Below are 72089 nucleotides of genomic sequence, written 5' to 3'. Positions count from 1 at the left end.
TTTTCCAATCAACATGACATATTTGAATTATTACGAAATTTTATTTGAGAAGTATTTGTCATTCTGATCACATTGTTTTTGCTTCGTTACGCTTTCTACTATTGTAGTTTACCGATGGTTGTTTATTTTTCAGCCCTTATTTGTAAAGAGCTTCCCGGATCTTCCCCTGGATATTCTGACCATATTTCATCCCCTCTTGGACCATCCCCCAATTCATCCATCCAGCCGGAGGCTCTTCTCTGTCATTCTCTACCGGAGACTCCACCGAGTCAGTCACCACAATGATCCCACACCTTTAAACAAGCTGGATTACCTTTTTTTATGTTGAGGTACGTTATTTTACGTCTTCAAATAGGAACGCTTGTGAGGTATGGATTCATATAGGAGAGTCGGTTGATTTTATTGCAAATATTCTCTGCAGCGATGCATGTATGAGAAGGACGCGGCTGTTTATGAGTGTAAATTATAGTCCGTTGGATTAAAAGTTAGTGGTTTATTCATGGCAAGTCCACAGTTTAACGGAGATATACAGCTTGCGCTTGCGATGTGTAACTTGAGCTCCAGCTTTCCTCACATGAATAGACAGGATCAGCATGTTGAGGATTTGACTCCTGGAGGAGAAAAAAAAACAAAAAAACAACTATGCATGCTATATAAAGGAAGAGTCTGGGAAATATAATGCCCAGGAGTTTTTCCTGTGCAAATGCCGCGGTAATGAGAGTGATGACGGGCTGCAGCAGAGGACGGGGATGGATGTATGAAGTAAAAGGCTCGTGTCCCTGGGGCAGCCTGTGTTTCCTCCATCCCTTTGATTTATGTCTGCAGAGCAGCTGGTGGGAGATCAGATCAGAGTGTGCAGACCTCCGTCTGAGCTGCCTCCCATCTCTGAGTGAGCTCTGTCCACGGTTCTGAACTCTGGTGCACTCAAAGTGCAGCAGACAGAGGCCTCCTTTCATCTTCAAATAATTAAAAAGAAAAAAAAAAAAGTTCATGACCAAGCAATGCATGAGCCACTTCTTGAACTGTCTTGATCTTGAACCAAGGCCAGTGTGCACACTGTGAGAGGTAAAACTAAACATGCAAACTCATCCTCTGTTTGATCGCTGTTGATGCAGTTTTGTGACATAAAATTTATAACTCTTAAAATTATTTTAAAAAATCGTATTCTCTGTCTTCTACACATCTCATCGCTTCCTCTTCTTTTTCCTTTGGCTCTACAACTGAATTTCTTAATATTCATTTCAATTGGTTCAATCACATTAGTGTTTTTTTTTTATTATCCGTATGCTTTACAACATGCACTTTAAATTCAAAAGAAATATATAAAATAACCCAAAGAGCAAGGAAAGCATTGGGTCTGCTAATTTAACTGTTAGGCACTTCCTCCACTGGTCTATGTGATCAGAATTAGTGTGGTTATGTTTGACATTATGTTTCCATTGTTAAATTGTTTATGAGGGCAATTTTGGTAGCTACTTGGTCGGAAAGTTTTCTGTCAGAAAATTTGACAAATTAGTGTAGTAGTTTTCCTCATTCCTTTTATATGTGGAAAACTGGCTTTCATAACTCATTGTGACACATAATGAACTGGATGGTTGGTCAGTCACTAATCCATGGACAAACATTTTTAATTTATTCACCAATAATGTAATTTTCACAGCAAAAATCTACTTCCAGCTTCTCCAAAAGAAGAGGACTTGGGTTTTTTCTTAAACTATTGTAACTTCTGTATGTCAGGAATGAATTAAAACTAGAACTACACTCGGTAGAGTGCAGACCTTTGCCAATGCCACAATGCTGGAACAGAGTTCGGCAAACAACTGCTTGCATTAGCTCATATTGTTGCTAAATAGGTGGGTCAGGTAGCAAAACACTGAGCAGGGAGCATCTCCATGGCAACAGATGCTGATCTCCTTTGATTCCCCTTGATCTCCAGTCTCTCCCATCCGATTTGTGTAGGAATTTTGTTTTGCAGTTTTTTTGAGATTTATTTGGAAGCAATTAGTCATTAGTATCACAAAATGTAATAGATTGGTTCTCGGATGATGACAAGCCATACATACATGCAAACCAATAAATAAATAAATACATACAGAACAAAACATAATCGTTGACGAATGGAAATAATGTTTACAGAGCAAACACAAATTTTGTTGAAAAACAATCCCCAAAAATACAAGTTATTCTCGCTCGCTGGATTTGCATTCAGAAGCTACAATGAACAGTTTAATATATCTGATTTCTGTGCATTGAACATGACACAGCTTCAACAAACATGGCTTCGTTTCAGGCAGGAAATTACAGCTGAGCTCGTTTCTTCCCACAAACTGCAGATTAGCTCACCGCTGGAGGTTTTTGATCATTTAGTGTTTAAGCACTTTTATCTTTTATTTCAGTCTCAGAGCATTTTAAACGGACGGCATAAAATGCTGCCTTTTTTTCTGATATTAATAAATCCTGGATGATGTGATTATGTTGTGTCAGGCCTCCATTTAGAGCTTAAAACAACCATTTCTGGTAAATCTTTGAACAATCAGATGATCTGATTTCTGATCCATTTGTTGTTGTTTTTTTGTTTCATGTACTACGCAGGAACTTCATGAACCCCTCTGTCTGAATAATAGAGCCTAATGAAAAACTGAAGAGCCACAAGTAAATTGGAAAACTCAGTTATAAATATAAATTGTTTGAGTTGTGTAGATTTATTCTTTATAAATTAGGTGTTGCACTGTGTATATCTATAAATCTAGTTTTTTTTTTTTTTTGAAATTATGATTTAATGAGAGGATAAGTAATCAAAACAGCTTGATTAGAAAGTGCAAAAATAAATATTTAGTCTTTTTTCATTGCAATTCCCAACTTAAAAACACAGATTCACAGTCACACTTGTGATGTCACATGTTTCATTTATTTTGTGATTTGCACTTTATTCAGCCAGGAAAACCTTTATGCGATAAAAAAAAAGCCAACAACAACAACTATATTTTAAACAATGTCACTGCCATAACCTAACCCTAACCCTAACGGTAACCTAACATATACAGCACATTAAAAAAAAGATTTTTTTTCACAAACATAACGCTTAAATGTTTCAAATACATGTCAACATGATTTAATGACACAAAGTACTGACCTTGAGTACCAATTTGCTTATCAATGCGAATGGTTGTGCTGTATTTTCTTGAAACATCTACTGAGCATAAATATGCTTATTTTGTTTTAAAGGGTTGATATGTTGCATCAGTGATTTAACAAAGAAAACTGGGCAATAAAAGAAAACATGTCATGGGGTTCAAAGGGTTAAAGCGAGAGGTCTAAGTGGATGAGTGTGTCCTAGTGCACACATGTTAAAGTGCTTCTTTGAGTTCCTAATGAGATTAATTCAGAAATTGGGGACGTTCGATTGATTTGCCACGTTGATTTTGACTCCCCTCCATTCTTGGAGGAGGATTGACAGATGAAGCTTCTCTTCTAATGTGATTAATTAAACTAAACCTCAAGTCATCTCTTCTCCCTGACCCTCCCTCTCTTTGTGCATGTAATTATGAATATGCTCTCCCCAGTGGGCTAAGACACAACAGCGCGCCTCCTTTTTTTCATTTGCACTCACAGGCCGGGCATGTCACATCTGGTGCTCGCAGGCCCCTAAATGAAATAATTGAATGGAGGCCGTCAAGTTTATGTCCACTACTCTTTTAGTGTCCGTCACCTTTTGAATCCCGAAATGTCCTCAGACATCCTGAGCTTCTCCGTCTTACTATACAAGGCTGCGGATCAATGCAATTAAAACTTGAATTCCATCTCCGCTCTGAGAATTGCCTCCACGTGTAGAAAGGATATAATTGCCTCTCTGATCGGCGAGATGTATGAGTGGCATTAGGGAACGTATTGAATGTATTGAACGCCGCGGTGTGTAACATCTACGGACAGACATTGAGGTTATGATTTACAACGCGGAGCAGAGCTGTGAGTTTGCCTTGAACTGAGAGCTGTAATCGGAGCCTGTGATAAAAGATCCTTGCTGGGGATGATGGGAGGAAAAAGGCGGCTGCATCTTTCGTATAGGTTGAGAATTTATTAAAAAAAAATGTTGTCCTTGTTTCATGTCCTACTTGAAAACATTCAGACGGACTCTGATGAGTAAGAGTTTGTCATGGGTGTTATTGTAATTCAGAAAATGGCAACGCTGTCATTAAATTAAGGGACCACTGAATGTTACACAGTCGTGTGGCATTAAAGAGCAGAGGCTTCAGTTTTAGCAAATATATGTGATCATAACTCAAACATATTACAGTTATTATGAAGGACAGGGAGGCCAGAAAATATGAGCATTTAAGAAACTAGAATTAAAGAATTTAATTACATAAAAAGGCAATATATCCATCTAGTTTTGTGGTTTAATCAAGTTAAACTTAAAAGGTCTAAAGTGGAAAACTCTAAGCCATTATTAAAATAGTTACCTTAATCACTAAAGTCCTATTTTTGATTTTGTATTTTTAATTTGAATGACTGAGCCCATCTACTTACGCAGTACAAATTTCAGTATTTTCCAGATTTCTGAAGTCATCTGACAAGGACACAAATGTCTTGTTAAAAGAAATGAAGGCACGCCGCGAGCAGCAATGCTGCCGAGGGGTTGTAGTGGTCAGTAGGACAAGACTGGATGTTTTGAAAACATCATAAAATCTGGAGTTTTACATCACTCGTTGTAGTCTAAAATAAATCTGATACAGAAGGAAACTTGTATTTGATATTTGATTTTTACAATGATTCAGTTTTCATAAAGCCGTGACACTGAAGACTTTCATATAAATGATCCACTTAGTGCATCTCCTTTTTGATCTGATTGAAAAAATTGACCAAGCTTAACAAATGTTTAAACTGTAGATGAACCACACTCTCGGAATTCTGAAGAAATGATCCCCGGAGATACGTTCTTCCTCTGTTCGCCGTATGAGCGACTTCCTCAGAGACGTTAAAAGTGTCTATACATTCTGACTCAGCTGTTTCTGCATTCCTCTGAATCAGCAGAATCGAACCGGCAGGCTGCGCAGTGCAGAGCAGAGCAGGGCAGAAATAAACCCGGCTCAGAACGAGCTCCTAAAACGAGAAAATCGTGCGGATTTCACAAATTCTTCAGCTCAAATTCTCCTTTCCTGGAGGGAGCGTCGCGGAGAAAATGCAGTCAGATAAGGCGCTGTGAATCTGCATGAAGTGACGCCCAGGCTTCCCCCTTTCCACACGGTGATGAATCAGTGTGTATCCAGGAGGCGTCTCTGTAGTAGACACTACATCACAAGAGCCACGGAGAGCTGAAGAGGAACAAGAAGAGGCTATTAGCGGCTGAAGGTTTGCTTTGCCCCCGTGAGGCTTCTGAGCTCCAGATTTATTGTGCCGGTGAAGTGCTTTACGGCCACATGAGGAGGAAGGAAGAGGGCTTCATGTTGCTATAGTGACTGGCTTTGTGTGTGTGTGCGTACAATGGCGAGTGTACATAGATGTGTGTAGAAACTCGAGCTGCAGCAAACATGTATTTGCAATACCGGAAAAAAATTAATTATGCAAAATACAACAAACTTGTCACATGAGCTTTGTGAGTTTTCATTGAGTTTAAATACTCACATGTAATGACGTCCTCATGTTGACTCACCACTAGTGTGTACGCTGCATTCCTTCAGCTGCGTCCTACAGTTATCTAATCTACAGGTCTTTGTTTAACAAAGTTGTATAAATCAGTCAGAAAAATGTATCAGAGCAAGAAAAAAAAAAAATCTTCAGATTCAACATTTTACAGGAAAATTGTGAATCACGAACCAGCAATCCGTCACATTTGAAGCTGAAACCAGAGAAAGTTTGGCCCCAAAAAGGACTTTATCTGATGGACGGATCTTTGGCATATTTTGGTTTCGCTTGTTTTTTTGCATCTTGCTGCAGGTAAAAATGGTCTCATTAGCGATTCAGCGTTTCCTCTTTGCTTAATTGAACAACAGCCTGTCGGCCAACCGATGGCACCATTAAAGTCATTTTCTTTGAGTGGGTTTTTCAATTCAGATTTCATTCATTTCATATTGTTGATCTCACATTGAGTCTCTGAGAGAGTCATTTCCATTTTGCCCCTGCTGACATTCCCGCCCGGCTCCAGCGCCGCTTGCCGTGTTTTTGCACAGTGCGACTCCAGCGGTTGAACCAGCGCCTTCAAATGAAATTTTTTTTAAAAACAAACTGATAAGGAAAGCATTGAGTTTCACTACAGTTCCCCTAAAAAATAAAAATTTGAGGGGTTCTTTGAAACTTGGCCCCATACTAAACTATTGTGTACCCGGTCACACACTCATGCATATAAAGCAGGGTTGTTGATATGAACACGAGTAAGAACATAACAGTACTTTTTGGATTCTTGGTGAAGATTAGCCTTCAAACAAATGAGTGCATACTTCCTCCATGATGTCACTGTGTGTGTGCGCGTGTTTTTTTTTTTTTTTTTAATGAGAGTAGACCTGCAGCCCATTTAATTCCTCTTTGCCTGCATAGGGGCTGTAAATTACCTCCTGCAAAAAGTGGGATGTAACGGCAGGGTCAAAGGGAGCAATTCCCACAGGGAGAAACATGATTAGATGACACACAGATGGCACATACTGGACAGACGAACGTCTTGCCGTGTGAATGGAGCGCTGGCTCTTTTCGCCCGGTTTGTTTGTTTGTGTTTGTTGTTTTGTTATCGAATGAGACACGTGACTATCTGCATTAACTCCTAATGCACATCAACCATGAAATTACAAAGGAGTTTTGTGTATTTAGCCTCAATTGTTGTTTTTGTCTTTGTGTCTCCTCACAAATTTAATTCCCTCTGTTGTGAACGCTTACATTCATTTATCTCTTTTTTTTTTTGCGTGAGTTAATTTTAAAACTCAAACATTGCTGCCCTTCCTGTTTCACCTTCACACGAGGAAACCTGTATTGATTGAGGGGATGCAGTGTCTGAAACTGAGACCCTGGTGTTGACTCATTCCTGTCTGTTTAAAAGAGAAGAAGCTGCAGCTGATGATCTGTGAGACTGTCTCAGTTTTCTGTCCTTCCTGCTCTTCCTCAGTCTGTGTGATGAGTATCTTTCTGCTGCTTTCTTCTTTTTTTTTTTTACGACTTTTTCTCTATATGATCATTACCTCTTGTGCCCTGATGCCTCGTTAAGTAATAATGAGAGTGTGCCTTCAGTGCGCTGGCTAATTATTAATGGGATAATGTGTCTACTCAAGGAAATGTCAAAGTTCATTGTGTGTGTTTGTGGGAGCAGAGAGTATTTTATCTGGGCGTGGCGTCTCTTGGGGAGAAGTGTCTCACACCATTTTGCATCGCGTGGAGGTTCAAGACGTGGTTTTTTTTTTTAGGTTTAAAAGTCTTGATTGGAGATTTTGTTGCGATGGTTAGCATCGGTGAAAACTTCCCACGTATTGTCATGAATGTATATGTTTTTCTGTTGTGGGTTGACCAGCATCTGTTTCCACTCTCACATTATGAGAACGTGATTTGGTCTATTGATACCATATGGTATTTACATTTTGAAAGGCGGCCTCTGATTGGTTTGAAATTCTCGGACTCATCCTGGTGCGTTCAAATGTTGGGGTAGAGGCGAGGAATCTGGACAAATGTTCTTTCCAAAATGCTGAGGAATTATATCTGCAGAATCCACACAGGTGGGGCTAATTCTATAGACCGATGATTGATCTAATTTTTAATTTCCGAAATGTTGACACGTTTGGATAACTGCACATCATTCATGCTTTTCATGAAGAATAAAATATTCTTTGTGAAAATGCTGATTTTGATATTAGTATTGACAATCATGCTGGTTCCAACATAAATGTATTATTATGACTGTGACAATCTAAAGCTGTAGAACCTGGCTATAAGAGCCTCAGAGAACAAATAAGCATTTTATATTCAATTAAAAATTAGTAGGAGAAAAATGAATAGAAGAAACTATTAGTAAAAGTGAAAACCATCACTAATGAAAAGAAGCTATTACTTAAAAAAAAAAATACAATTTAAATTCAAAAAGCAAGAAAGTATATTAGAAGCATCAGCAAAAATGTCAAGGAGAAAAGGAAATCTATTAAGCAAAACCTGCACATCACCATGTAGTATTCCGTTGTCCAGAATGCACCATTTATGGTCTATCTCGATCTATTTTTATTATTTTTTTTAAATCGCGTCACCCTACCCCACCCGCCCCCGGCCACTGATCCCAAGAACTTTGGACGCCCACATTTTTGAGATGGACACCCAAAACACAGATTTCCGCCTAAAACCATGCATTCGGGTGAAGAAAGCAGTAGCTGTGGCTTAAGCCTGAGGATACATGCAAGACAAGTCAGCGCTTTGTGTGTATGTGCGGGTGCGCGTGTGTGTAAAAGGCGTGTTAGGCTGCAGAATGATTGCAGGTGAGCAGAGACGCTGTTTGACTTTCAGGTGTCGGTGAAGTCTGTCAGAATTTATCGGGAGCGGTGCCGTTGGGGACTGAGCAGCCACAGAGCGGACGGACCAGGTTTAGGTAACCTCTCTGATCTGTAATGACATTTCTGAATGTCTCTGTTGAGGCTATTCTACTTTCTTTTTTTTCTTTCATGCCAAAATTAACTGTGATCGTTTGCTTCTTCAAATGACTTTCTCAATATTGGATTCATTCTTGCTCATATCCTAAATTGTGATTTGTTTGTAATCATGTTGTTTTTTTTCTTCCAGCAAGATTAAGCTGTTATTTGAAACAATGCATGCAAGTTACTAGTTTAAAGGGGACTTGAACCTTGATCCGTACTTATCTTTTTGAACATATGAACTTTAGCTCCACCGATACGAGAGGTCAAAAATGTATTCTGTGCACTATTTTGCAAACATTACCCACAAAACGACACAACTGTCAATAGTTGGTCTGAAAATAGTTGCGCTACTTCCTGCTAATAAATGATGAACAGATTACAGAGTTCTGATCAGCTCTGATTTGAGTTTGTTCACACTTCAGGTCCAACTAACCGGACATTTTAAACTGATCCAACCGAAGCCACAAAATGGTTCAATACAGCTGATCTTTGATGACAACCTTTGATGCTGGAAATTAAAGGAGTGTCCCTTTCAGGAACGCATTTCACCAGCAGATCCTTCGGCATCCTAAGCATATAACCAATAAATACACAGGCTAATAAAAGTAGCCCAATCTCAGCGATGGTTTGATTTATATCCTATTTATTTATATTTGTTTGCAGCTCTGTTGTTGATCATCTGGAGCCCTATTTCTTGTGTGGATAATTCGCCTCTGAGCTTGTGGGCACGTTTCGCTTTCCCTGTTCTATCAGGAATCGATTGCACTGTAAAATAGCTAAAAATAGCTATTGTAGGTGTATTTAAGTCTTCTTTTGTGTATTATGGGCGCAAAAAAGAAAACGGAGGAAAAGTAGGCGCTTCAGTTTCAACTTTTGCACTGTCTTTTTTTGACAGGTTGTTTGCAGCTTCCTAAAATTGTCATTAATTATTGTTTGGCTGACGCATCAGCAATGTTGTATGAAAGTATTCTGAGGATTTAATAACAGTAGAACGGCTATGAAAAGTTACACATTTACACGTTTTTAATGAGGAATGCTGAGTAATGACTTTGTCCCAAGTGCACCTGAGGTATATATATATATATAAATGTAATCTTTATTTAACCAGGGAAATAAAACCCATTGAGATTGAGATCTCTTTTTTTTTTTTTGCCTGGTCAAGAGGTTCACAGCACACATCAAAATAATCATATAATAATAATAACAACAGCTGGTGAGGGAGGTGAGAGACAATCTCCATCATTCACATTGTATTTAATTATAAACGTTCCTGTTTCAGTTGTGAATTCAGTGGAGGCTTGAGTTATAAGCCAAATAGATCAAACTCTGATCGGTCATTTAATTTTGCAGTTCAAGAACTCAGCGAGCCTTTGGGATTAAAACTGTCTGACAAACACTGTGAAATGCATGTGTTTAAGAGGCCTGGTTCACTGCAGCCGTATCATATCCATGTCTTGTGTTTGATAATCCGAGTGTCCTAACAGTGACGTGAGATTACGTCAAGCCTTCAAGAGTTTCTCCACGTGACTCCGGCTTGATCGTGTCCTCTATCTGTTTACACAGCGCCCTGCATTATTGATGAATGTGGCCTTATAGATAGGACCTGAATGTGATGAGGGCAGCAGCAGCAAGTTGGTCCTGAGGGAAAGAAAAAGAGTCGCATCTGAATGTCGTGGACAAAATCTAACCGTGCAGGAGGCGCTGGTGTTCAGACAGCAGCTGCATGAGAGGCAGACGGATGATGTGTGGAGATGTGGAGGTGATGGAGATTAGTATACCTCATCAATTGGTAGTTCAAACATCTGGCTGGGCTTTCTAAAAGGGCAGAAATAAGAGGGGAGATGTGAGTTTGAAGGCATTTCCTTGAAATGTTGCTTCATTTTTCATGGTTGTTTAAAAAGTGTCAGCAGCTTCTGTGATTCAGACTCAGTTTGATGAAAGATTTCAAGCACAGGTTCACTGGATCATTTATCACTTCACTTTATGTGCTTTGCGACTTATCTTAAAAGTTTTGTTGTGGAGTTTAAGCTTTTAATTGCATCAATTACATCAAAGGCCCGATGAACAACTCTTGCAATGTATTTTAGATCTTGAGAATGAACGTCAGTGAATACTTCGACTTTTTACATCTTCATGGTGTGTTTCAAAGTCTGATTCTCAAATTGTTCCTATTCAAATTGTTCTGGTGTTCTCTCATTTCTTTTGTTTCCTGTTTTGACTCCTGTCAACTCCTGTAATCCTTTAAGTGGACTTCAGAAGGTGTTCAAGCCAGAAAAGAGCCTCATAAGTATAATATCACTGGTTTTAGTCTGAACTTGGTGTATTATACACTGAAGTCTGTGTTTTTGTGATCTTTTGGGCGCCTGTTTATGTGTTTAAGTAAAGTTATCTGGTTATAAATGGGAAAATTACATTGGATATAATCACATTCTTTCATTTTATTTATTTTTTTTGTCATCATCATAATCTTCCTCACCTGACCAGTGACCTCCTTTACCTCACCTGTTCTAAAACGTAGCTCGGCCCGTCCTCTCTGCTCCTCGGGGAACTTCTTGTCATTCTGTGAGGCTCAGTGGCTGTCAGGCCGTGATTCATGGCCGTGTGGTTTTCAGGGCGAAGGCTCGGCAGCTGAGGCCGTGCCACTGAAACGTTCTCACGTTGGCCGACCTTTTTGGGCTTTCTGTTCGTGCGGCGTTTAACTGAAAGCACAGGCGTGCCACTTATACTAACTGCTGAATTTTTATAGGGGGTTAATCATTGATAGACTTTATGGCTGCTGTGTCAACAGTACAGACGCAGCCTGTGGCCATATTGCAAATTCCAAACATCCTACGTGTGTCTGTCACAGGGTCACCTCCACCCTTCAGACCTTCACCCTCTGTGGAAACGACATTCCTTATTTTATAGTTTTGGTAAGCGTATCAAAAGAAAAACTACTATTTCAGTGTTGTATCCTACTTTCTGCTGTGACTTTTGTAAAAACTGATTAACATTTATTGTGGACGGTGTAATAGTGGATTGGACTCTATAGCCTCATAGCAAGAAACTCCCCATCTTCGGTTTGGGTTTGTGAAGCTTGCATCGTCTCCCTGGGCCTGGATCTGCTTTCTCCTGGTAGAAGAAACGTGTTTCTATTATTATGACAAACATTGCATACAGTATAAATACAGTCTATTTTGCTGTGAAACTTTGGAACTTCCCTTAATTCGGTCATGCACTGAAGTGAAACTAATTCATGTCACCTGGGCAATTTGGATTTAGTTTGATTCTTATCTTTTTTTGGTGACTAATGCTGTGACAATTTCCTGTCCTGCATTCTCTCTTCTGTGTTTTAATTCCTTCCTGCTTTGTGTCCAAATGTAATGAATATTAATTCCTCAGTGTTTTGACATGGACGAGCCTTTGGAATGGCAGGGCGTCACGAAGTAGTAAAATTCAGGCTGAAATGTCAATGGCACATCACACGCTGGCTTATTACTGTCCAGCCGCTCATTTTCAAATCCACTTTACCTGAGGATAAAAGAAAACAGCCTTGTGAGGCCCTATAAGACAAAAATAAATATCTTTACTTCTTCATTCAACAGACTTCAAACTGGACATTTTGACAGATTGTACTATTCAAAAACAATCTAGCTTGGAATTAAACTGCAGATTGTTTTATTTGGTTTGTTTTTGTTTTATGTGGTATGTGCTGTAACCCAAAACAACATGTAAAGTGCACACTCAGCCCTGCCGCTCACACCACAGACGCTTGTTTCTCACAAATGTGGGTATAATATTCATCATCAGGAAGCATTGTTTCAATACAGAAATAATGTATCATGCGTGTGTGTGTGTGTGTGTGTGTGTGTTTCCTGATTCAACCCCTGAAACAACAAAACACGAAACTCCCATGATTTCAACCACAATACATGCAAGTGAATTCAACTGGCTCCATAATGACTTTACAGTCACCTGTTTAGTGCCGCTTAGTGGAAGCATCCAGATGTTGATCTCCCATCATCAGCACTATCAAAGTCTGGTCAATTACCTCTTGACATATAAGCATCTCACTCCCACCTGCCCTGCCCCCCTTTTCCCACCTCTCTTCCAGCCTGCTGCTCTGTCTGAGCCATTCAAGCAACAGCACAGCAGGATTATCCTTCACTCAGCAAGAAACACACATAAACTTTAGCCGAAGCTCCGGGAAGGAAGATCTCAGATCACAGATTAGGGTGGCTGGGTCCACCCCCACCACCAACACCACCACCCCTGCTCCGCACACCGATGCTCTGGCTCTCGGTCAGTCGGAAACGACCACTGGCGGCGAGCGAAAACAAACAGACAGGAGGGGAGGTGAGGAGGAGACGGGAGAAAGAAGAGAGGAGGAGGAGGAGGAGGAGAAGAAGAGGGGCTGACTGCCTGAGGAGCCCACGTGTCTCTCCTAGCTGTAGCCTTAGCCGTCGCTCTGTTCATGGAGGACTGGGGGTAAGCTTTTGTTGCTGTTGTGGGGGGCTGTGTTGCTCGCCCTCTGGAGGCATCTTGACGGCCTTTGTTTGGGGTCTCTCTCTCTTTCTCTCGCTCTCTCTCTCTCTCTCGCTCTTGCCGGATGTCTTTGATAGTGCTGGGACTTGTGGTGCTTTTTCCATGCCTGCTTTAGAGATACGGGGATTCCCGGTGCTGGAGCTGGTCTGTGATGTTTGACTGCAGGATGTACTGACGAGGGAGGAGAAAGAGTGAATCAAAGGATGGTAACTAAACCTCAGAGGCTGCTGCAAGTGTTTGGGTGTGTGTGTGTGTACGTGCGTGTGGGGAAATGCTGGTGTATTGTTTATGTGTCTACATCAGTGCACTATAGATTAGAAATACAGTCACATATGTGTCATCGTTTCGGCTGCAGTTTCTTCTCTCATTTTTGGCTTTTATAGAAATATTAAATTTTTTTTAAAAGTGGAAGAAGCAGCTGGTTGTTTTCCGACTCTGCGATCTGCCTTTATGTGAGCCAAGTAAAGGGCTTCGCTGAACAAAAGCCCCCTCTCGGCATGTAGCTAATGGATTAACCAAGCATGATAAACACCCACTTCCCTGCCCTCCACTCTCCATCACAGCCGAAGCGTTTGTTTTGCACAAAAACGTTGAACTGGACTTCTTAGAAATTTCATCCACATGAATGCGACTTTTAATTGTATTTTTCTTCTGGGGTGGGTCGAGATTTCTTGAGTGTCCACCCACTTTCCTTTCTGGTTTCATCCCTGCTTTTAACGGTGAAAAGTGTTACTACATCCTTTGGTCCATGGTTGACCCAAAAACCCACACAGCTCCCACCCCTCCCCCTGACCTCCAATCAAAATACATCTCTGCTGCTTCCCATTCTATTGTTTCACTTCTCAGGCCTCCACATCAAACGGCTTTTGCTGTGTGAGAATTTGTGTCTTTATAATGTATATTATGTGACAATTAAATGTTCTAATCAGCTTCTGTTACATTTGCCTATAGAGAAAGAAACGTAAATATACCATTTACAGGCTTGATCCATCAGGCAATCACATCTTAATGGTTTGGCCGTTTAACCTGGTGCTTCTATTTTAGCTGCAAAACGAATTGATAAACATTGTGAATGAATTTACATTCCGTGAATGTGTTGTCTTCTACCAGTTGCCTTGTTTTTATTTCTTACTGTGCTTTATTAGGGTCCGAGTGAATCTGGGCGGGACACCATTGGAATGCAGATTATTAATATTATCATTTTACTTTCTTCACATACTGCTGCATTTTTGTCGACCTAAACGTGCTGAAATCAGAAGTCGCAAATCGTTTTTTTTATTTTATTGTGTCTGGCAAAATGGCTCCATAACACCCCTTATGTTGTTTTCACATTTGCAACACCTACTCCGAGCAACACGTTTAGCACGTTTCACCTATGTCCAAGAAATTTGGTGGACATATGCGGCATGCAAGGCCGCACAAAAATGTCACTGAAACCCATACGCAAAACCGGTGCAGAGTCTCTGTGTCGTGAGCTCCGTAGTTCACACCACACACTATCAGATCAGAAGAGGAAGCTCTTGTGCGATCTGTCTTTTGTGATCAAGTGTGTGTCTCTAAATCTGCGAAGATTTGAAAACTCCTGTAGTATGTGCCTGGCTTAATATGCGTTTTTAAAATGCATATGTCTGTGAGCTGAAGTGGTGGGTGTGAGGCTGCCGCACTGGCTTTGTACTAGAATACCTCACAGCCTTGATGAATGGATAGATGGATGGATATAATTTCACACTGCCCTCAGCTCTTGTTTCATTTTAATAATCATGTCACAGCTATTGATTTCTGTAGCAGCTGTTCCTCTCGGGCCTTGGGTGACATTTTGGTGCCCAGACTGAGCAAAAGATTACTCTGCAATTAGGTGACAGAGCTCTGACAAAGGCTGACTGAGTCAGTGCTGCTGAAAATGAATAGATGGTCATTACATCTATTAACGGTGTCATGTCAGCGGAGCAGCGAGGCAGACAGCCGTGAGTTGGCGCTCACCTGATAATCACTGAGGAACGCCCTGTGTAACTTTTTATATCCACGAACAACCATCAACCTATCATTGCACCTTCCGTTTGGACTTTGTACTCATGAGTTTGACCTTATTACAATTATCAGTGTTTCAGGTGGGAAGGATTTTTGTGGTTGTGTCAGCTATTTCATTTTTGCATTCTAATTTGTCTCTGTGACGGTGTGAGAGTGAAACCTTTCAGTTTTAGTACCGGTTTTACTTGTACAGTAATATTTTAAAAACAGATTAATTGATTTCTTTCTTAAAAAATTTTTTTTTGATCTTACAAACAAAAGGAGCCATTTAAATGCATCACATCGGTCATGTATACATGATGGTTATGTACTGCGCTTTACATTATCTTCATTTTGCAAAAAAGAAGTTTGACTCCATTGATTCGGACTGGTTTATGCTTTCTTATCATATTTAATGAAATATATATTATATTTCACTTGCATTTTTATTACATTAACAGGTTTGTAATAATAATAATAATATTGAAATATACTTCAATGCAGTTTTATTTATATAGTGTTAATCACATCATATTCAACCTTTAGTATCACTCTTAGTAAAGGCGCATTAGAATTAATATTAGACTCTTGTAATCACATAAGCTGCAGTGATGTGCTCATGCTGACACCTTCATGATCAGCTCACCTTTAGAGCTGATCAATGATCACGCAGCTCTCACTCTGTGTTTACGTTCCTCCCTGCTCGTCTTCTCTTCCAGTGCATGAGGAACGTTATTCTGCCGCAGACCACGACTGCCTGAAGCCGCCCTGCCAAACTCTGGGATAATGTCTGGAGCCTACGACGAGTCCGCCTTCCAGGAGGAGAGCACAGACAGCTTCTGGGAGGTGAGACAGCCGGAATGGGGTTTGACATATTAAACCCAACAGCAAAGTGATGCTGCCTGTCGATGAACTCTCAGTGAACCCAAGGTGACAAGAATGACATGGAGCTTCATTTATTTGCTGCACATCAACACACGTTTCTCACCTAGAACAGGGTTGTTGCTGCTCACTCTGCAGAGTTGGACCACAGAGCAGTTAAAATTGCTATATTTTAATTTAACACCAAATAAATGCTGTTTTTTTTAAATAGGATTCTGCATTTAAAAACTAGTGACACTGCAGTGCTTCTCTGACTCTTCTTCTGTCTCTTTTTTTCCGGTAAATATTTACAATAGGTTGTGTTCCCTTATATGCTTTTGAACTGGAGATGTTGAGAGCTTAATTGGGGTCTCTTGTTCATGTCAATGCAGACATTTATGTTCAGATGATGACCTCGAAAAAGGATATTTGCCTCCCGCTTCAGAAACTACATGGTACTGGTTCTCTCTGTACGATTGTACATTTCATTTAAAGTCGAAGTCTTAAATACTTGAAAACAGCGGGAACAACTCCACTCCATCATAAAAGGAAAAACTAACAAAGAACTACAATACTCAAAATGTGAACACAGGAAGTTCAAAATGTGGATTAAGTCCTAAGGGGCAACACCTTAACAGTTTCAAGTTATTAATCAGATAACTGGAAAAGACAATAGGTACTTTTTACTGCAGGTTACTGCAGAACAGGTGGGAGTGGCACGATCTGAAATAAAATGCTTAACGGTTGCATCAGATGACTCATTAGCAGGAATAGTCATGTTACCTCATACTGTTCCTCCTTGAGAAAAGGTGAGCCATGGCAAACACTTTTCTACACAATGTGTCTTTAACATTCACATTTCTGACATTTTGTTGACACAGTTGAGGATATATGGGAAGTTTTTTGTGGCTTTTAAGTTAAAGACTGTCAGTCTCTTTTTATATGTATACTTTGATTCCCCATTTAAAGGAAAAGGTGAGAATTAAAAGCAACAGTAAACTGTTGCACTCATCACATCGTAATTGGATGTGGCTTGGGCTCGGTTGGTAGAGTAAGTCATTGTTAAGACCCAGCTCTGCTAGGAGAACGATACAGGTGTAGGAAGCAACCATCACCGCCTGAGTTTGGGTTAAGTGAGTATTTTATTAGTAGTTCTCAGGTTTACAATATCCAAACAGACACCCAAGGCAGAATAACAATACAACCAAGGACACAACAAAGGAGGGCCACACAAGTAACGCCCAATACTAACAGTACAGTGATTGATTTAATATAACAAAAATGCAGCTTCTTCACTTGAAAGCCATTAAGTCAAGGTTCAAACAACAAAAATTGGCTATTCAAACAAAAAACCCCTAATTAACTCAAAACAAAGCAGCTGGTACCTTCACCAAACTACTGGACGACGGGTCATGCTGACCAAAATGTAACTAAAATTCACACACTCAAAGATCGGAGGGGAGCCGAGTTCAAAAGATCACAAACTAGTTTAAACACACGCCGAGGTTCTCTGAGCAGACTGAGCAGACACTTCCTGCATCAGCCACCTTGAGGAGTCTGTTGAAGCTGTTTAAATGGCCTCAGCTGGTGGGCGGAGCCGAGCCAATCAGCAGTCATCCTCCAATCAAATTGTGCAACTGTACTTGGAGAAGACACTGAACCTCAAGTGGTTCCCCATGGAGATCAAGCGTGTGTGTGTGTGTGTGTGACTGGGAGAACCTTACTAAAAGTGTGACGTGCTTATAAGATATGACGTATGTACTAAATTAAGTCATCTGGACGTCCATCACTCCTTTCTCCTACTAGTAGTCGTGTGATTCTAGTGAGACATGATCAGCTCACCCTCATTCAATATAAAGATACATTTATCTTGACAAATTTGCTATTTTGTTCATAAATCATTAATAAATTGGAAAATATCATAATCCTGTTAGGATTTATGTGCGCAAACTGTCTGTGTGACCTCTTTTAAAGATCTTAGACAACACATTATTACAGCTGAAATGTGTGTAGTTTTATTGTTGGACTGTTAAAGAATCCATTAGCTGTTTGTTTCTTTCCCCGAGATAACAGGATGTTGCGCTTGGGTTCTAACCACCAGATTACGTCACCAACAATGCTCTCAGAGCACAAACCGCTCTCAGTAATTTGAGCAACAAGTTCCCAGAAGCCCATTCATTATACATGAGAGCTTCTAACTCTTTGAGTGTTGATGCAGGAAAACATTCAGCTCACCTCAAAGAGTACAGGCTGTCATGTTGCTTTATCCTCTGCAGCACTGTGATGCGTGTGCCCAGCAGGCACTTTAGATGGAGGAGCGCTAATGTCACTTCATACATTTGTAGCTTATAATAATAATAGATGGGCCTTGTGTTTTATCCTCATCATGCATCCCATGGAGTGTGTTCAGGAATCGGCTGGAGCAGCAAAAGGTGTTTGTTTGTAGCTCGCGCTCCCTTCATCATAGTCAGTGGCTGCGTTGGTGTGGAGCTGCTGCAGTGCCGATTGCTGACTCGGCGGCAGCGGGCCTTGTGTGGAACACAGTCATTTGTCGCACAGTCGTGCTCATTCATGTCCAAGTATGAAGTTTGTTGAGTGTGAATTTCAGGCTGAGTTATTGGTAAAAATCTATCACACACTCAGCAAAGATCCTGCTCTTTGTTTGTCATCATGAAGTGAAATGAATGCAGTGAGTTGGGAGTTTTAGTCTCTCTCTCTCTCTCTCTCTGTCTCTCTCTCTCTCTCTCTCTCTCTCTCTCTCTCTCTCTCTTCGGTCAAAGCTATCAGCTTCCTGGGAGGCTGCCGCTCCAGTGTCAGAGGAGAGTTGTAAATTATATGACATTAACCCACCCCCTGCTTTCATTGCATAACTCCACAAGCAACAACCTCCTCCCTGCTGTTCCCTTCAACCCCCCCCCCCCCCCCACCCGTTCTGCTCCCCACCTGCAGGCTGCGAGGAGAGTCGAGGCTCAGCAGCTCACATAATCAACAACAGTTCTTGATGTTCCAGTGATGTGACAAAAAATTGCCTATTCCCTGTAACGCCAATCAGAATGAGATTTACTTGAAGTCATTTAAACGGAAAGGGTTTATGAAGAAGCATATTGTAATCATATCAGAAATTATGGCTATTGTTTTTAATCTTGTTTTGGATCTCTCGCATGAATCCCCAACTCGTTTTCCTGAATCCCACTGTGTTTCTGCTTCTACACCAGGTTGGAAACTACAAACGCACCGTGAAGAGGATTGACGACGGTCATCGGCTGTGCAATGACATGATGAACTGCATCCAGGAGCGTGCCAAAATTGAGAAAGCGTACGCCCAGCAGCTGACCGAGTGGACCAAACGATGGAGGCAGCTGATAGACAAAGGTGTGGTTCACACGAGATATACCTTCATCGTGGCAAAAACACCAGGGGTGTAGACAGTAGTAAATAACCAAAAGCATTTAAAAGTGGTGGTTGTGGATTAGACCCGGCTGTTCAATCCCCATCTCCATCTGTCTACATATTGAAGTTTCCTTGAGGAAAATACTTAATCCAGATTTCCTCCCAGCAGTGGGTAAGCACCTTTTGCGACAGCCTTTACCAAAGACGGTGTGTGAATAGGTTAATGCGACTGATCACGTGAAGCTCTTTTGCAGTCTAACATTACCTTGACAGTTTTATTTTTTTTTGTCTTTAAAACGGCTCTACTTCCAGCAGTTGCATGTGTACATACTCTTTTTGGTACTCCATAGATCCATTATCAGCCTTTCTCTATATATGAGCAATTTTCATGCAAACTCAAGTTAAAGCCATTTCATACATTACAAGGCATTTGTCCTTCTGATATGTTTGTATCACACTTCTCCATGGCGACATATTTGATGTCATTACCACACCACAGACTGAAAATACCTGTGCCCCCACATTTCCTCATTGATAAAAATCCATATCTTTAAAACTGACCGGTCTCACATTTTCCCTCCAGGGCCTCAGTACGGGACCGTGGAGCGAGCCTGGATAGCGTTGATGACGGAGGCCGAGAAAGTGAGCGACCTCCACCATGATGTGAAGAACCTCCTGATCAACAACGATTTTGAGACGGTGAAGAACTGGCAGAAAGACTCGTACCACAAACAGATGATGGGGGGATTCAAGGAAACCAAAGAGGCGGAGGATGGCTTCAAGAAGGCCCAGAAACCCTGGGCCAAGAAGCTGAAAGAGGTGAGACAGAGTGTGAGGCTGGAAACATCAGGGAGTTTCAATCTCCATCTTTGGAGTGAAAGGTCGATTGTACTGTACTACCTTACTTTGATTTGTGAAAGCTGGTGTTTAGAAACCAGAACAATTTAAGGCTTGACTTTGTTCAATTTTCTCTGTGTTTTTCTGTTGAAAAGGAATCCATGTACTCAGTTGACGCTTGACTAGTTGGTGTCCGGTGCGACGAGAAGCTTCTTTGATGTGTTTGTGTTTCCTTTCCCCTTCAGCTCGAGGCCGCCAAGAAGACGTACCACATGGCTTGCAAAGAGGAGAAGCTGGCGTCCACCAGAGAGGCCAACAGTAAAGGAGAGGCCTCCGTGACAGCCGACCAGCAGAAGAAACTCCACGAGAAGCTGGACAAGTGCAAACAGGACTCGGAGAGGGTGAGATCATCCAGGACGCCTGTGGGAGCATATTGATGCTTCAAAACGTTTTCGATAATGTCATTGGCTCAAACTGTTTCAAAGTGCAGGTATGAAACAGTATCAGGTCCTTTTGAATTTAGTGTTAGTAAAAAACTGGAACAATTTTGTTTTCCAGCATGCAGTGTGTCCTCTTCCTCTGCGGGTTGCTGCAGTGTTTAAGTATCTCAGAGGGGAGGAGGCAGATTGCTGGAGTCTTTGGACAAGAATGCAGTTTCTCATCTAACACTGGATTTGAACTGCCAATTAGTCCCGAGTAGTTATATGATGCATTAAAGTGATTGGATAACCTGTTTACAGGTACTCTTTTTTAAGTAATTTTTTTTAAAGTTGATTTCCTTTTTCTTTAGCATTACTGACCTGTGCTTAATGGATCTAAGTGGATGCAAAGTTTTGTTTCTTTATTTACATAGAATGAATTAATGAATTAAGGGTGCTAACTATGAAATTCAAAATTTGTTATATTATCATGATGTGTCATTCATCATCACGTTCTATAAAAATCTTTATATATGTCGAATGTTTGCCTCCTTTTTAAATCTGCACATTCACACACTGTCCCATTATAAAAAAGGCCATGTGTGTTTTGAACACATTGTAACAACAACAACACTATAAGGCTGGAAATACACAGAAAACAAAGGACAACAGGATCTTGCATTGACAGTGATGCATAATTATAAGTAAGGGTCATTTTCGTCGCGAGACAAATGAAACGGTAGGAAGAAGGCAGGAAAATGTAAAGACGGAGGTGATTTTTAACAAAACACTTTCTGGATTTTGGTCTTTTCTCCTCTCTTGACAGGAAAATAGCTGACATGTCCTGAAGTGATCCTCTGAGAGTGTGTGTTTTTGTGTGCGTTTTCAACGCAGGCGAAGGAGAAGTACGAGAAGTCTCTGGACGAGCTGAGTAAGTGCACCCCGCACTACATGGAGAACATGGAGCAGGTGTTCGACCAGTGCCAGCAGTTCGAAGAGAAGAGGCTCGACTTCCTCAGGCAGGTGCTGCTGGACGTCAAACGCCACCTCAACCTCACCGAGGACCAAAGGTTTGAAGGCTCCCCCCCAACGCTCCCTTCGCAAGACGAGACGCCATCAACCATGAGCTGACCCCTCATTGTCTGTCCACAGTTATGTCTCAGTGTACAGAGAACTTGAACACACCATCACATCGGCCAGTGCACAAGAAGATCTGAAATGGTTCAACAACATCCACGGCCCCGGCATGCATATGAACTGGCCGCAGTTTGAGGTACAACAGGAAAAGACTGCTAAATGTACCTACTGCATTATTTATGAAACCGCGAGCCTGAGCCCTGCGGGGATGTATTGGTGTTTACTTTGTTGTCCTGAAAGTAAATGGGATTGAGACCGTTTTCATCACACACATCAAGAAAAGGCTGAACACACACACAAAAAAAAAGATTGAACAGAACTGAAAAATTAAACTGAGAAAGAAAACAATCCGAACCAGACTTCCTCAAACTAGAATCACTGAAATTACTCACATATTTATATCCGTAAATGATCATGAAATCTGGACAAAACATAACAAATGATCTCAAGACCTGATTTTTACTTCAATAAAAAATCTCCCTGTTTTTAAACCTTAGAGTAAAAAAAAATTTTGAAAAAATCTTGCAATGTTATGTACTTTTGAATTTTATATGGGAAGGTTTCAAATAGCAAGATTTCTCCAAATCCATCTTTCATATTGAATTAGATTTGTTAGCAGTAAGTCATGCAGAAGTCTTCATTGATGCTACAATAAGCGCTGAGATGCTCTGATGAATGGCGTTCATCCAAATTAAAAGCAGCGTCTGATCAATTCGCCAAAATCAGATGTGTCCATTACGTTTTGACATTTCCACAGGAGTACAACCCAGATCTCTCGCACCACATCACAAAGAAGGAAAAGTCAAGGAAAGGGACTGACGTCATGCTGACTCACGTAACCTCCGCAGTGGACCACGCTCAAGCAGACCGGGGAAGGTGGGATATCATCGCGTCACTTCTTCTCAACAACAAAAAATCACTTTTAGCATTTTGTGCTAAACGTTTCTACTTTCTTAAAAAGTGCTGACAACACCTTTGATGGTCACAGTTGCAGTAGAACTGGACGGAAGGTAGATGATTGCCGTCTTTGTAAAAATGTGTGGGTTTCAGCGTGAGCAGCTACGAGAAGAACCAGGCGTACACGGCCTCCACCGAGTGGTCAGACGAGGACCAGACGGCCCCGAACTCGGGCAATGACACCAACGGGGGGTCCAACCCGTTCGACGAAGACGCGGTCAAGGGCGTGCGAGTGAAAGCGCTGTACGACTACGACGGCCAAGAGCAGGACGAGCTCACCTTCAAAGCGGGTGAGTGAGGCTGTCGTCTTCACACTAATGAACGCCTCTCCACTCGTCCCCATCCAGCCCTACTCGACTCCATTTTTTTTTTTTTTTTTAAACCCGATCACAACAAGAACGCTCACAATCAGAAATAATCCTCATCGAGCAATGGTGATGTGCAGACGTTTCTCTGTCCGGTGGCCGACCAGAGGATTCAGTGGGAGCTTGGCGGAGTGACCCGCTGCGAGTATCGGGAGTTCTCCGAGCCACAGATACCACCGGTGTTTCAGATTAACCGGTTTCCCTGTTAACTGGTGACCGGCTTCCTCAAGCGTCCCCCCCTTTTCACAGGAAATGTTAAAAACCCAACCCAAACCCGTAGCTGTCCTCGTAAACGCTATTTAACCACATTTCGTTTAAAGTATCATACTGTTATGTTTGTCTTATTTTTACATCAGCTGTTGCTAACGGCTTGTGGCAGAAGTCACCAGTTCACAGGGGCACCAGTGAAACCATTACAATATAGTATATATATATATGTATACTATATTGTAGTGGAAAACGAACAAGGCAGAGTCGAGTCGAGGCGAAGCGAGTCGAGTCGAGTGGAGTAGGGCTGAGTAGGTACTTGTGGAAAAGCATCATAAGAGTTCCAAGTATTGCTATTTCACCTAATTTCCTCCGTTTTTTTTTTTTTTTTTTTCTCTTAAAGGTGACGAGCTGACGAAGCTGGAGGAAGAGGACGAGCAGGGTTGGTGTAAAGGTCGCCTCGACAGCGGCCAGCTGGGCCTCTATCCAGCCAACTACGTGGAGCCCATCTAACTGAGGACAGGAGCCCCTCGGGAGGTCAAAACCCAGACTGAACCGTCCGCTCATACCTGCACATTGCCAGAGACTTCAAAGCAAAGCTTCCTTTTCCTCGTCGGGCACCGCGAGCCCTCTTCAGACTTTACCCAGGCCAGGACCACGTCACTTCCAGATACTGCAGAACTGAAGCAACATGTTTTAGCCTCTTTTGTGTGTAGCTGCGTTTTGATATCAGCCGTGATGCTAACATGCTAAAGTATGTTCCCTCATCATGACACGGTATCATCAGACGTGCCTCGATAGCGAGAATGAGCTATGCATTGTGCATTTCATGTATATATTTTAACCTTTTTTTTTTACAGTCTGGATGCTTGTACAGTTTTTTTTGTTCTTCAATGAATACAGTGTTTTTCTTTCTTGGTATTTACATGTTTAATCTAAAAGGAGTGTTTTGACGATTTGGGAAATGCACTTATTATCTTTTTGAGAGTTGGATGCAAGTATTTCTATCACTCTGATTTTTAGATCCACAATACACTCGGTAGGTAATTAGCTTATCTCAGCACGTTGATTTGAGTTTTGTTCTTAAGGGGGAATTATCTTGAGAAAATGTTTCCACTCTTTTTAGGATGAATTATGAAGATAGTATGGGTGATGCGGTGCGGTCTTCAGCAGAGAAGGAGAGGACTGATTCTGTTTAAGCCTAAAAATTTTTTTAAAAAACTCTCGACCCCTTAACTCGACATTTTCAAGTGAAAGTGCAAAACTTTCATTGGTATCAATGCTTTTCAGCTTTTTACTGGACCAAAAAAAAAAATCTTCCAGCATCTCTTCAACCAACTATTTAATAAAATTATGTTTGTAGTGGAGACAACAACACAGAAGTAGTCATTGGCTGAGGTTGTAGCAGAAGCAGTGACACTGACACGAAAGGCTCAAATGTACTTAAATAGATCCAGTTACATTCTAAAAAGTTGGGGTGGCGGAAGACTTCAAGCTAATTTATTGAGTTAAAGTGACCCAAATGTAACAGTTGAGAAATAAAAACATATTTTCAGCACCGTTTGGGTTGTAATTTAAATAATTCTCAAAAATTATGAATCTGCAACTTATATTGCATTAGTGTGTAGAAACAACATTGCTGAGAAGGTGGACTCGTATTTAAATGCTTCAAAACTCAAGAAAAGTGTGCTTAAGTCAATCTGAAAACCTTTGAAAGGTCAAAGCGAGGCCGACTATTTTCCCCCCCAGATTTCTGCTAAGCTAACTGCCTCTTCTAACTCTACAGGTGAATATTAATAGAATACAGTCAAAAAGTAAATTTTCGTAAAATGTATTTCAAACAGTTAGTATATTTAAAATTTTATTGTACAAACTGAAATATTTCAAGCCTTTTTTTTTAAAGGAATTTATCCTTTTAATATGAGCTTATAAGTCATAGGAAGCAAAAATACAAGATTTATTATTATTTTTCCTATTTATTCGCCAGGAGGCCATAATTATCATTGTTAAAAAAGATGTTTGAATATCATGAGGGTTTTTTTCTTTTTCTTCTTTTCTTTTTTTGAAGTAAATTACCCCAGACTTGTTTTTGTTCCTCTATCTACAGCAAGACGCTGCATTAGCATTTTGAAAGGAGATGAAAGTCGCCCCACCATCAGTATAAAAACACACACAGTCGCTGTGAGCCGAGCTCATCTTTGAAATGGAAATACGTGCTCTACCCAACACTGCGAGGATTGTTTACATTAACCTCTGCTGTCCCACCCGTCTGCAATAACGTGCCTGTTATAGCTATTACCCCCAGTTGATTATTAATTTTCTCTCTGTGTTTTGAATGAAAACCTGCCTGGAAACACACTTTGCAGCTGGTTTATACGTAGATCAGCCTCATTCCACATCTGAGGCTTTTTTGTTGTTGTTGTTGTTTTTATTTAATTCATCTAATAAGATGTGTTTGCTATGTGTGAATGTGAGTGACTCTGCATTATCAGCCCTCAGTTCTCCCCTCTGTGATTATGTGCATGCTGATGCTCCCACACACACTGTTTACCGCTCTGATCTGAAGCGATCCAGCGCATGGCCTTGATTTGTTTCCACCAAATTACTGACTGAATCTTGATGAAATTAAAACCCCTACACTATGATGATGAGGATGATGATGAACTATTTACCAAAAATACAGACTGTATCAAAATGTGAATATGTTTGCTTTAACCAGAAAATGTGAATCAAACCTTACACAGAGGCGTGTGGCTGCGTGGTACTGGTGAAATGAGACTCCCGGTTGCCACACACGTCGATGAGGCCTGTTCTTTTGTCAGGGAGGGCAGGCAGGTGTTGTCTTACTAATACAGACAGAGAAAGCTGCAACAAGAAAAGCTGAAAGAGAAGCCATCTCTGAAATATTGATGAGGCGATTGTCTTTTTTTCTTTTCCCCCTCTCTGCCTGCGGGAACCAAGTTCATTTTTACACGATCTGAGAGGGAAATATCTCGTTTCTGTGCTGTTTCTGCCTCCGTACGCTTCTTGTGAAAGTGTTGCTTGTCTTAGCACTGGATTCCGAAGGGTGATATATATATATATATATACATTGCCTTATCTAAACCTGCCACTCTGCCACTCTAAAGACTCTGTAGCATCAACTTCAACAGAGCGAAAAAGAGGTCACCTGCACAGAACATGACTCCAGCGTCTCTGGATCAGTTTACAGCAACAAGACATGCAGGCCCCGTTTGACTGGAAATTACATGAATTAAAAGACTCCAGAATCTCAACTGCGTTAATGACTGTATTTGAAACAAACTGGGACTGTCTATAGTGTATTGTAATAAGAGTGGCATCCACTGTGAAACTCCTGAAGGATTGGGAAAGGATATTTAAAAAGCTGAACTTCTCTTTTTTTTTTTTGCCTGATGTACATGCTTGAAACATTTATCTGCAATGTCAAGGAGAAACTTAAAACTTACAGGGCTCTCTTTCTTCCTCTCTCCCTCTCTTGTTTTTAGATTAGCGCTGTATTTTCCAAACTGTAGTGCCTGTTCATCTGCAAAAGGAAAAATAAACAATGTCATCATGAAACTGAGGCAATGACTTTAAAATGAAGAAAGAAAAGAAAAGATAAAAATGTATATGAATCCCTAGAGGGTAGAAAATGATGTCTACTAAGCAAAAATAACTAAATCTAGAAAATAAAAATATAACTGTTTGGGAATCTTTTAAAGTTGGATATGTGACAGCATATCCAGTTTGAGTACGTTGGAGCAAGTGCCAGGTTTTTAGTGCCATCTAGTGGTATTATTTGAGATTGCAACCATTTTTTTTTTTTTTCATTTTTAAACCATGTTTTATTTTTTCTGTACTGTTTGGATTATTCCAATTTACTGTGTGTTTAAGAAACAGAATAACCCTGTTCTATATCTCTCAAAATAATTAACATATACAATACATCTGCATCTTATTGTATGTCCCTTCTTCAAACTGTAGCTTCACTAGATTCAACATGTGCGCCCACTAGAGGTCACTACAGGACAATCATATATAAAAATCAACCAATCGAGTCATTTTGCCATGAACCCCAACAGCCACCATTCATCCTCAAGATAAATTCATATAGGATGATTTCATTAAAGAATAACTACGTCAGAGCAGTGGACTTCAGGACTCTCCTCCATTCAACCTCAGAGTTGAGTGCCACAGTTGACACCTTCTGGGCCGGTCTGTGTGGAGTTTGCATGTTCTCTCAGCGTGTTTCCTCCAGAAACATGCGTCCATTTGTCCACTGGTGACTGTAAATATGAGTGTATGTAACTGCTTGTGTTTATCTTGTGATGGCAGTTTGTGAAGATGTTGGCCCTTAAAGAAAAAAATTTAAGATATTGATTTTAGAGGTTAAAGAAAAGAAAGCATCACTCTTGCATTGTCGCCTCTTTATTTCTTCACTGTGATGCTTATAACTGACAGAAGCTCGCTTGAGGAGTGTCGAAATCCTTTCTCTTTCTTATCCATTTGCTCTCACTTATTCTGAGCAAAAAGTTACAAAAAAAATAAAATAAAAATAGGGAAGCCTTTTCTTTTTCCGTGACATTAAACAGCTGCAGATAGCTCCAGGCCTCTTTGTGTTGGCAGTTTATTGGCCCTCTGACTCACACGAGGAGAAAAGTTAATCATGACACATTCTGAAACCTGTTGGAACAGTTTGTAATTGGGGGAATGTGAAATGTCAATAATGAGCTGGACCAGAAAAGAATACACATTTGAAAAAAAAAAAAAAAAGTAATTACATAATGATTGTTGAGTTTCACAAAATGTTTTTTTTTTGCAAGCAGCAGTTCAGTTCAAGCTCAGATCAGGTACATTTGTAAGGTGATTCCAGCTAAAAAAAAAAAAAAAGTGGTGGTAAAAAGCTGTAGTGATGCAAAATACAGACACTTACTGTAAAGTAGTGTGTGTGTGTGTGTGTGTGTGTGTGTGTGTGTGTGTGTGTGTGTGTGTGTGTGTGTGTGTGTGTGTGTGTGTGTGTGTGTGTGTGTGTGTGTGTGTGTGTGTGTGTGTGTGTGTGAGATCTCCTCCCACAATCCAAACAGACATTTGTTGGGTTAATTGACGGCTGTAAATGTAATGGCTTTAGTGTGTGTGTGTGTGTGTGTGTGTGTGTGTGCTACTACAGCTTGATCTGTATAAGTTTTACAGTCATAATTGTATTAATCGTCTCAGCCCAAGTGCTCTCAGTTTTGACAACAGAGCTTGTAGTTAAGGAATGTTCCTCAAAAAATCTATTGACGTGAGAAATTATTTCAAACATACAACAGCCTTCAACCAATAAACTATGTTTATAACACAAACGTTTTAATGTAATCTAAAAGTGTAATAAGAGCAGTTGTGCAGTGTGAAGGTTCAGAAGTTGCATGACTTTCTATGAAGCCTCATCCACCGGACCAGGATTATGTGTTTTTTCTAGCTAATTGATCCAAACATCCACTGACAATTCAAAACCTTTTCTGTTGTTAAAAAAAAAAAAAAAAAGACTGGCATCATGACATCACCTTCGATTTTCTGGATCTTTGAATACATTTCGGTGATAAGGTTTTCTTCTTACTGCAGATAGTTATTTCTAATCACTGTGTGAGGGAGGTAGGCTTTACCTACAATCTTTTCCAATCCAGGAAATTTTGCCCTGATTACACAATCTAAAATTGTATAGTTTCTCTAACCAGAAGCCCCAGTCTACCTGATGATTGCTGCCCTTTGTGCAGCCTGATTTTTATTTAACCCTGAGGTTTTGCTATAGTCCTCTCTGAATAAAACTGATAGAGAAGATACAGCGCTCTCATTATCATGAATGATTCTAAATGTTTACATTTTTTTTAAATTTGGACGTAAAAATGCATTTCATGATAGCAACGCTATTCCCTCCTGCAGAGACTGCAAAGGCGAGTTCGCCTGTTACTGGGCATGCGCATTTCTCCCACTCTCTCAGCGGATCCAATTGGAAATAAACATGGCGGCCCCGTAGTGGTTTGACTCACGGTCTATATTCTAGTTTTATCGTCCATATCAGTAGTTTTATAGTTGAGACTCACCCCTGATAGTATCTGATGCGTCATCAGTCCATATGGATGTCGGGTGCTCTCCATTTTCTTCGCGTTTATCGCATATTGATCTCTACACATTTGTCTGCTGTTTCATTACAAAATCAAGCAACAGCGCCTTCCCGTGGCCTGGCATACTAACGACATCAGTCTGCGTGTCAACACGCTCCTTTTTTTAACGGATTCGGTGTTGTCATATTAAACGTTGCCGTGTAAATTGGGCCTTAGTGGTAGTTATAAATTACATGGGAATTAGAGCCTCATGCATGGCTATCTGTTAGTGGACATAGTGCTATCTTACAAACTACAAACGCTTCATTAATTTCATGTTTGCTTTCCATTAGATGCATCCATTGATACTTACCATTGAAATTAATGGTCCATGTTATGTCAACACGGTTGATTGTGTTTAGAAGATGAAGACGTTGCTTGATTTTTCACATGGAGACAGTAAGATTTAGTTGAACTCATCAGAAAGAATAACAGAGTCACGCTGATGCAGCTGTGTTGTAAAAACAATGAATTTTAATTGTTTTACTACATATGTCCGTATTTATTTACACAACGTTTTTCAAAGTCGTGTGGGTTTTTTTGTTTTTGTCTCCCACTACATATAATGCTATGTACTCATTTATAAACCATAGTAGAGAGGATAAAATATATACAAGGAATGCATAACATCTTTCTTTACCAAATGAATCCCGAGAAAACACAAATACACAGGTGACGGAATCACCAGGCGACAGGTTTCCACCATTTCTTTCCTGCAGCTTTCACGTGAGATAGAGAGGAAAATGACTCGTACTGTGGTTTAATAAATTCCTCGAAACAACATTAACCACACTTTGAAGAATAGGAAAGAAAAACTGAGGCCAGCTGCAAGTGGGGAGCAGTGATCAAGAGCAGTCAGTCGTCATTGGCCAAGTTGAAGATAACTGGAATCAACTTTATAGGAAAGAAACCAGGCAGACCATGCAAATGGCAAAAAAAGGCAGTTTATTTATCGTTTTCTAATATGGGTTTGTTTCGTTGTGCTGTAAGAAAAAGCCCTGACCCCTTGCAAGACATATTTGATGAAACTTTGAGTATCATTTAAGTGTTCTCTCCTTTCTTTTTTGGGAGTTTAAAAATATAGCCACCTTAATTTAAAATGCATTCAGTTTACATGTTGGTCGTTTATCTTAGCAGTTTGGTTGGTTTTTTAAAAAAAAAATCCTCATTCTGCTTCTTTTGAAAACAAGTGTCGTGATAAGTTGTAATAATTGCACAGTTGAAATTCTGATAAGTATGTCTAACAGGCAATATTTCCAAATTTCCATCAGTCATACAACAAAATAATTAGTTACTTTATGTTTATATTAATAACTATTCGAAATAACTAGTAACTGTAATCCTTTATCGAGTTTCTTTCTTTGAATATTTCCCAACACTGGCTGCTGCAACTGTTATTTCACTCTGAGCACTGCAAAGTTTGTACCGTTACGGTCGGTCAGTGAACTTGTCTTGTGTCGTCTTTCCACAGGATTCAGTGTTCAAGTGCATAGTGAGAAGTCTCCGCCTCCTCCGCCTCATACTGGGTGGACAAACTGGTACACCAGTCTCTGAGACACGTCGGGCTTGCGGATGATGCCTTTCTTGTAGTACTGACGTATGGAGCGGCTCAGCTTGTCATAGTTCATAGCGGGGCGGTTCTTTCTGAGCCCCCAAAGTCTTGCGACGTGAGCCGAGTCTTCAATTTTGAAAATACCTGATGGTAATCACAAAGAAGGTGTAAGTGTTTGGAACAGCACGACTCAGAGCATCCACAACAATACATCATAGAGATATCTTGTCTTATATTCAGTTAAAATGATTGACACATTAAAGCTTTGTGGAGACTGTTTAACAGGGTTAATTTATGATGAGAAAATGATGCATCTCTTCAGATGACACTCCAAACGTGATCAGAGGTGAGAACAGAAACTGGGTGTTGAGGTATGAACAAAAAGTCTCATTTAAAATGTTGGAGTGTGACTTCAAACAATGAGAAATGTCTGAGAATCAGATGAAAGAAAGGAGCTGAAGAGGAAGAGATGAAAGTGTTGAAGAGGTCAGAAGGCTTTTCTTTTTGTTTAAACAAATATGCATATATTTAATAAAATGTCTTCAAATTAGGTTTTTTTTTCGTTTTTGCTCTGTCAGAACGTTAAACGGAGACAAACCATGAAAAGTACCTTTATCCTTGTTGAGCCAGCGGATGCAGCGGCCGTAGCTGTGAGGTTTGAGCAGGAGCTCTCTGAGAAACTGCCACAGATGAATGGGCTGACCTGAACAGGAAGAGTCGGCCTCAGACCACAGCTCCTCGCCACCTGCTCAAACACGTCCAAAATATGTGGTCTGTCATTTTATTGACAACATATAACACACACTGCCTTGGGGAGAAATTTCTGTATATACTAGCTGCAAAATGTACTGTAAATCAAAGACCACAGTGTATATATCTATATATGACTATTATTACTCACTGGAGTTCAGTTAAACAAGTCATCAGAGGTCTATAATATATATATATATAAAACATCTTATTGTTTTTATTGTTTTAATATTTTTATTTACAATGTACAGCACTTTGTTTCAGCTGCGGCTGCTTAAAAGCGCTTTATAAATAAAGTTGATTGATAGAATTGTGATTTATAGGTGGCAAGTGTACAAATGGAAAGCAGTAATGAGCACTTAGATAGTTTGTTGCATTTTCTGAAGGCCATTTCAGTGAAGATTTATGAGAAAAACAATCCCACCTGTAGTTTTTGTCTCTCCAACTGAACACCGCTCTTTCATCCAGGCGGCTGCAGAGAGAAGACACATTCCGCATAAAGGAGAGAATTAACTCAAATGATTTAATTCAGGACAAAAACATACACACTCAAAGTTTCATAGCGACTCACAGGATAATAAAGTCATCACAGGAGGTGATGAACTTGTTAAACAAATATTACCTGACTTCCATATGTCCAGGTGAGCGTGCAGGGTGTCTCCACACTGTGGCGAGCGGTGGCGGAACTCCTCCTCGCTCATGGTGCACAGATCCTTCCCCGTCAGCTCCTGGAAGGCCTTTCCTGCATGAGGCAACCTGTACAGATGTTCAGTCCACAGGAGCCACTTCTGGACGTTCCCTGTGCTCCACTCGATAGGGTCTACAGGCATGGGACAAACAAAAAAAAAAAAAATAGGGATATGCTGGGTAAAGGCCCAATAAATCAACATCATGCACGTGGCCATTGTTTCAGAGGGGTTGAAGCCTTTTTAAAAAATATCTTCCAAATCAACTGAAACCACAAGGTAATCATGTTTTTATGCCACCATAATTCTAGTCAGTTAAACAAAAGACCGGACATCGTGTAGGTTTATGACAGCCAGAAGCTGTACAATACATTAAAAAAAAGAAAAGAAAATGCTTCCTCTGTTTGCTTTATGAGCAGAGGAGACCTCGCCCTTAAGACTGTGTACACGGCTGCTGGCAGAAAAAGAGCCGTCGCTGTCACAAACCAGGAGAACTCCTGCAAAGGTCAGGATTAAACAGATCCTGGAGGACGCAAACACAACTCTGCGTCAGTAAGGAGGTGATTAAAGAGATCTGTCAGCTTTCCTGGGCTATCCACGTGAACACGTGTTGATTTTAGGAGCAAGACCCAGTAGCTTAAGTTTCTCTAAATCAACATTTCTGTATTTGCAAGTTATGAGCAACACGTTAGAGGCTTTTATTCATTGTGAAAAATGTCATGTTTGCCTTCAAGTTCAGTCTCTTTGTCTATTAAGTGTCATGATACGAACAGGTGCAGGTGTAATGGAAAACCGCCTACCTGGAGTGATGTTTAGCAGCTTGCAGGCCGTTTCAATGTCCTTCAGCACTTCTCCCACCACCATGCTCTGCACCTGCTCCAGGGATCGCTCCTCCTCCTGCCCCTCCAGCCCGGGCGAAAGTCCTTGTTCCTGACTATCAATGACGGGACACTGCTCAGGCTCCTCCTGGGCCTCCATACGAGTCATGGGTATAGGCAGCGTGGAGGTGGCCTCTGACACCTTCACCAACCACGTGGCCTCTTCAGTGAGGAGCATGTCGAAGCAGGAGAGGTAGAGGCCCGGTATTCCACGCTCCAGGGCTTCCATGCTGGGTTTGGTTTCCCCCATGTCCCACAGTTCTGGCGAGAACCGGGTTCGATCTGGGTGGGCGAGTGCATCCTCCGCCATCCCAATCCTAGACGCATAGGTTCCTTCCAATAAGCCTGGGCTTGACATAGCTGCTACCTGGCAGATAAATGACACAATAGAGCCCACAGGAAATTGGTGACCTCAACATGAATGGACGTGCATACTTTAAAAAAAGCATACAAATATTCAAGGTTAAACATCCTTAAACAGCAGTCCTGTGAAAGAATGTGAAGATGGTGACAAATCTGTTGAAATCACCAAACTGCATCTCAAAGACAACAGATAAACTATTGAAATATACAAAATAAAGTGAAATCGGCAAGATTATTGGTAAATCTGCAGTCACTAAATTTTTGGTGGTCAAACATGGAAAACGTGAGAACTTTTTAAATAGTCATGATAAAGTGATGGCTACGGTACCTTTAAGAATAGTTCCTTCGTTGCAATTTTCTGGCCGCTAATCTAACGACTGTTTTCATTTTGTGAGAAACTCGGACAGAGAAGCTGCGGGCAGACAGATGCTCACGGCAGCTCAGAGGTGAAACTGTGCAGGACGATGCTCTTTTAAGAACCCAGAGTCTAATGCAGATGCCCCTGACGTGGGAAATGACCCTCACCGGAGTGAAAACGCACACAGCGCCGCCAGGCGTGGGGGAGAAGTGGATTTGACTGAGTCTCTTACTTGCGGGTCAGTGGCCCGGAATGATACGTGTCCTGCGGGTGGGTGACTTGTATTGAGACCTGAAGCAGCTCTGTCGTCTGCCCTGGCTTTCAAGGTGCCGTCCCTGCAGCTCTCTGTCTCCATTGTCAGCTGGAGATTTTAATCAAATGGAAGTTGGATGATGGGGAGAAGAGCCCAATGTGCCCCGGATTGTGTGTGTTGGAAAACCACCCAAATTACTTTTTGTTCACTAGACCTGGACCGATGGGTGTAAATGCTCCTTTTAACGAGTGACTGTCATGGAACACACAGACGTCAGCTCTGGCAATCTTGCAATCTTGCATGTAAGAAAAGACGCAAGAAGATAAGAAATACTTTATTAATTCAGAGTGTCATAACTGCAGGGACCATATGGTGATCACGGTGTGTACCTGCCACAGCTGGCATATGAACAGACACTCTGCTGTCATGCACCAGGTTATCAGTGGTTGAGGCTGATGCCACCGTAAAAGAAGTGTGGAATTTGACAATGGACATACAATTTAGGCGCCATAAAAATGACAAAACCATAGACTACACCCATCAGGACAAAATCTACAATAAAAAAAAGAAGGTTTATCATGAATGAAGTTGGAAGCTTTGCTCAGAAAGAAAGAACACACACACCCCAAGCACATAAACAAGCCATTAGGGCTTTTTGTGTTTATGCTTCATTATTCACTGTTTCAAACATAATAGAATCTAATTGAATTGTCTCTTTTACCATAATTTGTGGTCATGTCGATGTTTAGCATTTAAAATGACTCTTCCAACAATATTTATCACTATGTGAATCTTTCTACATGTGATGACTGCCATTGTAAAACCAAAAAAGAAGAAAAGTCTTGGTGAAAAGTCTTAATTCATATGTGCACGAACCATGTGCGTTTGATCTTAACATATCCTACAACAAAAATGTATGATGCTTTCTACATTATATTTGGATGTGAAATTATGTAAAATAATGGAGTTGAAAGGCGAATTGAAATGAACTGAAGAGAACATGTTCATCTCATTACGCTGTTTCAGTTTTAATCATATCCACTTTTCAAACATGGAATAGGTTGATTTGGTAAGCTGAAATGCTTCTTGAACATCTTTCTGAACGTTGAAATTTTGTTTCTTTTTTTCTGTAGTTGAAAGTTTGTCTCCTCGTTTGGAAAGTTACGAGTTTGCTTCAGGTCAGGTACTCCATATTTCACCCTCTATCATGCTTATGTTTGCACTTGTAGGATTGTGTTTTAAAAAGGGAGGAAACCTTTCTAATAGGTGCTACATAAATAAAATGCAATCCAAAACATGCTCTGTTATTAAACTTCTTGAAAGTGATATTAAGTTATCATTCTTTCATCTAGAACGAGCCGCCTCCTCCTCGCCCTTGATCCCCCTCCTCCTTCCGCTTCCCCTTTGTCAAGGCTCCCACCCAAGTCTTCTTTTTATCTCCAAACTTCTCGTAAACTCTAACCCACCCTCCCTTTTCACTCCATCAGGAGTCAGATTAAAAGCCACTGGCATCCCAGCCCGCTGCTGCGTGTCAGCTCTGCCCTGCGACAGCTTGCACTAAGCCCATTAGCAAAGCAAATTTAGCCATATTACCTTCTTCCAAAAGGAAGAGGGGATACAAGTAAAAGACACAAACACGCCCCCCCGGGGAGAGGGATTAAGACCCTGACTGATCTCTAAATGAGTTTGGTCAAGACGCCGATATTCATTTCAGGAGCATTAGCGTTTGCTCCATTTACTCAGCAGAGTCAGCCTTTGACACTGAAAGGAAAGGACTCCCTCTTCACAGGCGTCCACCCTGGGAACTATACGTTTTTTGTTTTGTTTTTTTTCTACGTGCTTTGTCTCATTTAACATGAAGGAAGTGAATTCTTCAGTGAAAAATCTGTATCTCTCATTATATTTGAGATAACTGATAAATAAATTGATCAAAAACCTGTAAAAATGTCAGTTGATAAAATAATGGGACAGTAATTTCCAACTTTTTAGGCTTTTCCTGAAGTAAAAGTGGTGAATGCTTAATAAACAAAAGCTTAATATTAACCTGCAACCTAATTCATCATTGTTGCTGAACAGTTAAGTGACAGAAGTCAGCCGAGTGTTTAAATTTAAAGTTAATGAGTAATTAGAAGAGCTCCAGACTTGTTTAACATGGACGCTTCAGTTCGGCCTGAACAATAGAAGGTCACGAAAGAGATTTGAAGTCATCTATCTAACAGTGACCAGCATGTCTCCTCTGGCCTTGTTTGAGTCTGGAGTTTAAGGAGTGTGTACAGCCAGGCGTGACTGTTTGCCGTGCGAGCGTTGAAGAAAGAGCCTTTTCTTTTTTCCTCCTCCTCGTTATTGTTTCTCATGGGAAACTTGGATGAGCGAAGGAAACCATTGTTCCGAGATGAAGGAAAGAGGAAAGAGCTCCCTTTTTTGTTTCTCCTCATTTAACGTGACTTCATTGCTCGGAAGAGAGTCTGCTTGCTTTGAGGAAGTGGTCAGGGTTGATGGATCGCTACCTGAGGTTATGTTTTCTGGCAGCTGCTCCGCTCACATTATGAATCAGCTTCGAGTGCAGAAAAATATTTTACGCGACAGAGTCTATAATGCCTTGAAATGCTTGATCCTATAGACCATTCAAAATGTTTCGATGACCTAATTCTTCCACACTATTTTATCATATTCTTTTTTTTTCTCCTTACCCCCTGGGCAAATTATATTAACGGCCATGTGGGGATGTTGACACATGAGGTTATTCATTCCTGCCGTTAGTCAGGTGCATTGGCACAGAGCCAGTCTCCTCGGAAGCTAAACCATTGTAAATGTTTTGCTGTTCGTTGAAATAGATTTTGACCCAGGGCTGCACTTTCAATGAGGTGGATTAAAAAGAAAAAAGAAATTGGCCCTGGAGATTGCTGACGCAGCACACAGATGGAAAAACAGGCCTGTCACCTGCTTCTGCAGAGATGGAGAAGATATGACGGAGTCACTGTGTAGCTTCAGGCTGGTATAGATTAATTGCGAGTCAAAAGTGCGACTTAAAACCTGGTGGATAGTGTCAAATATACATTCAAATAAATAGTGGAAGAAGCGCATTGGTGTCGTCTTTAGCATTCTCTCGTCATAACAAGACACTCCCCACGTCGGGCTTGGGATTCTCTCTGTGCAGAGTTTGAATGTTCTCCTGTGAATGCATCAGTTTTCCTTTGGTTACTCAAAGTATAAAAACGTGCATTCATTGTGTGATGACCTGGCAAGTATTCCAGGGAGGGTGTACCCTGCCTTCAGGTTAGTTAGTACCATTAAACCTGAAGCAAATATTCATAAACCAATAAAGGATCTGAAGATGTTGCTTGAGCTGCGCTAATCTCAGTAGATTAGTACAGATTTGTTAAAAAATTAAAGCAAATGTGGTTGAAATTTCCAGTCTCTTGCTGGGTGCGTGTTCTCCACAGGTCCAAGGCATCACTACACCTCATTGACTCGAAGATAAACCTGTTTCTCCTCAACACGCTCAGTCTCGCAAACGACCAGGGCCTCCAATGCTCTATTTGGTTTGCCTGCCCAGCTTTCTCTGCTTCTTTCAATTATACTGAAACAGAGCACTATTAATGTAATCTGAGAGGCATAATGAGACAACTGTTGCAATGCAACGCCAAACTGCACTGGCTCAGAAAAGGAGACACACTCAATTTCTGTACAAGTCCTTAAAATATGACTTGGAACTTGTCCAAAGCTTGATGCTTTTTTCCTAAACATTTCCATAAAACTGAGACAAACCAAACACAATGTATTCTAATTTAGGAAAAAGCAACCGATGAACGTGTTCATGTGCAACTTTCAGTGTTTGACATTTCAAGAACAAGTATAGAGAATTTTCACAGTCCAGTAATCATCCAAATCCAAAAAGGGTGTAAGGATGTGTAAAACATATGTAAAAAATTTTTTTTAAAAAGCTATGATTTTTTAAATGTCCTGAACATCTCTTTTATTCAAGTGTTACTTTTATACCAAATCTGTAAGGGACCTTTTGCCTCTTAACCTAATTACTTCCTTTTATTGAGATGTTTCACTGCCTTCAAATACTAAATGAGATTGGAATGATTAAATGTATTACTCACAACCCTGTTATCTATTTACAATGTTTACCAAAAAATAAATAAACTATTTAGAAATGGAATTGTCTTAAACAAACCCTGAGGTCTTTTCAGTAAATTTCAACAGGCCCAAAGAGGACTTGAACAATGTGGTAAAGTATCGATTCTGATTGTGCTGATACGTGCAAGATGATATACTACTAGTACCGAGTGTACTTGCAGAAATAACAGAGCAGCCAGTGTTTTCCTTTTTAGCATGCAAATGCTGACAAATGCCATCTAACATATTTCATCAGACCACAATTTGAATATTCCCTCTCTGGGTCAAACGCTAATGGGGGATTATAGAACAATAAAAAAAAAAAAAGCAGTTAAACGAGACTTGTGCTGAGGAACCACAAAGAAAGCAAACAGAAGTGAATCAATAAATTAATGAGATAACTGCTTTTTATTCTACTTCCAACACACACACACACACACACACACACACACACACACACACACACACACACACACACACACACACACACACACACACACACACACACACACACACACACACACACACACACACACACACACACACACACACACACACACACACACACACACACACACACACACACACACACACACACACTAAAGTGTTAATGTTTTGCCTAAAACAGCTTTGCTTTTAAATCAGATTGTTTTCGGGCACATGTTTTAAATCACGATAGTCAATTATTTAGGTTTTTCCCCCACCATCATAACACCTGTCATCGGAACACCTGTCGCGTATTCCCAGAAAGGTTGGATGCTGATGATGTTATCAGCAACAGATAAATAGATCGGTGCTCGGTTGGTAGAGCGCCTCATCTTCCAAGGTCGGAGGATCAATTCCCCCATGTCAACCTGTCCATGTGTCACCGCGTCTTCTCACAGAAGAGTGACATGATTGGATGATTGTGATGGAGCAGTAAACTTTGCTTTACAAGTAAATTCCATTTGCCAAATTCTATAAGCAAGCTGCTTGAATACGCAATTTTACATGTCAAGAAGTCAAGAAGCAAGCCTTAAGCAGTCAGTGTCACAAAAATTGTCAAAAATAAATCAATAAATATAAAAAGTAAACAAACCAACATGGAGTCTTATTACCTGCATTAAAGATGCTCTGGTGGCCAAAGGGTGGCGTGTCCTGTGATCGGCAGGATGCTCAGGCGCCACCTGAAGACGCTGCGGGTGGCGGGCAATTTTCAGACTGCTGCCTCCCGAGCGACTGTCACAGAACTAACGGCCCAAACACGCAGGCCTCCCCCGGCTTTTTGGCAGTGATATACTTAACCTGTATGTCCTGGCCTAAAGCACAACTGCAAATTAAAACCTCAAGTGAAAGCACCTGCCGGGGGTGTGTACTGAGTGAGTGAGGGAGCGAGGCCAAGAGGCTGGATGGCTGAGTGCAAAGGAATTCTACCAGCAATGGAGAGCAATTTATATTTATAGGTCTTGTGTGTTTACTTATGCAAACACAACTTGCTCTGTGTGTGTGTGTGTGTGTGTGTGTGTGTGTGTGTGTGTGTGTGTGTGTGTGTGTGTGTGTGTGTGCGCGCGCGCGTGTGTGCGCTCTTTTACTCCTGAGGACTGGACTCGGGGGTTTTATCCTCCTTGTGGGGAAAGAAATTCAAGTGTTCATAACAATGATTAACTTTTAAGGTGAAGACATATTTTAAAGTTAGACTGAGGGAAGAGTGAGACTCAGGATTTGGAAAGTGATAGTTATGGATGGTGGTTCAGAGAATTAAATTAATCCTTGTCAGCTTGTCATCAGAGTGTGAGTGTATGTGTCTGTGTGTGTGTGTGTGTGTGTACGCTCTAACAAATTAGTTAATCCCTCCTCAAACACTATTAACTGACCTCAGCTCATAGGTCAGAGACAATTCAGACTGATAAGAGATTTAAGAGTATACATAAAACAATCAAAGTTTCATTAAGTAAAGGAATTATCGGAGTATTTCATTGTAATGCAGCTTTTTTTTTTTTTTATTTAACTTTCTACTTCATTCAGATGAAACTTCACATCAAGAAATGCATTTGAAACATATCAATTGATTCTAAATCTCTCAGGATATTTGACTTAATAACTACCTGGTAAATAAATCAAATATAATCAAGTGAGTATATAAATAATGCAACACTGTGCCCACCCCATAATATTTGGAATGCACAGCTTTTCATTTAAGTCTTACATTGAAGCAGTTCTTTTCCCACTGTGCATTTGTTTTTGTTTTTTTGTAAGTTTATCTCCAACAAGTTACATTTGTATTTAACATTACACATTTTTTTTTTCCAATTATTAAAAAGTTCCCTTTAAGTAATTTAACTGCAACAGTTTATTTTGTCTGTGAAGATTGTCATTATGTAACATGTACTGGGATCACAAAGCATATTGGACCTGCTTGAGCTTTTCGAAGTACATACAAGTAAACTATTGAAAATATCATTGATTACACAAGACTTCTTTTTCATTGAACCGAGTTTTCCAGCCAGATAAAAGTTTGGCATTTAATCAAAAATGACCACATGAATGTGGTTAGGTGGCAAAAATAGTGCTTCTTTCCAATAAATGCATGTTATGCCTCAGTTGATTTTGTTTCACTTTAAATTAATGGCTGGTTATTGCAAATCTGCCACTGATAGCCGAGTGCTTGTTCAACGAGCAGCGACCAAATCTAAAAAAATGTTTCGTTCTTGCTTGATTCCATGATGGAGTTTAACATGATGAGCCACAGAGTTTGAATGTGATAATTATCAGATACGAAGAGGGTGTGAGCCAACACACCTCAAGACACCTCGGCAGGCGAATGTTTGTGGACACACCAAATCAAACAGTGAGCAATGACAGCCTCCTTTCATTGGACAATCCTGATACAAAATTAGAGAGAGAAGTGTTAATTTCAAAATTCTATTTCATCGTGTCTGCATGCGAACACATGTACTGGATGCCTGGATTTGTGACGAAATTGAAAAATTGAAACGGGCTCAGAGAAGTAGCTGTGGAGTAATACTTCAGAAGTAAAGACAAGAAAAAAAGGAAAATGATGAATGACAAAATTATTTCATTGAAATGCAAAGGTTGCTTTGCTTTCCGCTTTTCACACATGCACGGAAATTTGCATGGCAGTTACTTTTTTTAGTCTTTGACTTGTTTCTGGCACTGGATCAACAATTTCATGGTTGAAAGGAAACAAGGTAAAAGAAGCTAACAGAACGGGTGTCAAATGGTCTACTGTGATCTTGATATGAGTAATGGTTGTGCAGGTGTCTCTATTATAAACAGGTGTCCCAGACCCACCTACGTTGTCTTAGTTGTGTCAATAAACACCTCGGGTTAGTATCAATGTCTTCTTTGTTGAAGTCTTATTTAGTCAGAATGAACATGAAGTCTGTTAAGCTGGTGTTTATTTAAGTGGTTGTCTGCCTGTTTGGGATTTTGCGTCAAAAGTCGTTCAATAGAAAGTGTGGAATTCTGTGGTAATGTCTTCTTTTGAGAGGAGAAATGTTAATCCACGGAGACACACTCACCCCACATGGCCCAGGTAAAGTACCTAAAACAAGAGAACAAATACTGGATCCTAACTGCAATATACAAATGATACCGGATAATTGGTTTCCTAGCTAAATTCACGAGCATCAAAAATTATACCCATCTATTGACATGTTCTACTAATACAAACATTAACCCAGAATGGTAGCATTGCCCTCCAGCAACAAACCACATTTCTGTCAATGACACTATGATACAAATGTTTTTAGAGGACAGGGCAATTGAGGTAAGAGTGAGAGTGGGGAAGAGTACCAGAATCAGGTTAGTGATCCAGTTAGAAGGTCAGAGATCAAAATGATGTGTGTAACAAGTGTGTCTGCCTGAATGTGTATGTTTGTGTATGAGCAACCACTTGAATGTGTAATTAATGCACACAGGAGTGTGATCCAATCAAATGGTTTGTGTCCTTGTGCTATTTTCCAAGCTGAAGAGAAGGAAGAGGAAAATCAAGGTGTATCTCCTAGCGTCAACTCTAATCAATATCCACAGGGGCAGGTAAGCTGCTGAAGATCAAAAGATATTCTGACCACCTTTCAATAGTGAAATCTGTACGCTATACATTGTGACCCTGACAAACCCCTCAACCTCAGCTGAGGAGGAATTAGTGGAAAAGCGCCGTAAGTCACTGACAGTCAGATCTCCCCAAAGACCTGCTTGCTACCACTGCATTAGGGCCAGAGTAATTATTTGTGAATATGGTGTAATTTTTAAGAGGACGTGTTATTTATCATGACATGACATGACACACTGACAGATACTGTCACTGGTACTGTGTCAAACAAAGTTTGTTTCAAGATATGCAGCTAAACTTGTCTGCACCCATGCTAAAAAACTCTGGGGCATAGCGCCACCTGCGCTGCACCTACTGAAGTACAGGGCAGCAGAGCGGCATGCAGCCAGAACGAAGGAGCCTGTGAGCCTGAGCTCAGTGGAGCAAAACACTAACTTCACAGTTTTGAATCCTGTCATTGCAGAGCTGTTGCAAAGGTCATGTGTAAATAAAAAACTGTGAAACTGCTCGACTTGTACCTGGTGAGTTGTCTGTGTTTATCAGGGTGTGAAAGTGAAGACAGACTTCTCAATTACAAATATCTTTTGTACGTATTGACAACTCTTTGTAAGCATTGACAAATCTTAGTCAATCTTAAGTTGCACGTCTTTGGACTGTATGAGAAGCGTCGCCAATACAGATGCATGAGGAGCATGAAGACCTGCTGCTGATTGGCCTCAGTTGACTGCCAGTTGCAAAACTAATCAAATGACCTGTGGTGGTCTCACAAGAAATACACACACACACACACACACACACACACACACACATATATATATTATATATATATATATATATATATTTATTTATTTATTTATTTTTTAAAGGAGAATAAGAAAATATTTGTGATTTTTGAGATTTTAGATGCAGATATTGACACATTTTTTTTTTTAGCATGCCGTTTAAGAAATAAATATTTGAATATATTGAACGATACCTTACTTACACAACTTGACACCAATATATTGAAACGCATTGACTCCCTCAGTGTGGGTGAAGTCCAAACATTTGCACCTGTCGGACAAATACAAGGAAATGACAGACAAGGAAATAAGAAAGACAAAGATGAGAACAAGGAAAAACACATCAGTTTGGAATCTTATCGCTTGAATCAAGCAAATAAAAATTATAATAATAATAATCTTCCCAGGGCCCTTAAATGATCTTAAATGTTGCATTCTAATGCACTGTAGTCTACAAAATACTGCATTGTGTATCAGATATTTCAATGCTCCTTTCAACATTTCTTTGTTTGTCAAGACACCTTTCAGTGAAAGGTGCTGGAAGAACTGTGGAGACATTTGTGTTTCTACACATATCTTTAGGGATTGCACAATGCAAATGTTCAACAAGAAATTGAAAGTATCCTGAAAGTAACTGTGCCTCTTCCCTGTGGTGTATTTTGCTGGGAGCCATAACAAAAGACACATATAACACAGAACAGAGATAAATACTACTGATACTGAAATTAATCGCCAAGAAAATGACAAAAAAGTAACTTGAAGGACACTAACCTGCCAACGATTACAGTGGAGACAGAAACTGAAGCAGGCCTACTTCATGGAGCAAATGACTGCGAGGCTACAAGTGAAAACAGAGAAATGGGATGATGCAAAAAAAAAAAAAAAAATTAATATGCCTTCAAATAATCAAGACAACATTGTTGTCTGTATTCATATTTGTTTATTTTGTATATTAGGATTTTACATGTGTTTAAGAGAATGTTATTTTGTTTTGTTTTTGTATTTTTTTTTTCATTTTTGTTCTTGGAGAAAAATTTCAATAAATGTTCATACAAATACAGTTTTTCAGTTTTGTTGGTTACATGAATCAGCCTCTTACATTGATAGGGATCAGATCATTTCCTCAGGTGTGTCTGCAAACACATGAAGGGCAAAAATTCAAATTTCTCTATTTGCTTTATTAGCCGTGTTTTGTTGTTAGGCTTCACTGGTAGTTATACCTTTCCAAAGAACGAACACAAGTACTTCCTATCTCTGGCGACTCCTTTCTGTTTATTTAAAGTCGTCATCAGACATCAAACCCGATAATCATAGATGTTTGTTTTTATATGTGTTCATCGAGGCAGGCTGAGCTGACTCTTTGTGAAAATGGCTTTTGTACACAAAGGACAGAACCCAGTCCGTCAAACAGCAGGGACAGAGACTCGGTACTCTGGGATCTGTCATTGGGGGACATTCAAGAGAGTGTTCACCCGTACGCCACTGTGCCGCCTTGCTGCCGACACCTGCTGTTTCTGAACGCAACCAAAAATGATTAGGATCAGTTGCTTCCTCCTCTTATTATCTTCACATCACTGTCATACAGGACACAGGATGAGTGTGAATGTGCTGAAAGAGGTTAAATGGTGTGTGCGTGTGTGTGTGTTTTGGGGTGGGAGGTTGTGGGGGGGTGGGGGGGGTGTGCAGCATCCATGGGCATGCTGGCAGTGAGCACTGAGGGGATTGTTTGAATGGGCCATGTGCAGATATTGTGTGACATGGTAACTGAGGACAAATATTGACTTTTGTTTCAGCAGAATTCTGCAAAGCTCCTATCATAGCTCCCATCTCTCCGTGTGCTTGAGTCAATAGGTCTGTTTTGTTTGGCGACCTCTCATCATCTCTGTCAAATCAAACAGCTCAAGGCTTCAGAGTGAAGGAATTAAACACACTGGAAAAATACTGTACTTTTAGAGGGCAGATGAGCTTTTAAATGTCCTCTTAGATGCAATGCTTTATTTTTTTGCTACACCCAAAAGACCGGTTAGCGACAGTTGATCCATGTATTACTATATTATATATATTTAACTTTAAAAAAAAAAAAAAAAATCTCTGACTTGTCTCCAGTCACAAACATCAATCTTCAGATAAATTCAACAGGACACAGCAGTGACTCTGGAAGTTATCTCCTTAAAATCTGCAGTTTTCGATGACCTATAAGCAGTTTTTTTAAGGATGACTCTCTATTCAATCTCTTACAAGAATCGCTGAGTTGTGATTAAGACGGGAAACAGGTGTGTGTGTGTGTATTTTTAATACACCATCTGGTTAGACACCATATGGTGTCTTGGAGGCATCAGTGTGATTAGATTAGAGGCTGTATTTGTCCGGGTGGAGAACATAAACGCGTCATAAACGACAGGGAACGTGAGCCAAATGTTGTGTGAGGGGAAGAATCACGGCGTCGAACCCTGAAAGATTGGAAGGGTGTCTGAAAGAGAAAGTTCTGAACCACTCAGAGAGAGAAAAAGGTTTAGGGTTCGATATCACATCAGACTAACTTCCTTTGGCAAGAAAGAAAGAAAGAAGTGTACGCTGCTAATCATGTTTCTTTAGAAAGCCAACAGAGGTCCCCTGGTATGGAGCAATCACTCCGTTCAAAGAAGTTAGAAGTGGAACTCCAGTGAATGGCGTTGGAGAAAACAAAAGTTGAGTCTGAGCTGAAGAAGCTTGAGCTTGAGGCTAAAATATGCCTGCGTGAATTGGAACTGCCTGCGCAGCAGCAGCAAACAAATCTGCAGTTTGACGTTAGTAAAACTATCCGCCTGGTTTTCAGAGAGGGGCAGTCTCACTTAAATGGCCTACAGACGTGTGTTCACTAGTGGGAAAGGTGAAATGAGTTTGATTCCCCTGATCGAGCAGGTGGACGAAGCCGACAACCAAACAGAAACCCCCCCCCAATTATTTTAACACCCCGAAACCATAAATCACATTTCTGACGTCTCCCTCAACGTTTTCTATTCTATTCAATGTGATTTACAGCTCTTTTAAAGACCCAGCCCAACTTAATTTGCCAGTATGTGATCAATCTATCAACCAGTTGCTTAAACTGGGACAGCTGAAAGGGTGAAAAACTGCAGCACAGTTTTTCTAGGCTCGACATTACACGTCTGGTTGGATTGATCCCAAAAAAACAAAAGTAAACGTGTGAATCGGTTCACGGACAGACAGACAGAGAGACAGACACGGCTTTTGACATCAGCTCATCACATTGTAATATATTACATTCAGTAATAAATTAAAGGTATACAGGAGGATTTTCAGGAATTTTAGGAAAGAACCGCCCTCTCCACCGTTTGAAAAAAATGCGCATGCGCAACGCCGTACCTGCTCCCGAGACGGAACGCCTACTAAAACGCGTGTGAGAGACATGCACGAGCCCAGTTCTCCTCGTGCACGCTCTGTTTACAAGTCACAAGTCGGCATCGCTCACATAAGCTCACTTTACAAGAAGATTTGCACCAGAGGGGGTGCAACTGTGTAAAAATGTCCGAGAATAATGCGTCGGGTCGGCCACCGGCATGATGAGAACCGTGTGGAGTGAGCTGCGTGCAGGGACGAGCACGTACGACGGGCTTACGTCATATATCACCAGAATGATTGACAATTGGGAGGACCAGTTATTTTGATGATCCACCCGGAAGAAGAAAATCCTCTACTATACCTTTAAATAGACATTTCTTCTTTTTCCGGACGTGTCTCTTCTTGTGTGGAAGAGCAACATTATGGGTTCCAGAACTGCTCACTGGCTCAGCCCTCTGCCAATTGACATGCAAAGCCAAGAAGTTTAATTGTAGACCATGGAAAAATAATTTTTTTTTAAATATTGAGAGAAATGAGGATCAAAGCAGAATAAAGTGATTTGAAACTGTAGTTATGGTCCAAAGGACCCTATTGAAATTCCTAATATTATTATTTTGAACTCTTACAGGTTTTTTTTTTCATTTTTGGTAAACGCATTTTTGGTAAACGCATTTTTGAGTGCGTAAACATACGTAACTTTTTTGTCATCAGGCCTGTGATAGTTTGGAGGAATCACACATGTGACTGGAAAATGGCTCAATGGCACCACCTGGAAAGAAAGAAAAAAAATAAAAAAATCATCCCCCAGATCCCACTTCCCCGAGAGCTACGAAAGTCGGCGTACGTGAAACACCCCAAGATGCACAAAAAAGTCTCAAAGACACATAAACGCAACAGGAAGTCCACAATATTGAAATCTATATTGGATTTTGGCAGATTTTGGACCAAATTGAATTTTCTAGAGAGAAGTAGTCCAACGGAATAATTCCAAACGACCTGAAAATTGGAGGAGTGATAGAATAGAGATTGGTGAGCAAAGCGTATCAAAATGGCACCGTAGTATCTGAGGGCGTGACCAAAAATGGACGTTTCGCCACAAAACAGCAAGTGTGTTGAAAATCAGAATCAGAAATCTTTATTGTCATTGCTCCTCTTACAGAAGCACAACCAAATTGAAAATAGCAGCTCTAAAGACACTGCAAACAACAGAAAGTGCATAGATAATTAGTGCAAATAAAATCAATAAATGTGTCAAACTGCAAAGAGTTCAGGGTTTGTTGGCGTTTGAGGCGTTCAGGGCAACAACAGCTGTAAAACATGTAAAAGGCCTTAACATCACTTAATCAGCATCAAACTTGACAAATTGCATCAGAGACCATCAAAACCACATGATTACTTTTACTCGTACTGCCATTTGGGGGCATGGCAATGATCATTTTTAAATCTGGTTGGTCAGGTCCAAGCTGCTTTATCCACTTTTTTTCCTCCAGCGAACACCTTGTTGAAAGGATTTCTTTGTAAATTACTGACTGAATTTTCTTTTTCCGACGCCATTGTCTTGTCGCTGTCCGATTCATCAGTTTGCGGCCGTACGTTTGAGTCACTCATACGTTTTGGGTTTAGGGTTAGTCACCTAAACCCACTCATGGTTGAGTCACTCAAGCATGATAGGCTGCCAGGGCCTACCAGACTTTGAGTGACAAGTGTCATGATGAGCCAATCAGATTGGATGAAGAATGACGACAAAAAAGCATGGATTGGCCCTGGGCGCAGAGAGCCATGCCCCAAGGAGAATCTTTCAGTCGCCAATTAGCGACCAGCATTAAGTCACATGGCAGCCAAATGTTTAAGAACACACACACACACTCATTTGACCGGCGTCCCACTATTGAAACATTTTACATCACATTTTAAGCGTGAACAGATGTGACTATTACGTTTTACTATGTAATTTATGTCAACAGTGTCATATTTTTCCAGAATTTTTGATTTTACCTCTCACTTCAGAACTATTTTTACTACTGAATCAGTCTATCAATCACAATTAGGCTATCTGACCTTCTAATTGAGTACAAAGCCTGAAGTGCTCCTGCTGCATGCAGATTTACTGACGGGATGAGGTTTCATTTCAAGTGTAACATCATGAGGGGAAAAAAAAACAAAACAAGAGAAGTCATCGTTTCAGTGTTAATTTAATCATACAAATGCTTAATCATAGATACAGGAGAAAAAAAAAAAAGCTTTATTTTGACAATTTCTCTTCAGATAAATGTGCTATTTTAGGACTATGTAAACTTTCATCTCATCCACTCACCATGCCACCCATCTCGTGTCCATACACAGTCACAAACTAAAACTAGAGAATGAACCCAGCAATACTCAGACTCTCTCATCATCTGGCCCACTCTCTCGCTCGCTCGCTCTCTCTCACACACACAGACACACACGAGAAAAAAGCACACACAAAAAGATAAAAAAAAAAAAAACAACAAAAAAAAAAACCCTGGCGTGACTAAAAGAAGCAATGCACAGCAGTGTACGTATACTGTTTGGGAGGACTCATGACTTTCAGTACAAACACACAAGAGATGCGACAGAGATGCTGGTGAATTGTACAAACTGGTGAAATTGAGGCAGAACTACCCATGAAACATTCATATGCATTACTTGGGAGTAATGATGATTTATTAAAATATCAAAATGGACAATTTAGTTTTGTCCACTTCTCAGAGGGGGGGGGGAACAAATGTGTAACACTGATAAGCTTTGAATTTTTTTTTATTTCTTTTTTTTTAATGCTCCAAACATAAAAATGACTAAAGTGGGAATTTATTGTAACAACGCATAACACTCTCTTCCTGTGATGAAAATAAACAAGTACACTTAAAAAACAAAACAAAAACAGGAATTGGAAAAGGGGAAAAAAAGAAAGAAAAAAAACAACCTGAAACTGTAAACAAACTGGGAGTTTTTCTGAAAAAAAAATGCTGGTGTCACAATCCACAAAGAAGCTCAACATTTTCTTCACTTTCCCCATCACAGGTGGCGGCGGTGGACAGCACTGTGCAAATAGCAGTAACAGAACATCAGGACTGATAAGGCTTATCACAATTTCATAATCAGATCGACAACCTGGCTCAAACCACAATTCACAATTTTTTTTTTGTTTGTTTTGTTTTTTTTTTATTAGACAGTGCACCCAGCATTATGTCAAGTTAAAGTTGCTCGTCTGATTTTTTAGCACCACCTGCTGGCTGCATGGAGAACCTTTTAGAGACAGCAAGTACATAACCACAGGGCAATTATTGAATCAGTTCATCCAAACGGTGCAGAATTGCAAAAAAAAAAAAAAAAAACAACAACCCCCAAAACAAAACAAACAAAAAAATACTTCATACTTCCCATTAAAGCTCTGAAAAAGATCAACGTGTATGTGTCAAGTCATCCGTTTGTCCCCAAGTAGTATACGCCATTTAATGTCAGTTAAATCCAAAGACAAAACCAGGAACGCACATGCACACGCAACAGGCTCGCACGCACGCGCACACACACTCACCAACATATATATTTATATATATTCAGGACGCATACTGTAGACACGGACTCGGAAACTACAGTCGCTCGCCGGGCAAAAGATTTAGATGGCTTTTTTCAACTCTCTCTCACGCCTCACTTTCACAAACTCCATCCATTTAAAGCGAAAACCCACCCTAAAAAACACAAACACACACACGCACACACAGACAGACACACACACACACACCTTGTCCCATGCAGTCTGAATGGGAGCACACCGTGCGGCTTGGAGACACAGTGCCGTTAGTTTCTTTGCTCTCTGGATTTTACCTTTGGAAGAAACGGGGCTCCTACACAAGAATCGACAATATTTATTCTATCCTCCTATGTAGTGGAAATCGAAATCACCTTTTAGTGGAACTGATCGGGTCTGGATGGTACGATTATGTCACAGAAGGTTAGACGTTCATCTTAAATTGTTTCGAAATTTCCATGTGTGCATTGACTATTAAAAAAAAAAAAAAGCTTTTGCAAGAAAAGCACACAAAAGCACAATTTCCAGTCATATAAAATATGTCAATTGTCATTAAGAAAAACCAGCTCAGAGGCCTGAAATTACAAAAGCAAAAAATATTTGTTGCTCCTTTGAAGGAAACAACATTTGAGTTTTACCAGCAGTACAATCAAAGCTGGAATCAGAGGTGGAATTCCTCTGAAAAATAACTCTGTCTTGGCACTCCATCGTAAAACCAGACAGACATGATAAGATACCTCGCTTCGGCTGGATTTAGACATTCAAAGGGGCTCAAATTGAATAACGTGACCATGACTCCCAGAAACGAACCCAAATTAATTCTCTACTTTGGTCTCTCATGAGAAAAATGACATGAAAAGTCTCTACAAAGTAAAACGGGTCCAACTTGCTCATTTGTTTGTGATAGTCCTATAAGCCTCTTCACTCTTCTGAAAACTACTTTATGCGATGAAAGACTTTTTTTCCCCACAAACGTCTGAAAAGGACCCCGTGCTCACTGCTCAGGTAAAACATTTCCATGCCTGTGTAGGAACCCCAAAGAGAGTTTTTTTTAAGTATTCAGTTGCAGGAAGGTGGAACTGTAAGCAGATTGTTGAGGGCGACTTTCCCTTTTAAGTCACCGTAGTTGTACAGAGGAAATCAAACGTAGCTGTGTGTATCCGTTTCTGTTTTTTTTTTTTTTTTACAGCACTCTTAAATGAAGCATTCACACATGCGAATCCAGGTGTTGATGTCAGGCGGGGTGTTTTCGCTGCTTCAGCACGCGTCATCCGTCACCTCGCTGTGTTTCTCTGGGAAGGTACGTGGGGTTTTTTTGTTCTTTGTTTTGTTTTTTTAGGGAGAGGGTGGTCACGAGTCAATATAAAACAACTGTTCCTCCACCCCCTCCACCTCCCCCGACTCCTCCTTATGCAAGGACTCCTTGGGGGTGTCAAGCTCATCATTCAGCTTGGAAGGGTTTGTTGGTGGGGGGAGGTTGGTGGGGGGAGAGGTCTTTGTCATTCTAGCTCTGTCCAAATGGATAGGGTCCATGAATACCCTGGAAGTGAAACAAAGAGGGGAGGGGGGGGGTTAGTTTACAGTGCAGAGGCGGCAGGCCTCAGGAAGTGGCGGGTATGCGTGAGCTTCGGTTTCAGGGCGGTAACAAAAACCTGCCGGACCTGCCAGGCCGCAACTCCCAAGGCTCATTTCATTTCACCAGAAGTTACTCGACCGAGTCGCCGTGGGCCTAAGAGAAGCGCTGCTGAAGTCACGTGTGATTAAAAACTCAGCTGTGAGGACATCGCTCGAATCCCTAATGATAATGTTTCGTCGATACGGGTGGTTTAAAATACAGGATTTGGCTGTAGAACAGTACAGATGACATGACAAAATGTCATCGACGTGCCGAGTGGAAAAGGACTGTCACCAGTCCAGTTTATCCACAAAGCTGAAAATAAAAGCAGGCATTTTCTCCCATTGCGACGCGTCAGAACTTGAGTCGTGGCTAAAGATGTTACTTATCGAATACTGTTAAGTTTGTTTTGATTTTAATTTATTCTCAAGACAAACCGATTCAAAAGCAAACGTTTCCTTGAAGTCTACCCTTTTTAGACCAGAGATCAACAGTCTGCTGCAGACCAAATAACACAGCAAGAGCCTAAAACAAACTAACCTGTTAATGTTAAGTGTGACGTGAAGCACTCAGCTCTGAATACTGGAAACAAGCTTGTAACATGAAGAGTTAAAAATTCAAATCTGACTGTCATGGACCTAGAATTAAAAGACAATTAATCACAACTTCAAACCATGACAGAAAGGTGGAGTGGATAACGACATTTCCCGAGAAATTAAGCATTTTGTTGCTCTCTGGAATTCATTTGAATCGCTCTCCGTGGTCATCGAAAACCCTAAGTAATATTTGGTCTTCCCTCTTCAGGCCTGAATGTCACAGACTGACTTTTTAAAGTTTAGTTTGTGGTTTTCAAACTCCATCTCCAACAAATCAGTTGTACAGAAGCATCTCAATCTATTTCAAAACAATGAAAAAGTTCATTTTTAACTGAACTGAAACAGTCACATATTTTAAGTGCATCACACAAACTACAAATTATAAATGTCAAATAGAATTCATACGATCAGAAACTTTTTTTTTTTAAGCAGAAGCCATAATCTTTAAAAATAATAAAATGTTAAAAACAAATGCATGGAACTTTGTGGTTTGGAAAAATTCTTACATTTACAAAAAAAAAATTCTCACATGAGCTGCAGTGAATGAAAATGAAAATCCTCGTTTCAAAGTGTACGTACCTGCCCATAAGTCACCACCGAGAGGTTGGTTTGGAGACCATTGGACGGCCTATTTACAGCATTGTGAGACAGTCCATTCTGATCTTGCTGAATTGGCTCTTGCGTGCGCTCCCAGGCCCCGCCGGGATCTCTGAAACTGTTGTCGGTGGCGTCGTGCTTGTTCTTCTGCGGCGAGGCGAAGGGGTTGAAGTCTTCCTGCACGTTGCGCTGCGGTTGGGTGTTGAACTCCGTCTCGAAGGAGGACAGCTGCTGGGTCACGCCGAGGAGGCCGCCGACTTCTACGCTAAGAATCACCCAGATCACGTCTGTGAGAGGCGAGGAGAAACAACGCCGAGGCGTAAATTCAATCGCAAGATGACTTTGGTTTGACGAGTTTGGGAAACAACACACTTTGGGAGACTTAGAAAAGTGCCTTCCTACCTCCGTAGAACAATCCGGTGGCTGTACACATCCTCCACTGGCCCTGGTACATGCCGGGATTTGTGGGGCTCCGCATCTGCACGCTCACATCTGATATTTCTTGGGGATCTAAAGACTTCACCATTACTGTGTTTACGTGCCCAAACTGGTCGCCGCCGATATACTTGAGACAAACCCCCGGAGGCCACGAATCTGCACCTGGAGCACACAAAAGTCAACGTTCCAAAGTTAATCACTGCAGCTCTACGCTCTATATCATTTACTAAAGACGAATGAAATGTACCCGTGTTCTGTATCCTCCAGGTCTTCGTGAACGGCGTATCTGGAGGGACGGACTCTCCCTCTCCAATCGTCACGTCCTCCACGAAGGACATGGACGGCGTGTTGATGTTGGGACTTTCAAAGTCGTAATACGCGCCGATGGCGGCCTGCAGGTTCCTGTGCAAACGTGGGGGGGAAAAAAAGGTTTTATCTTGAGTGAACGACGCTCGGCAGGTGCCGCTACAGCGTTCGCAGGTCAAATTTTTACGAGTCTGTAAAGAAAAACTTCTTTACAATACAACATTTTAAATGAAAAATGATCCCTGTGTTGTAGTGGCATCCTGGCATTTCTGTTGTGTGCAGGAGTAAGTTCACAGTAATTCCCAAAAAAAACTGGGAAAAAAGAAAGAATGCGAGTATCCCATGAAATTACATTTTGTTTACACATAGTATATGATACAATTAGACATTTTCCTACCATAAATTGCTCATTGGCCGGTTTTAAGCCACAGGTTTTACGTTCGACACCTACTCATGCCGATCTTTAATTATTTTAGCCTTTATCAGCAGAGACTGATATTGTGCATCCCTGGTATGAACCCATCTTTTAAGAATTTTTAATTAAAGAATTAGTCTCGGGTTCGAGTTGGTCAATATGTTTGTATATGCAAGCGTTTTTGTTTTCTAATAAAGGTTTCGATGGAGAGAAAATAAAATTGCTTGTTGAGAATTTGATTGGGGGATTTTATGTGTTAGACGCTGGAGTTTTCTCCAGATATTCCTGCTGTTTGAGGTTAACCGGTGGCTCTAAATTGCTTTAATGTATTGATGTGTCTGATTGTCTCTCTGCATTTGTATCTGGAGGCCAACTGTGTCAGGCTGATATCGAAATCAGCAACAGCTTTGTTACCGTCAACACCTTCACATTGCTCCCACACTTGCTGACAATATATCTATCAATACATTGATCTCCTCAAGAGTTAACACTCACACAGGAGTGGAACGGATCTATTTCTTGTTAACTAGAGAAACATTATTATTATTTTCTTCTTTCGGTCTCCGCTGCTTTGCTGAATGCGTCGAATCTGAGCCTCGCTCTCTGTGAAAATGACAAAGAAACTATAGCAACTGTCAGTGGCAGCAAAACAAGGTAAACAGAAACAGATGTAGTTGAACTGGCTTAAATAAACAAAGAAACAGAAAACACCGTCTCCCACCAAAGCAGGCAGTCTCTCTCTTCTATCATTGCTAAGTCTGCAGCCGCTCTACACGTCTTGATATTTATCAGATTCATTTAGTGAATCAACTCGATCTGCTGAAGGAAAAACACACAGGATTTCATTGACGTGTGCTGCACCTTCCACTAAGTCTCATGGGTGTAGAAAACAAAATTGAGGTTTTTTTCCCAGTAATTATTGTGTTGGGGAATAAAAAAAGAAAAACTCATAAACACCATCTTCTGTGGCGGTAATAAAATTGTGCTGTGCATAAATAGGGGAATAAAGCGGTGATCCTGGTTTACATCATTTAATTAAAGGGCAGTAGTTGCGCTTTATGCTTTGATGTTAGTAAGACAGACCAATGAGGGACCGACACGACAGTAAGAAATGGTTATTCTCCCAAAGCTCTGCTTTACCGGTTGACTGTGAAAGCAGACGTATAGGATTTGAGCTTTTTTTTTTTTTTTTAGATGAGCTGCGATCAGCAAATTATCATACACTGAGCAGTAAACAGCAATGAAACAACCACACCGTCACAGCATAAGCAACACAGCGGCTAAAATGTGAGCAGTGTTGCAATATCTCACAGTCCAAAGCGAAACCAGTCCAATGACCACTTACAATATCTGCAAAAGCATTTCAGAAGTTGGAAGCGTCAGCGTTTCGATTCGTACGACGAAGTTGATACGACAGCGAGAAAGCTGAAGCGTAATACAAATAAAATGTATTATTGTTATTATTAAATGTAAATATCAGATTAGGGAGGTATCTGAATCGGCACTGCTAAAAAATTTATAAAAATCGTTCGCGGATCAAATATCTGATCTGATCTCGTTGTCGGTTTTGAGAATGTATGAAAAAGGCGTCAGTACTAACCGCCTGTACAGTCTCACACTTTTATTTTTATACATTATAATCTAATAAATGCACTTTTTAAAAGGCAGGGCAATGGCAGGATTTAGAGCTAAAAGTCGATATTCTGTAATGTACGCAATCTACCACCATCACACTACAACAATTTCATCATCCCTCCACCCAGAGATGTAGATTTGTGTAGTTTGGTTTATTGCGGCCATTATATAGAGTAGCTGACATTACTTTGAAATAGTTCCGCAGAAGCATTGGCTGTGCATCTGGGTAGGCGGGACAAGGCCGTTGGTCTGAATGCCGTCATGTGAATAGTTATTTTGGTTACGTGTCCCTGTGTCACCCGACGGTTGTGTTGCAGCGTGATCAAGCGACATTGTTTTGTTTTTTTCCAAGAATGAAACACGTGACACAACGCAGAGGCTAAAAACAGACACACTCCAGAGCTGCAATGATGTGTAGCGACAGAGCAGTTGAGGAAAACAAATAGATGTGGGTGCCAGAGTCATACAGTTCAGATAATTTTGATTCCCATTCATAATAAACAAGGTCATAATAAATGAAATATTTGATAAAAAAAATAGAAAATAATCAAATGTAACACTTTATATTATTAATATTGGTAGCATTTCTTGTATTGCTCTTATGATTGTCATTTAGCACAGTCATGGTGTCCACTCTCACAAACGCTTTTTTTTTTTACTCATTTTGCCACATCTTGACCAAAATTACCACAAATCTTTAGTCGAAGCTTGGAGAGGCCTGCCTCCTTGTTTGGCACACTGTAACTGAGAAGGTTCAACCGCTGAGCCAACCCCCAAAGTTTCAATGACCGTTGAGGCCCCGTTTACACAACGACGTTTCATGTGACAACACCTAACCTAAAAATAAAGTGTTGCATTTACACAGCAGCGGCAGAAACACTGACAGCGATGCAGTTGGAATGCCACGTGTTTTTGTTACGTTAAACCACACAGACGTGTGCAGAGAACAATATGCTATAAATGTGAACGAAAGCGCGAGAACCCAATATTCAGCGAATCGGATGCTATGAGGAACGAGTCTTCAACTATTCAACCACTGATATTGACTATAAAACTATGGACTGCGATTCAAACCACTATGGAGGCTGCTATGCTTGTTTACAAATGGATGAGCAGAAGGAAGGGGAGGGAGACAACGTAACTAATTTGGTTTCATTTAGAAGCTGTTTTACTTTAGTAAGGTCTGATGCAGAACAAGAACAATAGCTCATCAAAACGATAGAACTCACTCATTTTTACTGTGAGATACATGTAGCGTATATCAGTTGAGCATAATTGAAGTAAACTAATAGTTTGGCCCTTTACTGCAGTTTTTAAATGTGAGTCAATCAATAAACGTATCATCTCACCGTGCTGTAACACAACTGATTGCAATGACCATTAGGCATGATCACATTTAGGTGTACTGAATCAGAGAGACCTCAAATATGGAAAAAAAAACAAAAAACACCAGTCGTCTTGGACACAAGCGGTTCTTTGGTCAACCTAGTTGTTTTTGGTCCAAGTATGAGTAAAACTAAATTATGGAATGTACTAAAGCAACGGTCTGTAAGTGGCATGAACAGGCAGTATATACCAGGGACCTAATTCTCTTTGCATACCATACATTTGATTTGAAAAGGTTTCCGTAGTATGATAAGCCATGCAGAGGACTTTATAAATGCACATCCACAACAGACAGAAATAGTGATGCGTTTGCTGTGTTCAATAAATGCGTCATGGAGAGGGGCTTTAACCGAGGCTTTAACAACGCCACATAAAAAGCAAAAAGTCTGGAACCACATGAGTGTGCCATCATGTCTGGTTGTTGTGGAAACCGCCCCACAGAATATTTAATTGTAAAATGTATTCATAATTCTAAATAAGTAGTAACCACTATGATTGTACAGTGGATTTGAGCTTGGAGAAATTGACAATTTAACTGTGAAAGCGTACAATGCAACATATTTGAATTCTGCAGATAAATGAAAAATAAAAACAACACAAATAAATCACAATATTTGCCACATTGGAGACACATCCAGGGTGTGTGTTCAATGTGCGAATGGACACGATTATGGGAATGGACACGATTGTGATAATCAGCTGCCTGGGTGTGCCAACAACAAACATAACCATTTTATTGCAGACACTGCATTCGCGATCTCTTCCTTTGTATTCATTCTGGAAATGTGATTTTGATTCTGAGGACCCAAAATATGTATTTAAACCCAACTTAATGAAGGGAATAAAACACTGACAAAAGCTTGGTTCAGTGCACTTTTCATCTTAAAGTAAAGACTTTTCGTCTTGTATCAGCTGTGAGCCATGGTTGTAAATATTCACCTTGTGGAAAACTTTAATGTGAAAGTTTAAGCTTTACGCGATGATGTCATCGTTCCAGTCGAGACGCGCAGATTTTCACGCCCCAAACAGAAGCCACGTGAGCTCTGCTACACTCACAGAGAACTATCCATCATCAGACTGAATGCAACTTGTCGACGATCAATTGAGAATTTAGCGTGGGCGCGTTTGATCGTGAGCACACGGACGGTTGGCTCACCACGGCCACTTGTTGTGGGCCACCGACAGATCACGACCGGTTACGTCACCGGGCGAAGGTGAAGAGCCGCCTCAAGTTGTGGCTCCGCCGCCGCGCGCGCTGTTATGCAACACGGAACATAATCCACACCGAGGGTTCCCCGTACCCAAATTAGCCTGCTAGCTGGCTCTTAGCTGCCCTCAAAACTTTATTCACCCTCTTAAAACTCGCGGCCGGGACAAACTCACCTGCTTCACTTCTGCTCGACCGTGAGGGGTTAACTGCCATTTCCCGTGAGGAGATGATGAAATCTCCCATTAGGTTTTTACGTGTGTGTGTGTGTGTGTGTGTGTGTGTGTGTGTGTGTGTGTGTGTGTGGGGTCGGTCTACCTCCATCTTTAGCCTTTTCTTTAAAAAAAATAAAATAAAACGCATGCTAACAGGCTAATTATACAGCGAGGTTAGCGTCACGCTGCTTGCAGCGACAACCCGGCCCTCCCATCCCCGCGCTCACCAATTGGTCATGTCCAGGAAGAAGGCGCAGCCGGCCGGGTTGAGCTGGAAACCCAGCAGCCTCTGGAACTCCGAGATGAGGACGTCCTTGTCTGTGGTGCCCATGCAGCTGAACTTCTGCATGAGCTCCGCGTCCACGTCCATGTCCGTGCCCTCCATGGGTGACGGGGTGTCCCGTAGCGGGAGACGGGGCGGTGCGGGGGGTCCTCTCTCAGTTGGGTCCGAGGCCTGGTCCAGCCATAACAACCAGCTCAACAACAACAAGCGTCAGTGCGCATGGCACGAGCAGGGGCACGGTGCTTTTGACGTTGCAGCAGCGCGCGCGTCACCTTCGCCAATCGCGTGGTGGGCGGCGACGTCATCTGTTGCTATTTGTAGCCTCCTTTTCATTGGTTTAACAAAGAAGTACACGTTTTCCTCTTTTTACCCGTGTAACACAGACGCCAGCAGATCAGCGCTAAATACAACGATGACACATCACCAAATGTATGCAATTAAGCCTGTGAACAAAAACACAATATTATAGACACGGAGCTTTACATTTTATTTTGTTTTTTTACCTTTTATATGCACATATGAGCAAAAACATGCTGTAAATACCCTCCACTATTCTGTATTGTTTTTGTTTAATTTTATGTCTTTAGATCGATATTTTGTTTATGTTTTATCTTATAATTTTAGCACATACACGACTATTTGATTGCATCTTGTTCCATGCAAGATAGTGTTTGTGGCAAACAAAAGTTAATTTGATTTGAAACAATAAAAAAATAAAAAATTGTGATTACAACCACATGAGCAACACTTTTTCGCTAAACTGTAATTGAAAATTGAAATAATGTCACCAAGGCCTTCTCTTTTCAAGCAGCATCACAGAAATGATCAAGCATCTGTTTATTGTCAAAATATATGGAAAAACTTGCCTTTCCATGATCTGCACTCATAATCCAGTGAGCCAAAACTGGGCCTTTCAGAGGTCCAAGTCTAGCATGGACGGATGGTCTGTGTGAATGACATTAATTTCAATTAGAAGCAAATGCTGTTTCTAATTCATTTACTTGGAATTGTAGTAGTGTTCGTGAGTGATTACAAAAGACTGGGACATGACTTGATACATCCTTGATGCAGCAGTGAATAGCTGTCTTATTGACAGTGTGGATACATTTGAAAATGCATGCATGCACAAGGCCACAAAATAGAATACTTTTTGATATATAACTGCATTTTGTGTCAGGAGGCACCATCACCCATGGCATTATTTTATTTCCTTCTCCAACGAAAGTTGGCCAAGAAGGTTATGTTTTCATCTGTGTGGATATTTATTTATTTATTAAACGGTATGTATGTATGTATGTATGTATGTATGTATGTATGTATGTATGTATGTATGTATGTATGTATGTATGTATGTATGTATGTGGAAAAAAAATTCCCATGCAAAAGATTTTATTGTTATCTTTTTAATTTTTGTTTTTGTTTTTATGACATCACATGATGTCCGACGAGAGTGACAGGTTACAATGTAGACGAGAGTGACGAGTTACTATATAGATAGATAAAACCAGCAGATGGCGGTAATGTAGCTTTATGGATGCAAGCTGCAGTTAAACCTAAAAGAAAGGGAAGAAGAAGACGCCTACTCTAAATAACACTCATGTACATATTTACAAAAAAGAAAAAGCTTGATTTTTTTGGACTAAATAATTTTACCCCACAAAAGCCAAAATGTCAATATTACCCTTTTTTGTTGTTGTTAAATGAAGTATTTAAAACAGAGGCGGAACATATTCGTGCAGCGTCCGATATCCAGTCGGAACACTTTATCGAGGACACCGGAAACGTGCTGTCGGCGGCGGTGGCGGTGAAACATGCCGAAGTAAGTTTCTCAGATTTTCGTAATATTTGAAATAAATTCACTTCATCCGTTAAATAGCAATGTTATCTTACTTTCGCTGATGGTAATTGCTGATTGGTTGTAAGATGAAGTTCCTAACGGGGAGAATGAGGCCAGGTTGTTTGCAGGAGACGTCTGTGAGCTTTGTTTCGGCGGCGTCTATTTGCTGGGGGTGAACACTGTTTTTCGTCAATCCGTTTAATTTACGTTCACGTCGGATTTAAGATGACCAGTTTTCTGTATTTGAATTCCTGTCTTGCAATGTTTTCATTGTAGCGTTTCTAAATAACAAGAAATCATGTTCCTGTTTAGCGACATGGCGTGGACCTCATAGCTCGGACCAACATCTTCAAATAAGTATAAATAAGCATCAACGAAGGAAAAACAAACCCAATTGTGTCTGGAAATCGGTTATTGATGGCACATTTAACTACCTCCTCTTTGTACAATCAAATCAATAAATTCAATTCATATGTATATTCATGTTACATTACTATAGATCGTAATATCTGGGTGTTTTTCCTCCATGTGTATTTTTGAGTATGACATTTGAAGCATTTATTATTTTTATTATTAAGCTATCTAGCTTAAAAACTCATCGGACAGGGGTATGTTTACCACAATATGAGACAAAGAGGTACAACTGGGGAATTTTTGCACCTTCGCAATGCTGTAAACTCGTCAAGATACTACAAAATGCACAGAAAAGTTCAACTTAGATGTTCCTCTGTGTGCTTCTTTCCTAATCGGACCAAGCCCACGCAAATCGTTTGGTTTTCCAAACTTCCATCTTCAGGAAAGGCTTTTCTGCTGCTGATACAAGAGAAACCAACTTCCTTTATTTTTGGCCTGTAGGTGGCTGTGTTGTAATCTATCCTCAGCTTCCATAGAAGAAGTCAAGCTGCCTATCGAATATTGGCACACATTGCTAACAAGCACCCAAAATGTCCATGAATCCATCTAACAAATAATACCAAGTACAAAAACAAGGATTTTTAGACTGCACCTGCACCTCTGACATTGGGAAAACACGAGTCAACAGTTTCTACTTTTTTTATTCCTTCATTCCAAAAAACAAACTCATCAATAGATCTAGTATTCAGATGTCCGAATATGACATGCATGAGCGTCTTCCCAACAAAACAGATACTTTCTACAGAACACAAATAAAACAGATGACCTGGTAAACGTGTTTACAAAATTGTTTCATTCACTCAGATCAAGTAAATAAACTGGATATTTACACACCCATATATATACAAGTGCCTTTGGAGAGGGGTCCAAATCTGTTTTAACACTTTCTTTCCATAAAACTTTGCAGATTTTACTGTGACTACTGTGACACCTATCTGACACATGACTCGGTAAGTTGGGTTTGTGCGACACCACACTTGTCAAATGAATACATATTTGAATCAACTGCTTAATTTTGCTTGTGATCACTTCTGTTCAAGCCGTCTGTGAGGAAGACCCACTGCAGTGGCCGAAAACACAAAGAAAATGTGAAGGATTACTACCAGAAATGGATGGAGGAGCAGGCACAGAGCCTGATCGATAAAACGAGTAAGTCAATAATTGTCTCGTGTGAAGAGTGACGCTTTCGGGATGTTCTGGTCTGTTCTAAGGCAAGCCAAATGTATTTATAGAGCACCATTCAAACACAGGGCAATTCACTGCTTTACAAAGTAATTAAAGAAGTACAGAAATGCTTTACAAAGAAATATATTGATAAAAGAAATGCATTAATACAAATAATGAAGCTTTACCATGAGCATAAACTAACCAGAGGAGGTGAACAGACCAGAATGAAGTTATAGATACCTGGGCGATTTAGAAAGTTTAAACTGCTTTACCCGGAACATGTGTGAATTAGGTTATAAAAGCTGAGATCAAGCGCTAAAGTACTGTGTGGACTTTGGAAGATTTTTCTTTTACATATTTGTAGCCTTGGAAACAATAAAAGTCTGTTATATAACCCACATAAGACGGGCTTATATACATGTGTGGGATATCCAAGCTCTGCTTAAACACTCAACACACCGTCTTACTCGGCGGCCCCCCTCTGAGATTACAAACCACTAATCCACATATGAGAAGCAAAGCTACTGTGTAGGAATATGTTGTAACTGACCGAAGCCATTTGTCAACCGAAAATAACTTTAAAGCAGACTTAAACTGCAGGAACACGACCGGTGCTCACTCGAGCCAGAAATGAGAATACACATCGACATCGCATTACTTTAGGGTGGAGAAAATGCAGGTGACACATCTCATTGTGCTGCTGTGACACATGGAGTAATTACTCCTCCTCCTCCGAAATATTTGTTTTTATACGATTGCCTTTTTTAATGGTTTGTTTTCCTCATCGTCCTAACAGCGGCCGCATTTCAGCAGGGAAAGATTCCTCCCACGCCGTTCCCCGGTGGCCCTCCCCCAGGTGAGTCCGCCAACATCTTTCACTGCCGTCGTGATTTAATTAACCAACCACAAGAGGCCCCACTGGGTTTTCTTTTTTTAATAGCCAAATGTATATTGAGAAGGGAAGCACTGCTTGCGTATTTCTCTTATTTAAAGGTTCATTGAGGTGCATTTCATTGGGATAGCCAGCCAGTAAAATGGAGGACGCTTTAGGCCCAAAGGACACGATAGAAACCATCTTTTGAAAGAAACAAAGCACCACTGTGGGCCACTGCCTGGACAATGTAGAAAATGTATATGATCGTGACTTTTTTTGGGAGGGGAATAGTTTTAACATTTATCCCTGTTGGAGACTATAAAGAGATGCATACGGTGGTAAATAATGTCTCATAGGTGAAGGAAAAGTAAACCAAATGCATTAAACCTTTAAAAAAATTCTAATATTGGTCTGATTTAAATCAACACTGACCTCCCTGCCTGTCCAGGAGGCCCGCCGCGTCCCGGAATGCTGCCCACGCCTCCGATGGGCGGTCCTCCCATGATGCCGATGATGGGGCCTCCTCCACACGGGATGATGCCCGGCGGCCCTGGTAAAAAAAAGTTTATTTATTTTTTTTCCCTTTGAAGCTCCACCAACACTCCGTTTGCATACAGGAGCATTTCAAAGTACTTGTTAGAAACTGAATGTGTGTTGGGTTTTTTTGGGGGGGGTGGGGGGGTGGAGGGGGACTTCAAACGAGAGACTCCAAACGAGAGACTTCGCTCACGTCTCCTCGTATCAGACGGCTTTAATTCAGAGAGCCAGGCGCCAGCGGTCACACGAACAGAGCAGCCTATTGATGAGGCCAGGCTTCCTCTGTTTAATTCAGTTTTAGATCTTCTGTTTTTGTGTCGCGACAAATGAAGCCGTTAAAATAAAAGCCCTGCTCCCCCCCACTTTTTTTTTTTAATCCCCTTCTCACACATCAGTCCACTTTAATGCAGCTGTTGTTCTGAGACGGCTGATAACTGTGTCTTTCCAAACTTAACCGGTTGAGGGATCACGGGTCGTTCATACTTTTATCATGATTGTTTGTCTTTTCACTAAAATACTGAAGCTCTTTTTGCCCAAGTTATAACCCTAACCCTTCTCCGTTCGGCGATGATTTACATTTTGACCATTCGCTAAGTGTGTACAGATGAGATAACGGCAGCAGCGTTTCAGTAAGTATGTTCAATCTTGAGCAGAGACTTCTAAGGCGTTTTCAGGGGCTTGGAAGTGACGTCTTTATGTAAACCTGTTGTCTCGAATCAGCTCTTGAGCTTCGTGTCCCCTCGCTTGTCACATTCAGGAGGCATGAGGCCGCCGATGGGAGGACCCATGCAGATGATGCCAGGACCGCCACACATGATGCGTCACCCTCGCCCGATGATGATGCCAGTCAGGCCGGGCATGATGCGACCAGACAGATAAGGCCAAGTGGACGTTCTGCGCTCTTTGTTGCCACGAACAGACGCTGTCTAAGTGAGGACTTGGGATTCGACTTCTGGATTTGTCAGATTTTTGTTTTTTTTGTTCTCACAACTCTTTTGTCACCCTTCATCATCAGCTGATAATTGGAATTTTTGTTGTGTTATTTCAGTTTATTGCTGGTATTTATTCGGTTCATGTCATTTGAAATAATTTTGGATCCTCATACCATGAATGAGTCTGATTTGTAATGTCCATGTTGAGATAATCCCTTCTTACTTCGACAGCCTGTTCAGTCTACAAGTTTGAAAATGTGTCCTAGACATGACAATGTTTGTTGCTACATTTTTTTTTCTCTCATTTTAGGATTTTTTTTTTTTTTTTTTATATTTCACTGAATTGGTTTTAAGAATAAAAAAAATAAAAAAACCTGATTTGTCATATTGTTGTTTGTATCAGAAGCCTGTGCATACACAATCAATCCTGACAAGAGCTTTAAAATGAGGTTAATATTAAAATCATGTGACGCGAATGTTGGGAGTAGTGAGGGCAGATCTTTTCATTCCACAGCAACATACACCAATAAGAAGCTAGGTATTATGTAAATATATTGGTGCCACAAAAAAAAGTATCAGGTTTGCATATTTGGAAACTTATGAAGTCATGATGATTTGACACCAAATGTAAAGATTTTTTTATTTTTATTTTTGCAGAATATTTCTATAAACTTTCCACATAACATACATTTTCACATTATAGTATGATCAATTTGAACAATGTTGAAATGAGATACCAAAACAAATCTGGTTTCTGCAACAGTATCGGCAATTAATGTTTCTTAAAAACATTAGCAACATGTAAAGTCCAAACTCTGGATTCGAACCAGGAACATTCTCACTGCGAGGCGAGAGTGCCAACTTCACATTAACGTATTTCCACTTTGGAGAAAAGTTGTTTATCGCTTTGCTAAGTCGCTGTCTCTCGTATCATTACTTTGTAACCAGCTCGCAGATCATAATCACTCGACTGCAGTTCCCATCTGTTCCATTGTGTGTGTTTTTTATTGTTCAGTGGTGCCGCCTGCCGCTTGGCTGCTCATATTTCACTGTTCAATCACATCCTTGTCGCTGTTCCCATACAGAGCGGAAAAGCTTTTCCAATGTGAAAACTCGATGTACAGCACATAAAGGCTTCGCAGACAAAGTGAGCTGCTGGCTGGCGAACACTACAAAGCCAGATGTTCCCCTCGGGAGTCGGCGGAGAGACCCACTAAAAAGAGGAACAAATGGCCAGTTACACACTTCCAGGCTCTCGTATCACCGGCGTGTTCAAAGCTACTGAATCAACTTTCTGAGTTGATGACGTATCTGAATAGAGGCTGAATTATCGATGCATCTTTGGAATTAAATCGAGCTGAATGTCGTTTTTTGGTTATTTTTGTTTGACTTTTAATCTAGGTGAACCTAAAGCTCGCGGGACCGAGTCCGTTCTGCTGAAAAACCTTGAGCATTTAGTGTCACCTCCCCGAGTCTTCATAAAATATTAAACATATAATTCTTGCCTTGACTTTTTCAACCAGAATTAGTAAACACAAGACAGAAGCTGCAAAGTCTTTTAAGGTTAACCCTGTCACTGGACAGCATAAAGGACCTTGGTTTGAGCCCAACTCTGCCACATGGCTTTATTTTTATTTATTTTTTGGGTGTTTTTCGTCTGAATTGAAGTGACATGTTCTCCCAGCCTGCATGTGATAATGTGTTTGTCAGCAGTGTTTGTGATAGACTCACGCCCCGCTCATCCTTCATCCTCATCTGATGTTAACATCACCCCGAATATTACAGCAGATGGGATATTTCTAATATTGTCTCACTACACAAATGGGAGAGTTGAGCCGGCCCCCTCATTAGTTTACCCAGTCGAGCATGTTTGAAGCGTTCCGGCTCTTGCGTAAGAATCTGCAGCGGCTCGTGAATCATTATCTCGGCTGACATTTGTTTCTACAACGCCTTGCAAGAAATCCGCCGCTCTCCTCTCTACTGGGCCTCCCAACTTCTGTGTCTGCAAACCACCAACGCCGGCTCGGAATTATGAAAAACCTCTCAACAGATGGAGCTAGAGAGTCGCCAGGCTTCTGCAATTAGAGAGCAAGAGGCTGGAATGATGTGCACTGACTGATTATGTGCTTCCATGGACTGTCAAATTTCTTTGTATCTCACACTCCCAGAGGACATCTTTGTGGCTTTATGGTTTAGGAAATTTCTGGGCCACATATTAAAAAAAAAAAGGAAAGAAATTTGTTGGGGGCAACAGCCATATGCTTCACGCTGTGTTTGACAATTTATATGAAGGGGCGGGTGAGGGGGGGGGGTCACTGCAAAGACAATCCAAACTGTAACTGTGCTGTGCACCGGATCATAACTTTTGGGGGCCGTCGCTCATGCGTACTGTAAATATGATCTTCAAAGAGACTTTGGTAGATTACGTTGCGACCATTTGTCCACTCAAAGGGACAAATTGTGTTAAATGTGCTACAAGCCTCCACTTTCTACATCAGCGTGACAGAAATAAAACCATGTTAATGCACATTTTATGCATACGTCGAGTAAAGGCGGACGCTCTTGTGTCATCTGAAATCGGAAGAGTCTTAATGAATATTCAATCTGGCCATGAAGTGGAGCGCTGCCCTGAAGGGAAAGAAGTGGAGTGGCGCAAAGTGTTTATGATTAGAGCTCAGGAGTTGAGAAAATCATGAGAAGAGTGTCTTATAATGATTCTCAGAGCTGGGAAACTGCTCATGAACATCCACTCCAAGGTTTGGGGAGAGATCACAAAAAAAAAAAAAGAAAAGCAGGAATTCACAGGAGAGGTGACCTTTGGGAGGAAGTATTGCCTTGATATTTCCATTACTGCTGCTTGGTTTCACTCTGTAAAACACACATTTGTAGATTTCTTTGAATAATTAAGGACACAGGTTACATTAAAAGTAGCCCCTTAAAGCATATTTTGTCTGAAATGGATTACAAAATAAAACTATTCAGACTATTGTTAATTTGTATTTCCATTAACGAATTGATTTTAAGTTGGGTCTATTTAAAATAACCTTGCGCTATTCATGATTTGTAATCCCGAATCAAGTGATGAAATTATAATAATCCACTTTTATAGTTGTATTGTTACTGGATCATTTCATGCTAGTTTCATATTTCTATTTTTTTTTAACTTAAGACAACAAGACATGTATTTGTTTTGTGTTTGTATAAGGTGTATCACTGTCGATATTTTTGTTGCCACTCCATAGCAGACTTTGTCTTGATCATCTGTGGTCAGATTTTTGTTTATTTAGGCATGAGGTTGTGTGAAATACACTGTAAAAATAAAGTAAACTTGTTTAGCATATAGATTTCAAATATTCATCTCATGAAACATAATTTCTAAACTAAAAACTCACATTTATTTGCTCTGCTTACCCGCTTTATCCAGACCAGAGTCATGGAGGATTTGACCCTATATCCCATCAAACATGAAGAGAAAGGTAGGACACCAATCCAGTGTGGAGCTGAAACAGACGGCTGATGGGGATATTTACAGTCATAGTGCCTGTTTAAACCAGGTTGTTTGTGAGACCCTTAGGTCCATTTGCTGTTTGGTGCTTTGCACCTTGCCCCCATGCAGAGTAACGCCTGCCATTTGGGATGTGACAGGATGGGTGTGAACACGGCTCTCGCATTGTGGATACACACACAAACTCAACTTGGGCAAAATTGGCCTGAAGAGGTGATCCTGGTGTGTCCGGCAACATTTTGGTGTGAGTGTCACGCGTGAAAGCCACTGAGCCAGGGTGTGAGCAATGTGGCGAGTTTGAGCAAAAAAAACAAATATGAAGACAGTTGAAGAGGATTTCTTCACCAGCATAGTGACCAGAACCACTGAAAACAACGGCGAGTGTGACGTTTGGACACAAGAGCAAAAGCAGACTTGAATAAAAATCGTAGCACCATTAGATTATACAAGAAGGGATTGGAAAGCAGGCCTGGAGTTAGAAGTACGAAAATAAAAAAAACTCTCAGATAGAATATTGATTGTACATGTTTGGGATTTCAAATTTGTGAGTTTTTCCACCTTTTTTTTTCTTCTCCGTCTTCAACAGTGCAGTTAGTGCCAATCCTTTTTGATATTCGAATTGCCAACAATCACAATAATCTCTCAGATATCAACGGTTCAGACGGAGTTGCTTGGAGAGCCTTCCTCTGCAGCCTGTGGGAAGAACCAGGGACGAGCAGGACTGACGCAGAACAGCTGATTGATTAACTGTTTACCCCCGAACAGGTCTGACTGCAACTTGCGGCCAGTTTCACTCTGATTCCCGTTCTGTGTCGGAGCGTTTCAGTTCTGTATTTATGATGATGGATCTTTGATCCCAGCATGCATTTTGGCATTCTCTCCACTCAACAGCCTTGGTTGAATGGAAAATGATAATCCCTCCCGACTAGCAATTCCTCTAAAGCCAATTGGCTCGTAACTGCATGAAGACCAGGACGAGGCTTGGGAGTATACAGCATGCAGAGGAAGATTGCAGAGGGCAGCTTGGTAGGATATTGATTGAGAGAATCAGGGGAGAAAGAAAAAGCAAGGAAAAAAGAAATAGTTGACTCTTTCAATGCCTTCTATCTCCCTCTCTTTTACTTCCTCCTCCTTCTCGCCATTTCCCCTCCTCCCTCTAGTCTAGTTTTCTCTGTTGCCCTGCTACCAACAGTACTTTGTAATTTAATCCATTTAGTCATGGCTCCAGATCAATATCCATTTCCCCTGGCCTAAGGGAGAGTCTCTTGACTGCGCTTGTTTCAAACGGTGGTTGTGTTGGCCAGCAGGGGCTCCCATGGGCCTGCGGGCTGATACAGATGTACTACACCGCAAGAAAACAAAGCAAAGCTTGTGTCTAATCACTTACTAACCTGATGCTTGGAGAAAAAAAAAAGAAGAAAATATAACATATAAAACTTTCTTTTTTTCTCACACTCTCCTTCAGTTAAAAAGATCTCAGTGAATCATTTTCCTTCACTGAGATGTTGAAACACAACGCCTGGCTGGTTAGCAAATGAATGACATCAAATCATATTCAATTAAGGCTAATTTGATTAGTGAGCCTTGTCAGTGACTAGGAAGAAAGATGGGATTATTATTTCCTCTCCCTCCAGGATTGATTTACTGTCGGCATACTGGGATGGCAGATGAAGGGGAGTTAGTTTTTAACTACTCTGAAAAAGATCCAATCATAGCTAACGGCTCCTACGTCCGGCCAAAAGGTGTCCTTGAGTGAAATGACAACACGGCCGTCAGCGAAATGTCTAAATGTGACTGTAAGAACTGGTCACTCGGTGCCCCTGGGTGAACGTTTGAGCGCACATTGTTAGCTGGCCTACTTCGGCGTTGGGTTGTCTTCAGTGCGCCCCCTCCGGCGGCCTGCCATTGGCCAGCTGTACGCTCTGTGGACGCCGACGGTGATTCTCCTTCACCTGCTCCACGCGTTGTTGCATTGACATGATTTATAAATAACCGTGTTAAATATTCATCCATCGGCATTTGCATACAAAGTGTTTTGCACTTAATAGCTGAGTTTGATGAAGTCAAAAGGACAGGCGGACGGTTTGTGTCACGCTTATTTAAAAAAAAAAAAGATAGAGATACAAAGTTCAATTTATTTTATATCGTTTCATATACAACACAGTCACCTGAAGGCACTTTTCCAGAATAAAACCTAACAATTTCAGTTGAGCAAGCATAGGCGATGGTGGAAAAGAAAAAAATAGACACAATTCTTGTCACCTTGAAATGATTTTGTCCCATTTATACAGCACTTCATTAAGAACTTTAGCCTTTCCAAAAGCAGGACTGGACGGCCACTTTTTGGCACCAATGGTGGATTTAGGGTTTACCGGCCTTGCTCAAGGGAACCTCGGGGCAGGTGAAACCTCGTACAAAGGAATATTTCAGCTTCAAGTATATTCAACACAAATTACATTTGCATTCATCAAAATCTCAATATAAGTATAATAATTCTGAGCGTGTCATTGGAAGAGTTCAGCCTCCGGACTTCCTTCAGTTGCAGGCAGTTGTCATCTACATTGTTTATTAGTTGGGAAATAATTAATTTTTTAATCTGATCTAGTAGTTGTGCTTGGACAGATTTCCATAGATCCACATCTAAAGCGTTGTACTCACAGCTCTACCACATTGAATCTCAAGCTCATTTTTGACTTCATAGACTGAAGTAGAAATTATTTTGCTGTCTTTTATCATACCAGATGACCATCACCTAAATACACCTCCTGATAAAGGTTAAATTTTAATCTTACTTAGTTCTCATATCATGTGAAAATATCAAAACAACTGTGCAAATCAGAAGCAAATTATTCTAAATATTTGATTAAAAGGGTTTGTATTTGGTAAAGGTAAATGTTGAGCACATTTACAAAAGCCAGTCTGAAACAAACACATGTAAATGAATCCAAGGACCCCAGAAGCTATGGACATATAATATGCCTGTAAACTCAATTGACGTCATGGGACATAAATATGAAACCTCAATGAGGGAAATCAATGGAGTTCTGAGTGAACAAAGATTTATGGCTTGAGTGAGGAGAGTGTCAGTCATGTGTTTAACTGAAACTAAACAGATCCATATACAAATGACCAAAGTGAATAAGCAGTTTTTACTCTGAACTCCTTCAGAAGTAGTGAAATGTACATCAGGTGCTATAAATATCTCTCCAGAAGGGATAGTTTTTAGAACACGAAGAAAGGGGAAAACTCCAGCACACTCCACTGGAGTGTTTTTGTTTTCCCCAATTCTGAGAGTCTAAATTTGGAATAACTTCACCTGATAAATATTTCATTTGACCTCACCTCCAACTAAAGGATGTGAATTTTTCATCAGGGTCCTCATCGCCTCAAACATATGGTTCGTATCCATACATGTATATGAAAACAGTACCGTAATATATTATTTCAGTTTATTTCTTTATTTAGCAATTCATTTGTTTTAAATTGATTTGTGTCACATGTGAAGTGACTAAGCTGAAAGTAAATTGTTAAAAATTGTGCTGCTGTTTCATGAAAAATATTTCAATGTATGATTGTGAACCATACACATAAGTTTATATATTCTTTTTTGTCATCTCTTTATTCTGCAAGTGTAAAGTAATGTATGTAATTGACTGACACAATGCTCTACCATGTTCACATTTCTTAAATGTGAACACATGATCAAACAATAATAATAAATCATCACAGAGAAAGGGCTTCAGAGATAACCTCTGTTAAAAACATCAACAACTGGAGTAAAAAATAAAGCATTAGAGTGACCTCCACCAGCAAATCTGCTTTCATCAAAGCATAAACTATATGCACTTATTGATTTTTTTTTCCTACCTTGCTGTCATCCTCCATTTATCATTTATCTTCTATACCAAATTCATTCAGACCCACCAGGCTCACAGAGAGCTACAGAATAGAATAGAATAGAATAGAATAGAATAGAATAGAATAGAACAGAAATACTTG

The 72089-nt window shown here is 40.6% G+C and overlaps 4 protein-coding genes across 4 annotated transcripts; 2 read left to right on the top strand and 2 right to left on the bottom strand.

The window, feature by feature from the left end:
- Positions 1 to 15911: 15911 nt before the first annotated feature.
- Positions 15912 to 23811, top strand: pacsin1b (protein kinase C and casein kinase substrate in neurons 1b; the record flags this gene model as incomplete). The annotated part of the gene is made up of 9 exons (XM_080495471.1): positions 15912 to 15971; positions 19202 to 19358; positions 19960 to 20195; positions 20459 to 20614; positions 21527 to 21702; positions 21785 to 21905; positions 22527 to 22645; positions 22820 to 23016; positions 23702 to 23811. The coding sequence occupies 9 exons, from the start codon at positions 15912 to 15914 to the stop codon at positions 23809 to 23811; spliced, it is 1332 nt and encodes a 443-aa protein (XP_080351597.1).
- Positions 23812 to 30955: 7144 nt separating this feature from the next.
- On the bottom strand, positions 30956 to 33662 carry spdef (SAM pointed domain containing ets transcription factor; the record flags this gene model as incomplete). Its single annotated transcript, XM_080495581.1, has 5 exons — positions 30956 to 31134; positions 31601 to 31735; positions 32165 to 32212; positions 32363 to 32560; positions 33227 to 33662. 5 exons carry the CDS (start codon positions 33660 to 33662, stop codon positions 30956 to 30958), a joined length of 996 nt encoding a protein of 331 aa, XP_080351707.1.
- A 15092-nt stretch (positions 33663 to 48754) lies between these two features.
- ilrun (inflammation and lipid regulator with UBA-like and NBR1-like domains) lies at positions 48755 to 59000 on the bottom strand. The gene is made up of 5 exons (XM_080495620.1): positions 58769 to 59000; positions 53625 to 53779; positions 53342 to 53539; positions 52922 to 53226; positions 48755 to 51671 (listed from the first exon to the last, which is right to left on the bottom strand). Exons 1-5 carry the CDS (start codon positions 58924 to 58926, stop codon positions 51636 to 51638), a joined length of 852 nt encoding a protein of 283 aa, XP_080351746.1. The 5' UTR covers positions 58927 to 59000; the 3' UTR covers positions 48755 to 51635.
- Positions 59001 to 60591: 1591 nt separating this feature from the next.
- snrpc (small nuclear ribonucleoprotein polypeptide C) lies at positions 60592 to 64943 on the top strand. The gene is made up of 6 exons (XM_080495949.1): positions 60592 to 60643; positions 61983 to 62025; positions 62116 to 62224; positions 63039 to 63098; positions 63565 to 63669; positions 64411 to 64943. Exons 1-6 carry the CDS (start codon positions 60636 to 60638, stop codon positions 64530 to 64532), a joined length of 447 nt encoding a protein of 148 aa, XP_080352075.1. The 5' UTR covers positions 60592 to 60635; the 3' UTR covers positions 64533 to 64943.
- The last annotated feature ends 7146 nt before the right edge of the window (positions 64944 to 72089 follow it).

This window comes from Blennius ocellaris, assembly GCF_963422515.1.
Source record: "Blennius ocellaris genome assembly, chromosome: 4".
NCBI classification, from domain to species: Eukaryota; Metazoa; Chordata; class Actinopteri; order Blenniiformes; family Blenniidae; genus Blennius; species Blennius ocellaris.
Note: the sequence above shows the minus strand (reverse complement) of the source record. Positions and strands in the feature narration are given on the sequence as shown.

Excerpts from the sequence above, each read along its gene's own strand:
- ilrun (XM_080495620.1), bottom strand. The coding sequence starts at position 58,926 with ATGGAGGGCACGGACATGGACGTGGACGCGGAGCTCATGCAGAAGTTC. Across the intron at positions 53,780-58,768 it reads TTCCTGGACATGACCAATTG|GAACCTGCAGGCCGCCATCG; the intron begins GTGAGCGCGGGG and ends ACGTTTGCACAG. Across the intron at positions 53,540-53,624 it reads CTGGAGGATACAGAACACGG|GTGCAGATTCGTGGCCTCCG; the intron begins GTACATTTCATT and ends TGTGTGCTCCAG.
- snrpc (XM_080495949.1), top strand. Across the intron at positions 62,026-62,115 it reads CCTATCTGACACATGACTCG|CCGTCTGTGAGGAAGACCCA; the intron begins GTAAGTTGGGTT and ends CTTCTGTTCAAG. Across the intron at positions 62,225-63,038 it reads GAGCCTGATCGATAAAACGA|CGGCCGCATTTCAGCAGGGA; the intron begins GTAAGTCAATAA and ends TCGTCCTAACAG.